At 38.6% G+C, this 54,047-nt stretch overlaps 2 pseudogenes; both read left to right on the top strand.

Annotated features, from left to right (window-relative positions):
* Positions 1-11,244: 11,244 nt before the first annotated feature.
* LOC144305140 (large ribosomal subunit protein uL30 pseudogene) lies at positions 11,245-12,228 on the top strand (annotated as a pseudogene).
* A 4,207-nt stretch (positions 12,229-16,435) lies between these two features.
* LOC144305411 (V-type proton ATPase subunit e 1 pseudogene) lies at positions 16,436-16,839 on the top strand (annotated as a pseudogene).
* Positions 16,840-54,047: the final 37,208 nt, after the last annotated feature.

Consider the following 54,047-nt stretch of genomic DNA (forward strand, 5'->3'; position numbering starts at 1 on the left):
TCACCTGAATACCTTCCAGGTTGTCTATTTCCCTTACAGATGTGTGATACCCACCAGGGTTTTTCAGGGCTCCAGGGGTAACTGACTAAAACAGGATACAGCAGGGAGATCACTTCCTACACTTGAGATACTGTCCCTCCAATCTCTGGCATGATTTATGTTCATAACTGAGTGATCAGCATGTGCTATAAGATGTCCTATTCCTACCATATTTACAAGAATTGTATTTGTTTTGCACATGTTACCATATACAGTAGTTTTTGGGAAAGGATAAATGACCTCCCTAATTCCTCACGGTGCTTTTAATACACTGTTTTCAACAATTGAAATGGGAACAATAATGAGGACAACCTTGCTTAAGTTCCAGACTATTGAATTACCAATTGTAAGTCATTTTTGGTCTAGGTGATTAAAGTCACTGTAATTCACAGATTTTTCTGAGCTAAGAGATAAGTAGCCAAGGAAGGACCTCTATGGCTTTGCATGTTCTCTTTCTGTAATTTAGTCTCTCACTTAAACATTTTTTTTTTCTTTTTTGATGAACAAAGAACATGCCAGGGAAAGAACTGTTTTACTTCTAACTTTAAACATTTATTAAAAAACCTTAATATCCTCTCAACATTTTTTTTAAGTCAACAAATGTGTGAAACTCTCTTTATACCAGGTGTACTCTGACTCAGGTTTTGGGACAAGTAGCCCTGCCTGGCTGCCAGAGTACCAGAAGGTGCCAGTTATAACTTAGCTGTAGTTTATAGGTGTGTACACTGCTTTGCGTTGTCCTTTTAGTTGAGGTTAAGGACAAAGACAAAGTGTAGTAATTAATAGGCAGGTAGGGACAGAGAAGACACAGACCTCTGCCTAAGTAAAGGGGGCACATTAGGAGGCCCTGGGGGGTAGAATTGAATGGGTGAGATGTTAATTTCCTCAGGCTGTCATATCAAGTTAACACAAACTTTATAGCTTAAAAGACCAGAAATTTGTTGTGTCATAGTCAAGGGGCCAGAAGTCTGAAATCAGGTTTTGGCAGGGCCACGTCCCCTCTGAAGGCTCCAGGAAAGAATCCTTCGTGGCTTCTTCCCCACTTTGGTGGCTCATGGCAGTTCTTTGGCATTCTTTGGCTTGTAGATGCATCACTCCGTCTCTTTCTGTGTCTTCCTGTCTTCTAGATCTCTCTTTCCTTTTTCATGAGGACTGCAGTCACTGGATTAAGGCTCAACCTACTCCAGACCTCATATTAACTTTATTACATCTGTTATGACCCTACTTCCAAATGAGAGCCCATTTACAGGTACTGGGGGGTAGGATTTGGGCGTATCTTTTGGGGGGATATGGTGCAACCAACAACAGGTGAGGTGGCACCAAATCATGGGACACTTTAATGATAGGTAGAAGTATATGGGTTTTATTTATAAGCCAGGGGGATCACTGGACATTTTAAGCAAGGGTACTAATAAGATGGTTATTGCAGGAAGACCTGCTAACAAGCAGTATGTTTCAGTATGCTAAATGAAAGGTGAAGTTTAGAGGCTGTGGTGTTAATTAGAAGGATGCTGTAGTGTTCCAGGAATGATATGAAGCAGTTTATAAAGGAATATGTGGAAGAGTGCATTTTCCAAAGATGGCTACAACAGTGTCTCTCCTACCACTTGCTCTTCTGCAATGAGACTTTCTTCCACCCTCACTGGTAGATGGTGTCCCTTTCTCTATCCATGAATCTGGACAGAGCCAGTGATTCCTTTGACCAGTAGAATAAATAACCAACAGAAAGTAACATAGCATCATTTCTATGCATGGACCTTTTCTGGCCTGGCAGCTTGAACTCCCTACCTCTTAGAAGATAACCACCATGGCGGAAGGATGATTCTTCTGAGATCACCATGCTGTGAGAAGCCCCACCACCACTGGGTTACGTGGAGAGGGCCTGGCATCAGCCAGGGCTAGGATGAGGCAAGTGAGGTGCCTAGGGTGCAACATATAAAGGGGGACTCACTCCCAGGTACATTTGCACCAACACTGAGAGTAAGTACCTCCTTCAATTTCATACGTTAGTCATTTTCCTTTAAAGAGGCATTCACTCTTAGGGTTGGACAACTAGAGATGCTGCACTTGGGAATGAGTGCCTCCTCAAATTTTGTGGCCAGGGCACCTTTTCTTGCCTTACCCCTTCCTGGAAGATAAGACACCATATAGTGAGAGACGACTAGAAAGAGAGGAGAGAGAGAGAGAGAGAGAGAGAGAGAGAGAGAGAGACAGCACGCAAGTGCATGCATGTGCGCACACGAGTGAGCATGAAGCACCACAGCTCTGCAAGACATTTAAGTGAGAAAACTGTCTTGACTATGGGTCCTCTGGCCTCAGCTACCAGCAGGCACCAGGTGGGTGAGATGACCCACCAAGCTAAGCCCTCCTATATTCCTGATCTGCAAAATCATGGGTGAAACAAAACGGCTGTTTTCAGTCACAAAATATTGGAGTAGCCTGTTACCCAGCAGCGTATTACCTGAACTACTCCCAAGGCTTGCCAGTATTAACGTGGTGCAAATAGTTGAGTGTGAAATACCAAACACCTCTATATTTGCTCAGTTCTGATAGAGAAGAATATGTCTGATTGCTACTCAGGTAGAAGGGATGAAGAAAGTGAGGAGAGATTATAGGAAATAGAATTTAATGCCTCGCTTCTTCAGCTCACTGCTTAAGCTACAAAGCCATACAACTTTTAACGTGTGAGGTTGGCCAGAACAAAAAGATATACACACTCGCAGTTTGAGTCCTTATAGAAACAAAGTCCCTGTCTGTTTTGATCTATGTCATGCAGAGGGATGTGAAATTCCCATTTTAAAGCAGATGGTCTGAATTCTGAAGCTAAATGAATAAAATTGTCCTTGGATCTCATCAGCCCTCATGTGGGAAGGAGTGGAGTCTGTATAGCTACTTCTTCTTGGCTTTGAGCAAACCAAGCTTTGAATAAAAGGTTTATTTTTATGAAGCCCGAATTTACTAATTTTTCATCGAGTACCACTGTTTCACGGTAATTTACACATTCTTTCAAATGGTGGTTGGCACATTTATTTCTTTTCCTTTGAGGCATTTTCTAATTACTTGTAAAAGGGCTGAGAAGAAAAAGCAAATTTGGAAAAAAAAAAGTTAAGCAAAGGACTGTTTGGTAGAGGAGGTGTATTACACATAAAATTGAAATAGAATAGATATTTTAAAAGCCTTCATTCCATTTTATAGGTTCCTCTGCTTGCTCCTACAAGTGGGCAGTGAGTAAAGATTTCCTGACCCATTATTCATTTCTACAGGATGTTAGACATTTTTATGACCTCCTAGAGTACTCATAATCTGTACTACACAATTTAGCACCTAATTATATTCTGTCTCATAATGTTCATTATTATATCACTGTATGATTCTTGTCCCCTCAAGTAGATTATACGATCTTAAAAGGCAAGGACCATAGCTTAAACTTCTGCTATATTTACATTCTGTCCAGCATAGTGCTGAAAACAGTATCCACTTGGGAAATTTTAATTGATAGAAGTATATTAAGTAATTTTGGTCCCTCAAAGCTCAATGAATTTGTCTATATAGAGAGCATTTGTCATGGCCATCAGCAAGCTATTTTCCTTTCCTCAAACTTCCTTTCTTTTGTCGTCAAGTGGAATTGCCAAGGTGAGGGGTTGCTTTGACTGGTAAAATAACTTTCTTTCTTTCTTTCTTTCTTTCTTTCTTTCTTTCTTTCTTTCTTTCTTTCTTCTTCTTCTTCTTCTTCTTCTTCTTCTTCTTCTTCTTCTTCTTCTTCTTCTTCTTCTTTCTTTCTTTCCTTTTTCTTTCTTCTTTCTTCTTTCTTCTTTCCTTTTTCTTTAGTATCAGACCAGGGCAGGTAAAAAGCAGAGAGGTATGCACCATTGGGCTACCATTAGCATTCTGGTGTAGGTGATGGTTGGTGTTTTTCCTTTCTATTTTTCCATTTGGACATCCTAGCTAATGGTGTTTGACCTGGGAAGAAGGGTAGTCTCTTTTGGTTGGGCAGTGAGGCTAAATGCGTTGGCAGGCCTTACCTTCATCTTGTTTTTGAGTGAACATGCTGTTTCTCAGGACATCAGATTCATACTATTCACATTTTCTTATTCTGGTAAAACACACGTAATCCAAAACTAACTATTTTAACCATTTTAAGTGTATGCTTGAGTGACATTGAGTACGTTCACATTGTTATACATTCATCACTACTACCTATCTCTAGAACTTTTATTTTTTTTTATCATCCCAAATTGAAACTCTGTACCCATTAAACAATAACATCCCATTCTTCTCTCCTCCAGTCCCTGGCAACCACCATTCTACTTTCTGTCTCTGTGTTTGACTACTTGTGGTAGGACATAAAAGTGAGATTTTAGTGTATTTGTCCTTTTGTGTCTGGCTTACTTCACTTACTTTAACGTCTTCAGGGTTCATCCATAAGTGTAGTATGGATCAGAATTTCAGTCCTTTTTAAGGCTGAATAATAATCCATTGTATGTGTCTATCACATATTGTTTATGCAGTCATTGGTGGATGTTTGGATTATTTACACCTTTTGGCTATTGTGACTAATGCTTCTCGCGACGTGAGTGAACAGATACAGAGCACATCGTTGTGAGCACCAACACTGATTTAATGCTTATAGTGAGCAAGGTACCATTCTCAGTCATTAAAATACCTGAGAGAATCAATGTATCTCTGGAATTTCATAACTTAAATTTAGAGACTTATCTACGCATTAGGAAAATGTGGCCTGACAACCTTTTTTATTTGTTTCTTTTAATCCTTCAAAAAGCTTCCAGTCTCCAGCTTTCTCCTTTGACACCGCTGCAAGGTATGTCCTTACTGCCATGCAGCAGGATGGCTACAATCCGTTCTAACTGGTTTATCTACCTTGCCCCTCCCCCCCTTTCACTTTTTTTCTCAGAAGGCACTGCTTTGGTCATTTTACTTTACTGGACAGAATCTTTCACTCCTCATCATGTACAGGACAAAGCTCCAACTTGTTTGTCTGGCAGTGAAGCCCTCTTGTGATCTGGCACTAGCTTGCCTTTCAGGTCCTCCTTCTTTCACTTCCTGACACAAGCTCTGCTCAGATTGTCTTCTCATTATCTGCTGGACAAATTGTCATTATCTTGAGTTTCCTCACTGCAGCTTGCTCCATCATGGATAGGTTTTTTTTTTTTTTTTTTTTTTTTTAATGCTGCCTTTAAATTGGAGCTCAAATCTCAGTGTTTCTGCTAAATCTTTTTTAAAAAACCACATTTGAAAACGACTGCTTGTTCTTTTGAATATTTGAGCACTCACTGTAAGATTAATCATGTTAATGATGTTTTTGAAATAGCTAATGGTTTCTGAGTTCTCAGGCTTGGGCTAAGTGCTTTCGTGGCATTATTTCATCGCATCTTTATTGCAATCGTATGAAATATATACTATTATCCATTATAGGTCCGATAAACTTGAGGCTTTGATCTACCCAACTTGTCCCAAATCATATAATTAGTAAGTGGCAAGTCTAGGACTTGATCTCACGTTTTCTGTGGCTGAAGCATCATTGTAAATGTGTACCTATTGCCTTAAGTAGATGATAGGCCCTTGGGTGAAGAGGCTATATGCTGTTTATGGTATCTCCCATAGGACCTGTCCATGGGGTAAAGGTCAGAAAAAGATTGCCCACTGACTGGAACAGCCCATTGAGCTAATTTTTCCTTCTAATTAGCTCAGTGTGGATGAGCTTAGCATGATTTTTTAACTGGTTACTTTACACAGGTTCTTCAAGACCAGGAAAGCCTGATTGGGTTCACGTCTTCCATCATAACCCATACCACATAGATTGAATTTATCTGTTACCTTTTTGTTTCCACAACAACATCTTTACTTGAGTTCCTAGCACCTAGAACAATAGCATACACATAGGCTCAATAAATGCTTATTAAATGAATTAACTGCATCTGCGACCATTGTAAATTGGTTTCTTTCTTTTCTTTTCTTTTCTTTTTTTAAGATTTTATTTACTTATTCATGAGAGGCACAGAGAAAGAAACAGAGACATAGGCAGAGGGAGAAGCAGGCTCCTCCAAGGGATCCTGATAGGGGCCTGACCTCAGGACCCGAGGATCACGACCTGAGCCAAAGGCGGATGCTCAACCACTGAGCCACCCAGGTGCCCCTAAGAATTGGTTTCTAAATGTGTTGCTGTTACAGACACAGGCATTGAGCAATGCCTAAGTCCAATGAAGTTGAAGAGGGTATATCCTGAAGGAGGCACGGTGAGAATGTAAATGAAAACTATAATATATTTAATTGTAATGCAGCTTACATTGCATGGTATAATGGTATTTGTGTCACATTTCATGAAGGGTGTTTGAGTGTAGGCAGTTGACATCAATATTAAAAGAAGAAAATAAAATAAAATATAAAATAAAATAAAATATAAAATAAAATAAAATAAAATTAATTAATTAAAAAAACAAAACAAGAAGAGAGATCCCTGTGACTTAAAGGCATGAGCATATTTGGTCTGGGGATAGTTTGGGGGCAAATATGGTTCAAACTTTCATACGATGTCCTTTAAATTTAACCAGTTTTCCTTTATTTCTTGATATGTGCTCTCCAAACTTCTGACCATTAATTGAATTTCTCAAATACCTTGATACTTAAAAGACAGTGCCATAGAGAGGGGATACTAATATTTTGGTCAATGGAAAAAGTATATTTTTTGGAAAACATAGCATAAGATTCATTCTATTTAACTATTTATGAATGTGCTATGTCTTAAAAAATTGAAGCAGAAAAACTTAAGAATATTAAACAGTGGTGATGATCCCCCCAAAATTTCCCCAGAGATTTTGCCTGAGAAGCCAACAAAACTATTTATTTCTTTATATAGATAGATATAGCAGCTTTTGGCACATAGTGGGCATGCAAGAAATACTTTTTAATTTTGTCAGTTCAGTGGAACTGACAGTGGAATTGACAGTTGCCAATCATTTTCTCTTCACGCCAGGCATGATAGATATTGTTTCAACTTTTAAGTACATTTTTACATGTCTACTCAAGGTTATTTCATGTACACCAACTGTAATTGTACTTTCTTTTTCCCATTCTGGGGCAAATGTGCATGAGAACACGCTATTGTGGAGGTAATAATACTAACAATAACAGTAATGATAACAATAATAACAATAATAATGATCCAGTTAGAATATTTCAAATATCAGTCTGATCACTATTTTGATTATAATCTTGCAAAAGCTTCTTGTTGCCCAATATCAGTCCCTAAACTTTTGTTTGGGACACACAGCTTAGTGTGGTGGTAGTGCCCATAGCACTTGGGTGCTTATGCCCCTGCAGGATGGAGCTTCACTCTGGCAAAGGCCTTCAGGTCTCACCACGTTCCACAGCACAAAACTATCTGAAAAAAACCAAGAGCAGCAAAATAACAAACAAACGTGGTGTGAAAGGTGAGCTCAGCTTGTTTCCTAGTCAGACACGGGTGGTGCAGTATATATAGATTCCTAGGTGCTCAGGATTATGAACTACTCCAGGGAAATCTCAGAGGCAATTTGATATGAGCCAGCTTCCACCTTGGACCTTCCTGAGGGTTTGTTAAAAATGGAATGACAGAAATACTTTGGCCTGCTATGAGGTTAGAGGGATTTAACGAGGATACACTTATTTGACTTTGGTGGTTTTATTTTTGAGTACCACACTACTGCTTCCTAGTTCTTTGGCAATTTAATCCTGAGGAAAAAAAAATCAGCTTTTTTAATTTTATTTATTTATTTATTTATTTTTTATTTTTTTTTTTAGCTTTTTTTATATAACAGAATTCTAATTTTCGTTGATTTTTTTTTTTTAAATTTTCATTGAATTTAAGAACACTTTAGAACACCTTGTTTTGTCCCGTGTAAGCTAGTTTATGGTACTTCCTGAAGGACTTCCAAGGCAATTTGGAGCAATTGAGTAGACAATACTTTTATAACCTAAAGAGCAACTAGTAAATAATTAATTGATTGTTTTTTTTTTTTTTTGGTACTTGCATAGTGGTATATTGAAAAGAGAGACTAGGTTCAAATCCTGGTTCTACCATTTACATGTAAGATATTGGGCAATACAGTTCGTTCATTCATTCATTCATTCATTCATTCAACAGATTACAGAGTTCTTTCTTTATGCTAGACATAGCATTTAAGCTCTGAGGAGAGAAGTCAAATTGAAATGAAATGAAATTGAATGAAAGTTCAGAGATTTTAATCTACAAGGGGAGATTGGCAACTAAATCAGCAATTACAGTAGTGTGCCATGGAGCTATGCACAGTGGTGATGTCCTGTGAAACTAACACTATAGTGAGTGTGAATCAGGAATGGGGGAGGGCATTAGGAAGGCTTCTCAGGGAAAGTCCTCGTGAAGCTGAGTCTCAAAGCCAGGTACAATTTAATTGAATATAGATATGGAAAGAACATTCTAGCAGCATGAAGAAAAGCTAAAAGAAACATGAAATAATATATTTACAGATCAATATTTGCTATTCAGTGTTACTGATACAAAAGCTTTGTCTAGAGGAGACACGGGAGATAAATCTAGGCAAACAGTGCCATTTCCTTTACCTAAAATGAAGAGAATTACAGGTATCTCATGGTTTTGCTGAAAGCACTTCATAAAATAGGATATGTAGAGTACCTGGCACATAGATGCTCAAAAATATTAGCTCCTTTTTCTCTCCACCGTCTATTCTCCTCTGCCCTTTCTTGATTCAGATTTTCCAAAGTAGAAAACATTCTGTCGATGGTTTAGCTATCAGTTTGTGAATTATGGCTGTGTTTAGGAAAGCGCATGAAGAAACAAAAGGTTTAAAAACTCTGTTCTTTTTTCTGGCCTGGATTGTGGCATGTTGAATTGAGTGGGGGCAGCAGTCGGAGACAACATTACTTTATTTTGACACTACACAGTTTGCTGTGTCATCACAATTGGTATGTGAGGAGGGCACAGTTTCTAGAAGGGCACTGGATTCTTGGTCTGCCTGTTTGATTTGCTGAGTTTAGTGCTGAGCATGGGTCACTGAAGTGCCTGGAAAAAATCTTGGAATGATGCCTTTGTGTATGTACTCTATCCTTTCACCATTTGAAGTCTCTGAATTTGGAAGTGTTTCAGAAAGCACAGTGTTCATGGATTTTTTTCTGGGTAATAGGTTTGTAACTTATGATCTAGTAATTAGTCTAGGACCACTGCTTTTGGGGGTTTTTTGATCTACATTTTGATATTTCTTTCAGGAGATTTGTCTTGACTTGGGTTCTAATAAGAGTTATCTCGTCTGGAGAGATTTTCTTCATTCCATTGTTTATTGTTAATAAGAAATTATTGTTTATACCAAATGCAGTTTTCCCAAATATTTCTCATTGGCAGATATCTTTATGATTTCTTTTTTTTTTCCATGACTGTCATACCCAGGTACCTTATGTTCTATTATTTACTTAATATTTTTCTTTAAATCTCTAACACATGGGCTTCGTGTGCCAGTTATATTTTTCTAATACATATTCAGGCACATGTTAAAATAAAAAAAGATCTATTCTCCCACCTAATACAGTGATCATTATGATCTATTCTTTTCATCTGTTCATTTATGAATTGTCTGTGGCTGCTTTGACATACAAAGTAATTGAAACAGAGACAGAATGGTGCACAGAGACTAATGTGTTTATTATTTGTCTCTTTAAGAAAAAGCTTGCCAACATCTGACCTAAAACTATCTCCGTACCATCGGTAGAACACATAGCACACTCTGTAAAATGTTACTGTAGTGCACTTGTCAAGAGACAGTGTGTCTTATATTTAATCACATTTTCTATAATCAGTAGATACTTTACTTTTTTATTCTGGAATTGAAATATTTAATTATAAATTCCTATATTCTGAGAACCTCAATGACAGACTTTTTTAAGAGCAAAAGAAAAATGTAGACATTGAAGATAACTTCTGTATTTTTAAATAAAAGGAACATTTGCCTTTAAAAATATTTAATGGTGCAAAAATGCACGAAGTAAGAAGTAAAAAATGCCCTTCAAGGAAATTCCAGTCTCACCTTCTAAAAGCAACATTCCTTGTATTTCCTCCTTGTCATTTTCTGTGTATACTTAAGATTCAATACATTTTTTTGATTCTTTAAATTATATCTTCTTTTTTTAAATGAAAAAAGATATCAATACATGCAATTTGCTTTTTATGACTTGGATCTATTTCTGCTGTATAGACATCTAAGTAATATGGCTAAAATTGTAAATTGTTTACCATTACTTCAAAGTTTATTAAGAGCGTTATTGAGATATAATTCACATATCATGAAATTCACTGGTTTTAATTGCACCATTCATTGAGTTTTAGTGAATTTACAGCATTGTGCAGCCATCAGCTCAGTCCAATTTTAGAACATTTTCACCATCCCCGAAAGATTTCTCATGCCCATTTGCCGTCAATCTGTTCCTACCCCCAGCCCCAGGCAACCACCAGTCTACTTTCTGTTTCTATGTCTTTTCTGTTTCTATGACATTTCACATAAATAGAATCACGTATTATATGATCTTTTGTGTCTGACTTCTTTCATTTAGCATTTCAAAGTGATTTTAAGGTAAGAGATGAAGGAAGTTTCAAATAACCCCAGTTATCTTCATTCTTTTGCATAGGATGCTCTAGTTACAGTCAGTATGTTGTTCTCTTTCCTTCAGAAATTAGCCTTTGACACAAACAGTGACACAAGATCCTGGTAACTTCTGCAGTTCCTGAAATTCACAACTTCCAAAACCGTGTTCCCCTCCACACACAAGGAACCACAGATAGTGGTGCAACAGTCAGACTGAACGGAAGAGGCTGCTCACTGCTGGAGGCAACAGGCTTAAGCAGCCTTGTGCCTTGTTGGGCCACTTTGAGGGGGCAAGATCTCGGCACAGCTACAACAAATGTGCATCATCCCAGTGTGCTATGCCCCACAGGCCAGGAAATTCTCCTGCAAGTCTTGTGGCTTTGATGTGACAAGAACACCTTTTAGGTGTTCTTACCAATGTGCTACAGAGGCCCAGCCCCAAGATCCCTTTTCTCAGTGCTGCTCCTATGTAATAATGATGGCCAAAAGCCTGTTTGGAGACAATCAAAATCTTTGAGAAACAGAATTATTTTTCTCATATAAATTAATATAGATTTATCACTTCCTTTTTAACAGCTGAATAGAAGAATTCCGCCTCTTTTCTGGCTGGAACCATGGAGGGTGCAGAAGAGAAGAAAAAGAAGGTTCCTGCTGTGCCAGAAACCCTTAAGAAAAAGCGAAGGAATTTCACAGAGTTGAAGATCAAGCATCTGAGAGAAAAGTTTGCCCGAAGGATGCTTTGAAAGGCAAGGAGGAAGCTTATCTATGAAAAAGCTAAGAAAAAAAAAAAAAAAAAGAAAAAGCTAAGCATTACCACAAGGAATACAGGCAGATGTGCAGAACTCAGATTCGAATGGCGAGGATGGCGAGAAAAGCTGGCAACTTCTACGTGCCTGCGGACCCCACATTGGCATTGGTCACCAGGATCAGAGGTATCAATGGTGTGAGCCCAAAGGTTCGAAAGGTGTTGCAGCTTCTTTGCCTTTGCCAGATCTTCAATGGCACCTTTGTTAAGCTCAACAAGGCTTTGGTTAACATGCTAAGGATTGTGGAACCATATATAGCATGGGGGTACCCAAACCTGAAGTCAGCGAATGAATTGATCTACAAGCATGGTTATGGCAAGATCAACAAGAAGTGAATTGCCCTGACAGATATAACACATCTGCATGGAGGATCTGATTGACGAGATCTATACTGTTGGAAAACATTTCAAAGAAGTGAACAACTGTTTATGGCCCTTCAAATTATCTTCTCCACGCGGTGGAATGAAGAAAAAGACCACTCATTTTGTAGAAGGTGGAGATGCTGGCAACAGGGAAGACTGGTTCAATAGGCTTATTAGAAGGATGAACTAAGGGATCCCTGGGTGGCTCAGCGGTTTAGCGCCTGCCTTTAGCCCAGAGCATGATCCTGGAGTCCCGGGATCGAGTCCCACATCGGGCTCCCTGCATGGAGCCTGCTTCTCCCTCTGCCTGTGTCTCTGCCTCTCTTTCTCTCTCTGTGTGTGTCTCTCATGAATAAATAAATAAAATCTTTAAAAAAAAAAAAAAAGAAGGATGAACTAAGGTATCTACCAGGATTATTTTTGTAATCTGGTCAGTTAATAAATGACTGCTTTCAAATGGGAAAAAAAACGAATAGGAGAATTCCAACACTTTGATACTATAATTTATTTAATCAGTTCATTATTTAGTTTTTCTTATTATTTACTATAACCTGGTAAATTTCATATTTCCATTTGCATAGTTTTGCCTTCTTGTGCAAGTGTCAGTAGGATAAATTCCTACAAGGGGGCTTGCTGGATCACAGGCTGTGCACGTTTCAGATGTTGACATCGGTTACCTGGAGGTTAACTAGTGGCCTCCTGACGACAGCTGATTGTGGTATCCTTGGTAAATAGGCTGTGGCTACAAGAGCAGTGGTTTTTAGTGGGAGTGCAGATGGATGAAGATGAGTGCCTTTCCGAGTATCTTGGGGATGGGAGTGAGCTTGACTAATTTGGCCAATCTCTCCGAGTGATTCTGATATGGGCACCACTGGATTAGAGTTTGTTACTGTGTTTTCTCCCAAAAAGTATGAATGGTGCTGTGAGAACTGTATTTGGTATTGAGCTCATCAAGGCTGTCATAAAAAAGCATCATGGTTTGGGGGTTTGTTCTGCTCAGTAACTCCAAGAAAAGTAGCCAATAAAGCAGAAGAAAGTAACTGTAATAAACTGATGCTAAAAGCATCTCCGGTCTTTGTTGAGAAAATCCTTGATAGGCTCTCCTAAAGAAAGAGTTAGCCTTGCTCCCCATGGAACGTTCAGTCCAGACTGCCCTTTGGTGATAGGCATTTTTCTCTAAGTATACACAAACTGCTCATTTTTAACGTATGGAAATGAGAGAGGGATAGGAGTGGGAAATCCACACAGGCACCACCACTTGTGAGTTGTTGCACACATTAAATAACAACCAGCAGCCTACTGATCCCCGGAAATCTACTTTTGAGCTATAATAAAGTAAGCCCGGGGTATCATTTCAAGTTATAGGACAGTGTTACTCAGTAAGTTTTAAGGAGGAAAAAAAAATAAAAGAGGATGTTTCTAAGTGGGTGTAGAGACGCTTGCAAAGTTAAATATTAATGAATTAAACTCTTTGAATCACTGTGTACTGTGGAATAAAGAAGCAGTGTGGGTCAACTTCAAAATTCTTGTATTTTCATCTCTGTTGGAATTTGTTGGCAGTAATTCCCCCTTAAAGGTTTATAGTGAATGTAATATACCATTCTACTGATCAAAGAAAGTTATTTGGTGTCAGAAAGCCACTTGAGAGCCAGAGTGTTTACTGGGTAATTTCTTAATGAGTTCTGGCACATGGTTCTCATCTTTTTAAGAGGGAGGAATGTAGCTCAGAATGCACAAAGTCAAACCATGAGCATTTTGGCAGATGTGGAGATGCAGCACAGCTGGAGAAAACCTCCCTTCTTTGAAATCTCATATCTCAAACGCCACATCAATTTTTAAGCATGTTCTCCTGCCAGTTCAGATTTTAATATGAACAGGAATTAGGGGATGTTTATTGATATAGTAAGAAAACAGAGCAGAGTCTATTCACTGGTTGCCCTTTTTTGTCTCCACAAATAATTTGTGAGGGCAACAGGTGAGGCACAGTGAGGGAGGATGGGAAGGTGCTCTGTTGCTGCTCTATTGGCAAGAAACCCGGCAACCAGGAAATCTGAGGTAGGAATTTATCCTATGACATTTATCCTTCACCTGCTGGACCAACAATTTCTCTGGCTAATTGGAAAACACAAAGCACTGATAAGTATTTTTTTTTAATGCTTGTTTTTCATTATACAGCAATACATGTTTATTATATATTATCTAGGAAATAAAGGAAAAAATGGCAAAGCTGTTACTCTGTGAAGCTCCCAGATTTCTATCTGTAATGTATCATTGTCTTTCTGGTCCAATATAACTTGAATAAGATCTCAGTTCCCCTAAGCCCCACGATTTCATTCTTCACTAGCAGCCAACAAGCATATATCAGGTTGCGCACACTGGGTCAGAAATTGGACCAGTGCTGAAAATACAAAGGGAACAGAGATTTGGTTCCTGATACACAGATCCTAATGGGTATATACATGAGAAACAATGAAACTAGTGATTAAATATGTAAGTAAGATAAAAAATCTGTCATAGGTCACTAACCACTTGATCTGATTTGTGCTCTCGACCTTGGCTTCTTTACCTGTGAAATGAAGGATTGAGTGAGATGACATGTAAAGAAACCAACTTGTTTGGTCAGCCTGGGACTTGCCCAGTTTCTGCACTGGAGGTCATGTCCTAGGAACCCCTTACTCCCAATTTTAAAACTGAAAGTCTCTTGTCGCAGGAGTCCACAAAGTGCTGGGCAGACTGAGAGTTGGTCAGCCTATTTATAGGACTCCTTCTAATCTTCATCTTCTATGATTTGTTAAAAAACAAAATTCAACTGAATACATTTTAAAGATCTTATTGGCTGTATTCAACAATTCATGAATTAGGCAGCATCCAATGTGGTAGATAGAAAGGAGCTCTGAGTGCTGTACAAAGTGAATGACTTTTATAGGCAGAAAGGGTGGCAACAAGGAAGTTTTATGAGGCAAAGCAGGTTGGTTATTGTAGGATGACTTTCCTTTAGGAGAATGCAGGGGCCTGTCAGGAAGGTTACTTAACTAGTGCCGATCAGGCAATTCGTGATTGTCTGATTTAAGATTCCATTCCTGAGAACTGAAACTGCAATTAAGTCTCAGTTTGGTGATGTGGGGATTACCATAAGTGACTCTATTTTGGACCTGTTGTCACTTTTTTAATCTGATTGTATATTGAGAAAGAGTATGTCACAAGGTTTATATGACCACATGATAAGACACTTAGGTCAAAATACTGTACGTATATTAGCAATACTATTGTTTTCTTCTTAAAAAAAAGAAAATCCTAGGGCACTTCGGTGTCACCTTTGGTTAAGCCTCTGACTCTTGGTGTTGGCTCAGGTTGCAGTCTCAGGGTTGTGTGACTGAGCCCTGAATCTGGCTGAGTGCTCAGAGTCTGTTTGAGACTCTCTCTCCCTCTCTCACTCTCCTCCACCCTTTCTCTCAAAAAAAAATAGTCTTAAAAAAAGATCCCAAAAGGTAAGTTATTTAAACACATTTTATGTAAAGCAGGCTCTGTATACTAGCTGGTGACAGAAACATTAATATTTTATTTATGGGAAAAATGAGTTTTATTCTTCTAAGAAAATATCTCACAAATAAATATCTGCAAACACTCTGTAGAGTCAGAGAGTTTTGTGCAAACAGCTGCCTTGGGTGTGATTCTCAGTTGGGTCCTCCAGGAATCTGGTGTAGTGGAAAGAGTACTGGCTTAGCAATCGGGCAGCTTTTGCTCTTTTGTTTGCTGGTCATAAGAGCTGCAGAAAATAACAGTATCTTCATTTATAAAATACAAATGATAGCTATCTGGCAAGGTTGTCAGGAGAAAATCACAGAAGATATTGGTATGTGGTAAGTGATCAACAGATGTTTTGTTTTGTTTCCCTAAGCAATTTGCTTTCCATTGTTTTCATGTTTTTTGTTTTTTTTTTTTAAGTAGGCCCCACACCCGACACGGGGCTTAAACTCACAACCCTGAAACCAAGAGTAGCACACTCCACTGAATGAGCCAGCCAGGCACTCTTCTGTTGTTTTTAAATTAAAAGAAATTGGATCTGATTGGGACATAAGGGAGAAAGACACTCTGTACAGGATCTTATCTAAAAAATATTGAACATAAATATTAATATGTGTATACATATTTATACATGAATATATATTTACTATTAAAGTTGCCCAAGAGAGCTGAAGCATGTCCTAAATGTTACTCCTCAAGATTAGGATCCAGCCTAGGTCATAGAGTCTTCCAAATCCCATTTAACTCTTGAAAGTAACTATTATAACTGTTGAAAGTAGCCATTATAACTTGGTAAAAACTTGTGTTTAATATAATTATATATATATATATAAACATATATAATTTAATATAGTAATAATAATAATAAAAACTTGATTTAACTTGTTTAGTATCCATTAAGGCTAATGATTTATTTGGATTTTAATGGCAATAAAAAAGAAGCTATAATTTTGCAGGCAAAACTGTATTCAATGCTGATGCATAGGTTACTCTAACAAGGGTAATTTAAATATAAAATAACTTCCAGTTGGGACCAAAGCGAGGCAGCTGGGCAGGTTTCGTAGCTCCAACAGTAACCATGGCACATAAGGGCCTCATGGTGAGCGTGTTCTGGGGCTTCATTGGCTTCTGCATGCCCTGGTTCATCCCTTAGGGTCCCAGCTGGGGAGTTATCATCATCATGTTGATAACCTGTTCAATTTTCTGCTATCTCTTTGGGCTGATTGCAATGCTCGCCCAACTCAACTCACTCTTTGGACCACAGTTGAAAAATGAAACCGTCTGGTACCTCAAGTGTCATTGGCCTTGAGGAGGAAGACCTGGTCTCCAGGCCTCAGTCACTGAGGTCAAGAAGAGAATTCCTCTAGATGCAAAATCAACTCCGAAACCAGACCGCCTTCTTTGACTCGCCTATTTTGGCTATCAGCTGCCTTAAACATTCACACCACATTTGAATATATTATTCCACAAGGCAGTATTTTTTCCTGTCTCCTTTTATACGTTTCGATGAATTATGTGCCTACTTAACCTAAACTGTGCTGACTCCATAAAATGTTTATGCACTCTTCTGAGATAGAAGATGCTATTCTTCTGGGAACTACATTGCTCTGTCCTTGGAACCTGTGAATTTAAAGATGACTCCTGCCTGGTCACAACATGGGAATCAGCAAAGTGTTTAAAAACGGTCACAAGACAAGGCATGTTCAGAGGGAATATCTGTCCCAACAGAATTACGCCAAAGTATATTTTCAGGATGACTTTCTTATATCTGCCATCTACTGGAATAAATTATTTTTTGGCTTTCTGTGGAGAAAAATAAATATAAAATAAGTATTTAAACTAAAAAAGTTTAAATGTACACCAAAAAATGATAGATAATAAGCTCTTAACTTACTCTAGTGTGCATATATTACACAACTGTGGGAAGTAATGGCCTAAAGTAGAAATAATATACACATGAAGAAAAAAAAATCTGATGCCATAATGCATCTGGAAAAAAAAAGTAAAAACACAGAGTTTTCTTACACACATTCACTGGTGATTTAAAGGGCAAGAGTACTGAGCTCCCTGAGATGTAGAAGGCTTCACTGAGAAGCCGGAGATGGTTAGCTTGTGTTTCAGGTAGCAAATGATAGAATTCCTTCCCTAGCGGTACATTTTTACATTTCTTAGCTAGGAGACAAGTGTCAGTTTGTATTGCAAAGCCCAAGCTATGTTAACATCTCCATGTTCATCTGTCTGTATGGAAAAAGTTGGCCACTGAAAACACAGCATTAAATATTGAATTACCTAGTTCAGCACTCATTATCTCAATGCTATTGTACACCCTGTGTGTGCATGGGAGCTGTGGTAGACACTGGGAGGAATAATTATGAAGATAAATCGAACAAACGGCAGGCATATTTTTTTGCCTTCTAAGAGTTTATAATTTTGCTGCGGAGGTACAGTTTTACAAAATAAAATAGGCAATTTAGGATGATTAAATATGAGTTTTGAAACCATTTCCCCCAGAGTGAAAAGAATGGGATCAGTGCCAATGTGACCAGTTCCAAAGGGATGTTCTAATACTTTAGAAGTTTCCTTAGAGTAGCAAAAACTTTCCAGGAAGTGAAGCAGTTTATAAATAGTTTCAGATCTTTGTGGAAATCTACTGAAACCAGCAGAAAAAGAATCCATGGAGCATTTGACAAGACCCACCTAATCGAGATCTTAAAAAAAAAAAAAAAATCAAGTGGACTTGATGATGTAGCCTATTATCAGAGACCTTCATGCAAAACTACTGATCAGGTGCTTGGTGATAGGACTGCAACCACAACAAGAAAGTGAGATTACAGATAGTGAAATTCTGAAATGCTCTCTTAGGCTGAATCAGCTGTAAGAACACCCTTGTTCTTGGTAACAGATGAAGAAAGCTTATGGAAGAGACAGATTCTGGTAAGGTAGAGGATCTCGGAACAAACATTAAAGATGACATTTCTCATCAGTGGGCATGGGTTTTATTCTGCAGTGTTACAACTGTTTTTGGATCAGATGCTGAGGATTTATTTGTGTCATGGTAGGCATCAGTGGAAAAGGTTTTGGGATTTTAGAAAACTGTACCTTTAAGGTATCTCAACCACATGGTTTGAGGGATTTCAGGGAAGGCTTCTCCTCTCCTGTTAACTCCCATACTTAGGAATAAAAGTGTCTATTATTGCCAACTTCTGTGTGGTGAACATTATTCTTTCCCTTTGTTTCTTTTTGAAGGTGGAATGGCCGGGAATGGCAGCACTGTTATCTCCTTCACACCTGGATCAATGCTTATTAGATCACTTTCCTGTTTGATGAGGGGGATGGGAAAACTTGAGAACGCTGGGGAGTCTGCATAGGGGTGGAGGTCGGGGTGGGGGCGACAGAGGCTGCAGAAATGGGGTCAGCATCCTGGGATATGTTGGTGCGGGTTTACCAGTTGTTTTTCTGGGCTCTGCTGAATGAAACATGGGATTTGTGTACAAGGATGTGAGAGCTAAGAAATTTCTATCTGGCGTGGGAAGTATCTTCTGTCCTAGCTTCCTGGGATATTGTTAGGATGGAAGTAATAGTGAAATGAGCATTATTAGGCTTTGCTGAAGTGTATGATTATAACATTGTGATAGTGGATAAGTTATCAATATCCACCACCACATAAATCTAGGTCAAAGAAAATTTAATCACAGGAGGAAGAAAATAAATCCATGAGACTGCCTTTAGCAAGGTCACAGAGCAAAATAGTTTCCAGCCCTGAGAACTCGTGATTTCCTTCCTGTTTCTTTTCATCTTTATCCGTTCTGTATTCCACTGTTTGCTCTCTCACGTTCCTTCCCCTACCCTTGCTTGTCTCGGAAAGGATATTTTCTATTCAAGACCTGAGGATATTGCCACTGTTTGGGTTATTGCTTTTGCACTTGTGTAGCAGCTTTTACATTCCCATCTTTTTTAGCAGCTGCAGCCAGACAAACATATGAGTCAGTGGGAGGGGTTTAGAGGAACTGGCTCAGTTCTCCAGGGAGCAGTAACCTTTTGGCAGTCCAACAAACAGAACATTTAAAGTCCAATGACTGCAAAAGCTCTCTCTGTACATGTGATAGCAACTGCAGTTTTCCCAAGGTCTACTGAGAGTTTTTTTCAGAGGGAATCAGGTTTCTGCCTATAGAGAGACACATTCCTGAAGGCTTAACTCTGACCTCATAGCTAAAGTGGATACAAAATAAAATCTGGAGACAGCTGGGAAGTGATAAAGGGGGGGAGGAAGAAGCTTGGGGATATGAAAGTGATGAAAAGGTCTTATTAAATGTTCTCTTTGGGTCTTGTTGCCTCTATACCCTACACTCCAAATAGAGAAGCAAACCTAATCTTTCTCTCTCTGTTTCTCTCTCTCTTTTATTTTTGCAGTAGTTCACGGTACCAGATCTCTTTCTTTTGCACCAGGACCAACCTGGTGGCCACCGGAGGCCTCCTAGAGGGGTAGGCATTTTCAGATCAACATTTTCCACCTCATCAATCTTCCAGCGGTGGCCTCAGCCCACGGGCTCAGCTGTGTCTGTGACTGAAGCTTCCACTTAGGGTGTCTAACTGCTGTTTGCCTTTTAATAAAAGATACCAGTTTGGTCAACCTGCTATTAAGAAGAAAACAAGGATAGGAGTGGGTTGTTGACTCCTACAAGAAATCAATACATGATTTCTTATTTCTTCATTTGCTTACATTGCTCTTCTGTGTATCTTTTGCTTTCATCTTCATTGCTTATGATAAAATGAAAAGATTAAGACTCTTGTGTGGAGGGATGAATCACAGAAGAATTGTTTTTTTTTTTTTTTTTGTGGCAAGTAGGAACAGTTGGTTCTTTTGATAAATGAAAATTCAGACAATACTTTCCTTGATACCCATTTTGCTAAGATAGAGTTTCACAATAAAGTCTGTTTATCCTGAAAAAGGCAACAAAATAGTATCTTAGTTAACATAGAAGAAAATGGTAATTAGAGGCCACTTGGAAAACCAAAGCCATAGTTCCAATAAGGCTGGAAAGTTTTACTTGATAACCCAAGGTGCCAATTGGGGTTCTTGGTTTCAAGTAACAGAGAACCTCTGTCCAACAGGGGCAAAGAAATAATTGTTGGAAAGATATTGGGTTTCTCACAATTGGCCAGAGGTCTGGAGATCTGATTCACGAGGAGACTGGGGACCAAGGGAGGCTAAGCAGCTGAGGACACAGCTGGGATCACTCCACTGGCACCGCCTGCTTAGAATTGGTCTTTATTCCTGCTGTGTTAGCATTGATGTCCCTGGGTACTCACCACCACGCCACTGGCCACTACCCTCTGCTGTCGGGGACAGGAATATTCTCCGGCTCATCCACTTGACCTCTCTCTCTCAAGAATCAAAGGGCCAGTCAGGAAAACCTAATTGGCTAAGCTCACGTCATGTGTGTTTGTCCAAACAGCTAGGGATGCAGCCCAATGGCGGGTAGGGGGTGTGTGGGAGGGATGTGGCAAGAGATAGGGAGGTGAGCATTCATTGTCAGCTCAGTTTTATCTATTCATTGTCCAACAGTGACAAGAAATTTTACTGCTCCCTGCCCTTTACTTCCCCTGTTGGAAGTGAAGCCATCCACCCTTCTTGTACCTTTGCAGTACTCAGTATATTGGTCTTACTGCACTATTCTCTTTATAATTTATAAGTCTTTTCTCTGACTGGACTGTAAACTTACAGAGATGAGGGGTTGGGTTGTGTTTTTAGATTTACCACCTCCACTGTCTAACAAATATTAGGTGCTTAAAATATATTTGAACAAATTATTACACGATAGGCTAAAATAACAATAACGTATGATAATAACAGCAAACAAGTACTGATGGAACCCTTGTTATATACTAGTCATTTCCTCATCTCATCCTCATAACAATCCTATGAAGTAGGTCCTGTTTCTTCATTTTGTGCCTGAGAAATTAAGGCTGAGGATAACTAACTTGTCCTAGTCTGTGTAACTGAAACTGACAGCAGGAAATCTCAGCCCCGGATGCTGACTCCACAGCCCTATCATCAGAACTGTACTGCCCCCTAGGGGTAAATCAGAGAAGAGGGAAATGGACCCAATCTCAGAGGAGAGAGATTGCTAGTGTGCAGTTCTCTATTCTTAGATGTTCACCTAGAGTGGATGGTATTTATTTGATGAGAGACAAGCCACGCAAGAGGTTTTTGTTTATTAATATAAAAGACATCATCTTTGGAATTTGATATCATCCTAAAGGAACTGGTATTTGATAATGATTTACCTTGCAGGCTTGTCGAGAGGATGAAATATATTGTAGATAAAAGGTCTGTCGTGGAGCTGCCTTGTGGTTGCTATAATTAATATTGTTACTGTTATTTTGGTTTCTAATCTAATTCACGGGGGGGGGGGAGGGTGGAGATGGCCATGCACATGATTCACCACAAGCTGGTAGAAAGACAGAGGTTAAATAACCCTTGACGATCTTTTTTTTTTTTTTTTAAAGATTATTTATTTATTTATTCATAGAGACACCACAGAGAGAGAGAGGCAGAGACACAGGCAGAGGGAGAAGCAGGCTCCATGCAGAGAGCCTGACGTGGGACTCGATCCAGGGTCTCCAGGATCATGCCCTGGGCTGCAGGCCGCACTAAACCGCTGCGCCACCGGGGCTGCCCACCCTTGACAATCTTATTTGGGACACTGGGGCTGGATTAGAATTTAATAAGCCCTAAGCCAGATAACTTTGTCACCAAGACGAGATAAGGAGATAGAATACAGGGGTCCACGTTGCAGCACTGTAGCATGTGTGGTGGTCATGGATACCGCCTGGATGTAAGGCCCAGGGTCACTGGTGGGAAAGAATTGCATGAGAAATGAGAGAAACCATCTATCTGGGCTTCAGTGGCTTCATGTGCGGGAGAAATAGACTTTCTTTTCTTCTGTTTGGTTGTTGTGAAGATTACATGGCATAATCTAAGGAAAGTCTCTTGACAGATGTGAAGGGTGTGCATATGTAAGGTGTTTTATTTATAAATTCAAGTATAATTAACATATTGTTATATGAGTTCCAGGGGAACAATATAGTGTTTCAGCAATTCTATACATTTCTCAGTGCTCATCAAGTTGAGCGTGCTCTCAATCCCCCTTCACCTATCTCATCCATCTCCCACGTGCCTCCCCTCTGGCAACCGCCAATTTGTTCTCTGTAATGAAGAGTTTGTTTTTCTGTTTCTCTCTTTTTTTTCTTTGTTTTGTTTCCAAAATTCCACATGAATGAAATCATATGGTATTTCTCTTTCTCTGACTTATTTTACTTGCCATTATACCCTCTGGGTCCATCCATGTTGTAGCAAATGGCAAGATTTCATTATTTTCTATAGCTAATATCCCATTGTACAATGTTTTCTTTCTCCATTCATGTTTTGATGGACACTTGGGCTGCTTTCATAATTTGGCTATTGTAAATAATACTGACATGAACATAGGGGTGCATATATCTTTTTGAATTAGTATTTTTGAATTCTTTGGATAAATACCCAGTAGTGGAATTGCTGAATCATATGGTAATTCTATTTGTAACTTTATGAGGAGCCTCCATACTGTTTTCCAGAGTGGCTGTACCAGTTTGCATTCCCACCAACAGTGCAAAGGGTTCCTTTTTCTCCATATTCTCTTGTTATTTCCTGTGTTTTTGATTTTAGCCATTCTGACAGGTGTGAGGTGGTATCTCATTGTGGTTTTGATTAGCATTTTCCTGATGATTACCGATGTTGAGCATCTTTCCATGTATCTGTTGGCAATCTATGTCTTCATTGGAAAAATGGCTATTTAGGACCTCTGCCCACTTATTGATCAGATTATTATTATTATTATTATTATTATTATTATTATTAGGTGTTGAGCTGTAATTCTTCAATTAGAAAGAAAAGATTTTCTGGGCAGCCTGGGTGGCTCAGCCGTTTAGCGCCACCTTCATCTCAGGGCGTGATCCTGGAGACCCGGAATCGAGTCCCATGTTAGGCTCCCTGCATGGAGCCTGCTTCTCCCTCTGCCTGTGTCTCTGCCTCCCTCTCTGTTTCTCATGAATAAATAAATTAAAAAAAAAAAGAAAAAATATTTTCTCTTCTAGTGTCAAAGAAGTTACTGCCTATGTTTTCTTGTAGGAATTTTATGGTTTCAGGTCTCACATTTAGGTCTTTAATACATCTTGAGTTTATTTTTGCATATGATGTGAGAAAGTGGCCCGTTTTCATTTTTTTGCATATAGTTGTCCAGTTTTCCCAACACCATTTGCTTAAGAGACCGTCTTTTTCCCTTCGCATATTCTTGCTTCCTCTTTGATAGATTCATTCACCGTAAAAGTGTGGGTTTATTTCTGGACTCTATTCTATTCCACTGATCTAGGTGTCTGGCTTTGTGCCAGTACCATACTGTTTTGATTACTAAAATTTTGTAGTATATCTTGAAATCTTGGATTATAATACCTTCAACATTATTCTTCTTTTTCAGGACGACTTTGGTTATTTGGGGTCTTTTGTGGTATGTAAATGTTATGTTTGTGAATATTTGTGGGCAGGATTTCCAGTGGTTGCTATTACCACCATGATGATAAGTCACAGGAAAAATATTGTACTACTCTCTATAGGAGATGAAACCGAAGAGAAAAAAAAATCTCCCCAATATAATTGAAACATTTATGAATCATAAGATTAGTGAAAAGAAAAAAATTTGTAGCTTTGAGGAAAGAGCTTGCTTGTTAACTTCTACTGTTATCTTGTCAGTCATTAGAAAATATTTTGCTTAGTAACCAATACTATAATATGATGAAATGTGACATTTTTCTAAGCTATTCTTGGATCCTTAAAAGGAAAAAAAATTCCATTGTTTGTTTGGAAGAATATTAGAAGATGAAGATTTCTTGCCTGCTAATGGCTCTTCCTTTAACCAATCAGCTGTCTCTAGCAACTTTTTTATTTTTTTCACCCCTGCCCGTCTATTGTCTGGCTGGAACAGATTCTGCTCATTGAACTTTGCTGTTTCAATTGGCTTCCAGTGATTGATTGCATCTAAAATTTTTTGAGGTTTAGCCCATTTCTACTATGGTAAAAACAAATAAAAGTAGGTAAATAGAAGGGATTGGTTTCCCAGAAAATGCGATCCATTTAAGAACAGATAAAAGAGATCAATATTCATAATAATAATAATAATAATAGTGGTTAATACATGGTGAATTCATCTGTTTAAAACTCTCACAACAACAAAATGGGCTTTTGTTATTATTAGTCTTTTTAAAGGTGACGGGTTGTAGGAGATTGATGTAGGAGAAGGAGAATTACCTGTTCAAGGACTCCACTTAATCTGTGGCAGAGTTGGGACTGGAAACCAGATAGGGTAGCTTTAAGCACTAGTATATGCCATCTTTTCAATATTGAAAGACTTAGAAAAGAAATATTTAAATGGGAAAAAATTGATCAATCAAAGTTTTGGAAAGGATGGTGTCTAGTTTGAATTTTAGAACGTGAGGAATAAGAGTACTTTTTGATATTTGAAAGAGGTACATTTAGTAAATAATTGGAAATGTGTTTGATGGATTTATTCAGTTTAGTAACCCAGTAAATGATTTATACTGTAAACCTCCACCCCTTGAAAAACTTCAGTGAAATAAATGTACATTTGAGTATCTTTCCTCTTGGGGCATACATCTTCAATTTTCAGGCTTATTTCAAGGCAAATAATTAAATGGTTTGCCTTTTATTCTTGTGATTCTGTTGACAGAATTGTGGTCCTGGGCTGTAGGAAACGTTTTATGTTCTGACTGTGAGAACCTAACTTCCTTCAGTGGGTTTGACTTTGTTATCATGTTTGTATTCCCACAGGGAACTGTCTTCCAGTTTTTCAAAATCACCCCAACATTTGATGAAGTTTTTAAAATAAATTGCCCTGTTTTTGGCTTTTGAGACTGAATTTTGGATGGCAACTCTACAACAGAGAATGAAAGAATGACCTGGGAGTGGGGAGACAGGAGGCCAGAGGCACAGGTTTCCAGATGTTTGTATAATAACTGTGAATTTTCATGATGATACTAACAAGGTAGAGTTTGGGATCCTTAATTCCGTCTTTGCAAAATTAATCTTATTCTAATTTGTTGAAATGTGGCCCTTGGCCTTTCATTCAGATATAGGAATAGTGACTTAGTGGTGTTTGTTGCTGTGAATTTTTATGAAGCGTCTTTTAATTTCAAATGATTAAATGAAATGATGATTACATCTATTTGTTTTGTTTTATTGAAATAAAAGTTATTTCAATTTATTTTTGTAATTGTTTTAAAAAAATTTAAATTTAAAAATACATTTGCAGAGCCAGAGCTATGTTGTGTTATTATTTTGTAAAATAGTTAAGCAAAAGAAGGGACCAAATAAGGAAGATGATCATTCTGTGACCTTGTAGCTCTTGACTCTTGATGTAGCTATTCCAGAGGCTTTCCTGTTCTATGTAATAATAACAGGAATTGATTAAAAAAAATTTTTTTTAAGATTTATTTATTTATTTTAGAGGGGAGAAGGGCAGAAGGAGAGGGAGATAGCATCTTTAGCAGACTCTGCTGAGCGAAGAGCCTGATGTGGGGCTTGATCTCATGACCCTGAGATAATGATTTGATCTGACACCAACAGTTGGATGCTTAACTGATGTCACCACCCAGGTGTGCCCCAGGAATTGATTTTTTGATCATTTCAGGATAGCAAATTACCCATTCCAAATACTCTTATTGAGAGACACTGTGAGACAAATGGTGTGGTGTTTTGTTTGGAGACCTGAAAACCGAGCTGTTCCAGTGACATTTGGGTATTTCCTAGGTGACTTGTGGGGAAGTCAGACAGTGTCATGATGAGGTGATGGTCTCTAGAGGCCGCGGTCTCCAGTGGCCTGGCCTAAGGGAGATATCCTGGCCTGTCGGTGACGGCTCACTCACCCATTGGGCCTGTATGCTGCATTTTCTCAGGCATATTTCTTGCTAACATGAGAGGAAAACACCCTTATTGGCACATTAAGGCAGTAAGAGGCTTTCACGAATGCCATCTCTGACAGCTTCTGAAGGGGCTTTTCAGCTGTCACCATGACCCCTGCTGAGCTAAACATATGTTTAAAACATGTGGAGGAATGGTCAGGTTTAGAGACTCTGCTGCTACTCAGTATTATTCCTGGCTCTGTTTTCTGCTTGACTTGCCAACATTCTAATTGTGTGGGGCTTGCAGCTGCCACAGTCATACTGGTCTCAATTTTGTGTTTCCGAGCTCCTGAAGATTCCACCTCTCTTGCCAGAAGTCATCCCAGTTGTTACCACCCAGATTGCTTTCAAGTTCAGAGGCAAAACTGGGAGTCTGGTTTCTCTGTCTCTTCTGTTTCTCTGTCTCATGCTCAAGCTCATGTTCCTCCTCTGCTTCTGAACTACATGCTCTAGGTTCATAGAGGAGAGCTCTTTTAGCTTCGCTTGTGTGGTGGTGCCCCACCCCCCCTCTGGAGTCTGTGCAGAGGAGCAGTGTATGAATGGCTTCAACATTACTCACCAGTGTTTTTCAAATCCTGTCTGTTGCTTCCTGCTAAAAGGATGACGGGGTTAACTTAAATGCTACTATTGAGTGGGAGGTTTTCCCTCTGTAGCGATGCAGATATAAATTGAGCATGAGTTAATCAGTGGTGATATTTAACTCTGGCAGCTTTTCATAAGGGATCTGCCATGTTTATTCAAATGATCCCTGAGTTTCCTGCTGTCTCCAGTCCCTAAATGTGGTAGTCCGGATTTGTCAGGGTAGAGTAATGGATGTGACAAATACTTGGGTTGGTCGGTCCAGTGAGGTCTTATTAAAGAGCCTATAATATAGCTGATTCTGATGTTTTTGAGTAGCGGCACCAAGAGAAGGGGATAAATAGGGATTGGCAGGCAACTAACATTTATCTGTTCTTGCAGCTCTGTGTGGATTTTTATAAGCATTTTCTCACTTAATTCTGTAAAAACCCTATGATCTAGTTGTTTTACTCCTATATTAAAAATAGAGAAACTGAGGTTCAGAGGTTTAAGTATCGTATTCTAGGATACATAGATAGTAAGTGGTAGAAATAATTTAAAATCCTGGTTGGGTCTGACTCCAAAGTCAATGTTCTCTCACTTGAAGATATTGTCCCAAGGTTGTTTCACTCTTACTTTTTGGTAAATGTATAAATATAAATGTGTTGATTTTAGAAGGCTATTTGCCTGTCCTATTATCATCTCCAAGGTATTGGCCAAATTATTACCTACTTTATGAGATGTAAATATAAACTAATGAGGCTCATTAAAAAATATCCTTTTCCTATTTGTGCCAAATAAAAGCCATTTCCTAAAATCCCATACCTTGAGAAGCTATGGAGTTATACCAAAGCCTGTCCCTGTTAATGACATTTTTGCAATTTCTGTTTGGGAATTGCTTTCAGAGCAGATTTATAAGCCATAAAGAGATGGTATTTGTGGACAAGTTCAAGATGAGTCCGCGTTTTCTCAAATGGTGCAAGTAAGAAAAGACACTCTAGATGAAGACCTGGATAAGTGTGGTGGGATCTTGTAAAAGACCAGAATGCAGAGTACTAGAACAGAGTGAATCTGGAGCAGGGAAGGAGGTGGTATAGCCCTGTAGTTAAGAGCATCATTCTGGGAGATAACCAGCTGGTTAAACTTTACCTCTGCCATTTAGTCACTGTGTGACTTCAAGCAATTGATTTATTAGATTGTCTGCTTTCAATTTCATCATCTTTAAAATGAGGATAAAAATTGTATTAGGGGTTCTCCAGAGACGCAGAACCAGTAGGATATAAGATAGGTGGATAGATGGATAGATAGATAGATAGATAGATAGATAGATAGATAGATAGAATGAATTATGAGGAATTGACTCATGTATTTGTGGTGGCTGAGAAGTCTTATGATCTGCCATTGGCAAGCTGGAGATCTAGGAAAGCCGGGGTGTACTTCCAGTCTGATCCAAGAGCTTGAGAACAAGGAGTGCTGATGACAGAAGTCCCAGTCTGGTTTCCTCTGTCTACCAATTTACGTGCTATCCTCTTCCAGAAGCACCCTCACAGACAGACCCAGAAATAATGTTTAGCCAGATATCTGGGCACCGTGAGGCCCAGTCAAGCTGACAAAAAATTAACCATCTTAATAGTTCCATCTTCTTCCTCGCAGATTATCGGTAACAAATAATGTAATGTGTTTTTAGTGCTTAGCACAATGTCTGGCATATAGCAAGCACTGATAAAGTGTAGCTGTTATTTTCTAGAACTAGTGATGGAAGGTTTTCTATACTCTGCCAAGAGGTTTACACGTTTTTCTGAGGTCTTCATAAAGAATGTGATCAGCAAGCCATATATTACATTAATTTTTGCAAAATAGTCCTGTGGAGGATGGATTGGAAAGTCGTGAAAGTAGAGATGCAGAGCAGATCTTAGGAGCAATTTAAGAAATAACATGATATTGCAGGAGTGATGAAGAAATGACAGGTAATAAATATAAACACAATTAAGTTGACTGGCTAGCGATTTCTGGGCGTGAGACAGAAGGAACTAGTATAATTATGTTTTTTCTTTTTTCCAGGATAACTGGGTAGTAGCAGTGTGCAAGAAAAGAAGTGTAAAAGTAAGTGGATATTAGGACAAAATATTTTTGTGATGTTGGATTTGCGATGCCATTGAAAGATCCCAGTGATGACATACGATCTAACCCCAGCACCCCACAGTAAGCCTATGCACAGAAGGTGTTCAGTAGATTTTTGGGAAAATAATTTTGGGAGCTACGTATGTGGTAAATGAAGGCACAGAAGTTAATTATATTATTGTAGTTGAATTAGAAGAAAGCCAGTGATAGATCTTTGTACCTAGCGACTGAGGAAAATAAAAGCAGCCCCAAGAAGAGGAGAAGGAATTGCCAAAGGCGGAGAACTAAGAGAAGGTGGTGTGTGCAAGTTCAAGGAAGAATGGAAAGCAGTCTTCTACAATGTTAACACTCATAGAGGGGACAAGTAGGATGTACAATGAAAAGAATTCATGGTAGTTGGTGATGGGATTAGTCATTTTTCACTCTTGCCAAAGTACATTCTGTGCAACTAGGTGCTAAAAATGGCTCGAGTGAATTGAACATAATTGGAAATGAGGATGTGGGTATGGCAAATGGTAAGTGATGTAACTGTTCTTCCAAGAAATATGGTTGTCAAGAGAAGGAGGCGATGCATGGTAGGTAAAAGAGGGCTGACACAGGCTTTTCTACTTGACTATGTGGAGGCAGGCAGGAAATGGGGGGTGGGGGGAGAGACACAGGATAGAATAACCAGGACAGTAGAGAATTAAACAGTTAGGAAGGAGGGAGCTTAAAGCGTAAGCAGTGCAATTAATCCTGAGCAGTAGAATGGAAAATTGGGAAGACCATCTTTACCCTTATGGGTAGAAAGGAGGTGAGATGGGCAGAAAACTGAGAAAGTCCATGTTCCATAGCTTCACTGTCTATGTGCAATAGCAGACCAGAGTTTTCCGTTGAGAGCAGAGTGGGTTAAAGTGAGATGGGGTCTCGGAGAGACATTAGAATAGATGCTGTTGGAAATTAATGGACATCATAAGGCAGTAGTCTGTCTTTAGGGTTTGCCTTGATTTGGAGACGTGTTTGATCTATTTTAGGAGTGCTAGAATTTGGGTTGATAAAAGAATAGAACAGGTAGGGGGAAAGGAGCTGTGGCGGTGAGGATAATTGCAGGAGATGGATGTGATGTAGCACTCCAGATTCTGGTTCTGGCGAAGATATTGATGCCAGAGGAGGGGTTGTTAAATAAAGGGATGGGATAAATGTTTCAAATGATACATTGTGTGAGTATAAAGCAGACAGTTAACAGGCACAGGGCTGGAAGGACACCTGCCCCATCCTCTAATCTGCTGATGTGAATATTTCTGGTTGGGATAGGACAGAGATCACTTGACCAAGTTGGGAGACATCCAAATAGTATTTTAAAAAAATATTTATTTATTCATGAGACGCACACACACACAGAAGCAGAGACATAGGCAGAGGGAGAAGCAGACTCCCTGAGAGGAACCTGATGTGGGACTCGATCTTAGGACCCTGGGACCATGACCTGAGCTCAAACACTGAGCCACCCAGGCGTTCCAAAGTATTTTTTAAAAGATGTAGCTAACCATTGTTTATGATTTCAGCCTAACATAGAATCCTACTTTTACTGTAATAAAAAAAATCAGTTAATTCTAGTGCTATCATTTGGGGGATAAAAAACAAAATTAATTTGTAGCTAGTTATAAAATTTGTATTCATTTTCAAAAGTACAGTGGTAAGTTGAAGTTATTAAGAAGAAACCCATGATCTGAGGTCTTTTCAACCCTTCTTATTTCTTAGGTTCCAGGGCTAGGGTTCCCGCTTTTTAAGTTGAGAACAGAATTTGGTTTCCATAATCTGGGACAGAACACATGAAGGTCTTCAGTTCAAAAAAGTTCAGTTTATGACATGCAGGTTTATAATGACCATAGCTAAATAGCGTTGGTAGGTGAAATGAGTCACATGTTTGCCTTTTAACAAACAATTCATTGCTTTTATATTAGAGATGATTTCAAAGCTCAAGTAGCATGATATTTATCTATCTTTATAGAAACTGAACCTTACACCAATAGTGGAATCTTTTAAATAAATTTACAACCTGTATATTCTGACGAGTCAAGGATTTTCTAAATGCCACGAAATTGTCATAAGCAATACCATCATTGAAATGGCTTTTAACAAAAAGGGTGCTGTCCTTTTTTACTTCTACTGAATAATTTATATGTTTTGGAAATACTGCGTGTTAATTTTTGTGCAAAGTAATAATGCAATTTATTTGAAAGGTCCATTTTTCTGAGAATAAATCAATGCTTCTTAACCAGCTGTCTAATCTGCAAGCGTTGTAGGTATAAATCAACTTACAAATTAAGTTAGAAATCTAAGTTAGACACAGATTGATTTTGACAATTGCCTTCAAGTGAAATAGCCTGGACCCAATAAAATTCTCTCCATTGATTTCTAGAAATGGCATTTGGGATAGCCTCATGGTATTAACGCAGTGGTCATGCCCTGGTATTTGTACTCCGCTATGGTAGTAGAGTAAGTTTAAATTGATGAGATTGGATAAATAGCATTCTTCAGATGTTCTGGATGACAGCATATCTAATGTAATTGCATTTGTCTGCCAGTTTCTGTGTGTTAGAGCACAAAAGATTTTGAACCATGCATAATTTTGATAGAGAAATTCAATTCACTTCCGCCTATAATATACTACAAATTATAAATTTTCATTACAACTATTCAATCACTTGAGAAAAGCATGCATTTTAAATCAGGTTCCATGCCAAATATCTCATTTATGGAGCCTTGCTGCTTAAAATTGGACAAATCGATTACCTTAGTGAATATTGAAAATATTAGTTGGAAGCCTTATTAGCTCTAGGATCTAGTGATACATAAGCTTGTGTAATAAATATCAAGAGCTACTAATAGACCAGCTTTTAAGGTGAGAGAATTTCCATTTGCTTAATTGTGGTGAATTGTTGCAAAATGATTATGCCGGCCAGGGTGCTGAAACATGACTACAACATTCAAGAATCCTATCAGCTCCTGTAGGCAGCTACTAAATATGCCCATTAGACAGTCTGATGAAATATTGTGGGGTTCAAGACCTGATCATAATGGCGATTTATGCTTGTAGAGCTACTTTTATTACAAGATCGTGAAAGGCTATGTGGTCACTCATTCATTGATCACCACAATTTCCTTACGAGCTAAATGGCTGGTATTTATTTATTGTTCCTCCAGTATTAGGTTACTTTTCAAGAGGCTAACATTTTAATCAACCTCTTTTGGTTCTCATAACTACCTAACTTGAATACATGATGCTCAATTAAGCTATAATATTTAGAAACTCATTGATATTTCACTCTGAAAGATGACTCATTTCATCACAAGTTTTATTCCTAACCCCACACACTCTTCTCTTACTTTTTAATATTAGGTTTAGCTGTAGTTTTGCCAAGGTTTTCTGATTTCTGTCATGCAGAATCACAGAATTGTGACTGGAAATGACCTTTAAAGTTTCAGATTCTGACTGCAAACATGAATCCCCTCTTGGCATCTCTGAAAGTTGGGCATTGGGCCAGGATGGTAAATGTGTTCCCTGGAGTTTGCAGCCAGATAGTCCTGATTTGAGTCTCTACCTAATGAATCTGTGTGGTTACTGCAAACATTTTGAGATCAACTTTTCAGTTAAGAGACAGCTTGAATGGTTACAGTTCCATTTTTATATCAAAGCAAAACCTTAGAATGCCCTAATAATTAGTAGAGTATGCAACTTTCACTGGCCTTAGAATGCCCTAATAATTAGTAGAGTATGCAACTTCTGTCATTTTGATTCTTCTAATGACTGATATGTTCCCTTTGGTCTTCCATAGTCCATGGTAAATATATTTTTTTTTCATGGTAAATATTTGCAGTTTCTTCAATCCCAAAATATCGACATGGTTTCTAGAGGTCTTGTAAAGCACTCTCATTAAGATCTTCTCTTGATACCCACAGTTGTCTTAAATTACTGTTGCCAGAACTGCACATGTCGGTTAAGAACAGTTAACAGGGAAGCCTGGGTGGCTCAGCAGTTTAGCACCACCTTCAGCCCAGGGCCTGATCCTGGAGACCCAGGATCGAGTCCCACGTCGAGCTCCCTGCATGGAGCCTGCTTCTCCCTCTGCCTCTCTCTCTCTCTGTCTCTCATGAATAAATAAATAAAGTCTTTAAAAAAAGAGAACAGGTAACAGCTTACATTTTTTTTTCTAAAATAGGCATTGTGGTAAGCAGTTTATATACATTATGTATTTTTAAAAATTAAGCATTTTATTTTAAGGTAATTTTAGATTTTATCACATGCAATTGTAAGAAATGATGCAGAGATTTACGTGTCCTTTACTCAGTTTTTTCCAGTGGTAATATCTTGCAAAACTATAGTATATTATCATAACCAGGATGTTGATATTAATTTGATTCATTGTTCAGAAATCCCAGTGTGGTTTGCACACCTTTGCATTTGTGTGTCAAGTTCTGTGCAGTTTTATCACAGGTGTATATCCACTTTCACAGTCAAGATACTGGATATTTCACATCCACTTTCCTTCTGCTCTCCTCCCTAACCTCGTCCTTAACCTCCAGCAACCATTAATCTGTTCTCCATTTCTATAATTTTTGTCATTTCATGAATGTTATATAAATGGAATAATACAGTATGTGGACTTTTGGGGACTGGCTTTTTTCACTAAATAAAATTATCTGGATAAAACTCCAAATTATTGTGTGTATCAAGAGTCTGTTCTTTTTATTGCTGAGAGTCTTAAATGGTGTGGATGTACTGTATTTAATCTGTCAAAGGACATCTGGGTTATTTCCAGTTTTGGGCTATTATGAACATGAGTAATTATGTACAGGTTTTTGTGTGGACATGGATTTTTATTTTTCTGAGATAAATGCCCAAGAATAGAATTGCTGTTGTGTGGTAATTGCATACTTTGTATTTGAAGAAACAAACTTCTTTTCAGAGTTTCATACTAGCAATGCATGAGTGATCTAGTTTCTCTGTATCCTTGCCAGCGTTTGGTATTGTGGCTATTTTTTAAAAATTTTAGCCATTTTGATAGCAAAATAAGACTTTTTTTGTAGATACCCTTCATCTAGTTAAGGTACTTTTCCCCATTCCTAACTTGCTGAGAATTTTATTTTTCTTTAGTTGTTACTCTGGTGGGTTACATTGATTTTCAAATTTTGAGACAGCCTTTTATACTTGAAATAAATTATAGTTGATTGTGTTGTTTAATTCATTTTATACACAATTTGATTTGTTAATGTTTTTGAGGATTTTTGCATCTAAGTTCATGAGAGATATGGGTCTGCAGTTATGCTTTTTGTTCCTTCCTTGTCTGACTGATATTCAGGTAATACTGGCCTCATAAATTGAGCTTAGAAGTGTTCCCTCTTTTATTTTCTGGAAGAGATTGTGCAATTCTTCTTTAAGCATTTGGTGGAGTTTAACATTTAATTTGGAAGATTAATTAATTTGGAGATTTCTTTTTTGGAAGTTTTAAGTTATTATTTTGTTATAGGATTATTCAGATTTTTATTTAGTCAATTAAAATTTGGTAGTTTGTGGTGTTTGATGAACTGGTACATTTCATCTAAATAGTTAAATATATGAACACAAAGTTGTTTATAGTATTCCTTTATTATTTTTAAATAGTTATAGGATCTGTTTTGATATCCTTTGTTTTATTCTTTATGTTAAATTTGTGGATTTGTGTCTTCTCTCTATCTTTGTTAGTCTTACTGGAGGTTTGCCAATTTAATATAATTTTTTGGAGCAAGTATCTTTCTGTTTTATTGATTTCATTCTATTGTTTTGTTATTTCCACTTTCATTGGATTATGCTCTTTGTTATTTCTCTTTTACTTGAGCTGGGCTTATTTTGATATTTTTTTCTTTTTTTACTTTTTTTTTTTTAGTTTCTTGAAGTAACAAGTTTAGTTTTTAATTTAAGACATTTTCTCTTTTCTAATGTAAGCATTTAGCGCTATAAATTTTCCTCTTGGGTTGCTTGGGTGGTGCAGTTGGTTAAGTATTGGACTCTTGGTTTCAGCTTAGGTTGTCATCTCAGGGTTGTGAAATTGAGCCCTACATCTGGCTCCATGCTTAGTGTGAAGTCTGCTTGAGACTCTCTCTCCCTACTCCTCTACCCTTCCCCCTCTCTAAAACAAACAAATCTTAAAAAAAATAAATAACATTTCCTTTCAGCAATATTTAGCTGTATCCTATGTATTTTGATATATTGTATCATAGTTTTTTATTCAGTTCTTTGTATTTTAAATTTTCTTTGAGACTTCCTCTTTGGCCTATGGATTACTAAGATGTGTCATTTAATTTTCATATACATAGAGATTTTATGTTGACATGCTGTTATCAATTTCTAGTTTGATTCCATTGTCATCATAGAACATACCCTGTATGATTTTAACTCTTTTAAACTTTTGGGGTTTGTTTTGTGACCCAGGATTGGTTTATCTCAGTGAATGTTCCATGGGCACTTGGAAAAATAAGTGTATTCTGTGTTGTTGAATGGAGGGCTCTATATATGTAAATTAGATCCTTTTGGTTTCCTGTGTTGTTCAGATATTTTGCTGATTTTCTGTCTAGTAGTTCTTTCATCTGCAGAATATGGGATGTTGGCATCCCAACTATCATTTGTCTACTTTTATCTCAATCAGTTTGTGCTTCATGTATTTGGATGCCTGTTTGATTTGTAGACATTTAAGATTATTATTTCCTTCTAGTGGACTTACCTTTTATCATAATGTATTATCCCTCTTCACCTCTGGTAATTCCTTAGTAATTTTCCTTTATCTGAAGTATATTTTATCAAATATTAATACAGCCACTTCTGACTTTTTAAAAAAATTAATTTTGTATGGCATATCACTATCCATTCTTTTATTTTCAACTTACCTATGTTGATTTGAGGTAAATTCCTTATAAACAGCATGTAATTGCATCATATTTTCTATATACTATGCCTTTTAATTGACGATTTCAGGCAATTATTAATATTTTAGAACATGTCTGTCATTTCCTTCTTTTCTGTTTGTTTCCTTTGTTTCTCATTTTTATGTTTTATTTTACCTTCCTTTGTGTTACTTGGACATTTCTTAGGATTCTATCTTGATTCATTGTTAGTGTTTCTTTTTTTTTTTTTTTTTTTAGTGGTTTTTTTTTTTAAACACATCTCTACACATCTCTTTGTATAGATCTCTTAGTGGTTCTTCTGTGTATTACAATGTACATATGTTTATTATCATAGTGATATCAATGTTTCATCACTTTTTTTTGCAATGTATATCTTACTGCTGTTTACTTCCTTTCTTTTTCTTTTTTCTTTTTTAGAAATTTATTTTTTTAAATATTTTATTTATTTATTCATGAAAGAGAGAGAGAGAGGCAGAGACACAGGCAGAGGGAGAAGCAGGCTCCATGCAGGGAGCCCGATGTGGGACTCGATCCTGGGACTCCAGGATCATGTCCCTGGCTGAAGGCAGACGCTAAACCACTGAGCCATCCACCCAGGGATCCCCTGTTTACTTCCTTTATTTTAAATGTCGTTGTCTTGAATACCAGAGAATGTTACAATTTTTGTTCAGTGATCAAATATAGTTTATAAAATTCATGAGGAGATAGTCTGTTGTATGTACTTACATTTGTGCTCTTTCTGTTGTTCCTTCTTCCTTCCCAGTGCTTCAAAATTCTTTTCTTTCATCATTTTCTTTCTGTTTGTGAAATTTCTTAGTTATTTTTAAAAATTCTGTCTGCTACAACAAATTATTTCAGTTTTCTTTCATCTGAGAATTTCCTTTTTTTCTTTCTATTCCTGAAGGACAGTTTCTCTGGTTATAGAATCCATAGTTGACAGTATTTTCTTTCAGCACTTGGAAAAATTTATGCCACTTTATTCTGGCTTCAATGGTTTTATATGAGAAATTGGCTATTTTTCAAATTAGTTTTCCTTATACATGTGTTATTTCTCTCTGGATGCTTTTAAGCTTTTTTATCTGTCTTTAGTATAATGTATCTTGGATTGAATTTCTTTGGATTTATCATATTTGGGTGTGCTCAGCTTCTTGGATCTGTAGGTTTATCCCTTTGTCAAATTGGGAAGCATCCAGTCATTATCTCTTCAAGCACCTTTTCAGCCCCATTATTTCCTATTTGGAGACTCCAGTGACGAGAATGTTGGATATTTTGCTATTTGTCCAAGTCCTTGAGGCATTTTTTTTTTGGGGGGGGAGGGATGTTTCTATTTTCTCTGTTGTTCAGATTGTGTAAATTCCATTGATCATTGAATTTATCATCTGTTATCTTCATTATACCACTGAGCCCATTCATGAGGTTTTTACCCCAGTTATTGAACTTCTCAGTTCTGTTTTATTTGGTTATTATTATTATTAGTATTTTACAAATTTATTATTTGCTGAGACTTTGCTTTTTTTTCATTTATTTTGAAAGAATTTGTAATTGCTTGTTGAAATGTTTTTTTGTCACTGTTTGGGGACATTTTCATGTTCTTTATATGAAGCTTCATGTTACTCCTCTCTCTCGCTTTTTTAAAAAAATTGTAATTTGTCAAAGTATTTGTTATGATGGCTGCCTTAAAATCATTGTCAGATAATTCCAGCATCTAATTTACCTTGTTGTTTGTGCAGTTGATTTTTTTTCACATTCAAGTTTTGATTTTCCTGGCTCTTGGTCTGAAAAGTGATTTTTTTCTTTTGTTGTATTCTAGACATTTTGATTATGTTAGGAGATCTGGGTCCTATTTAAATCTTTATTTTAGTATACAGTCGTCTTGTTAAGGTTTAGTTTTCAGATCCTGGCCTACTTTTTGGGTTGTGATTTTGGTGGATGTTTAATTCTCAGAACTTTAATGGTGCTGTTTTCATCTGTTCAGTGTCTGGTGCTGCTTGGCTTCCATGGGTTCCTGAAGGCACTGCCTGAAGCATCAAGCAACTTCCGCAGTACAGACTTCTGGTGCCTCTGGCTGGGAGAAGGGGTTCTGACTCACAAGGATGAAAAGCAGCTTCTAGGCCAGGCACTTATTTTTATTGGTGCTACGTGAAGGAGGAGATTCTCTAAGGTGCTTCCTGAGCTGGGCCACTGGACAGGGTAGGATTCCCCTTGCTGGTGTTGTCTAGGGAGTCTCAGTGGGGGAGGGTTGCCTCAGACTCAGCAGAGGAGAGTACGTTCTCTAGCCTTTTACTGTCCATGGGTTTTCTGACCAATCTCCTCTTTCAGTTTTGCTGGGGTCTCTTGATGTTGTTGTTAGGACTCCTATTTGATGTGGGTGAAAAATGAACCTGTATGGGCTGCCTTTTGTTGATAGGTAGGGTGTTGGGAAATACTAGGCCTGGGTTATTTTCTTCTGTAGATTTGGAGGTCATAAGAAACCCTACTATTAAATTTCTCTGGTCCTGGATTCCATAATCAGTGTATTTTCCTCTTTATTTGTTCGGGGTTCTCTTTTAGTTACCTCTGCATTATTTCTAGGGTTTGTATTTGTGCTTAGTGTGAAGGAACAAAGAGAAATGAGAATATGGCATCTTTTCTAGTATGCACTGTGCATTTTAATTCTATGAACTGACCTGTGACATGGGAATAATTGCCTTCCTTCTGCTGCCTGCTATATATGATATTTTTCCTCAGCAATTGGTGTTATGGTTGTTAAGATGTTTTGAAAATTCTAAAAGAGGAGTTTATTATTATATTAATTTATGGTTTAGTAAAAATTAAATTAAATTAAATTTAGCCATATGTTTGGGAAGACTGTATTTCATCTTATTTCCAGTGATTATTATTATTATATTCTTGTTTTCTTCAGTAGTCTGATAGGCCATTTTTTGAAGTTTTCTCCAAGTTAAAGTCAAACTTCATAGTTTCTGGAACCACTATATCCATTTAAGAAATTTGCCTGTATTTTATCATTTGAGATTTATAAACACTATATGAATTCTGTATCTTATGCTTTGTAATATAATATCAATATGGGGACTTGCATCATTTAGATATACTCTTATTTAATTATGTACATATCCTTCTTTCTTTAATTATACCAGACTATTCTTTCTGATAATGTTTTATAGTATCATTCATTTCATTGATAGTATCATTAAAATAATATTCATTTCAGTGGTGAAAATGGAAGAAAACTAGGAGTTGGATAAGGTCTGTGGTCTTAGTTATTTATTAACATTACACCATTTCTCTCTCCCAAAAAGACCTATCCATCCTTAGACCTTTATTTTTTCTGAGTAGAAGTTTTGGTCTTTTTTATATTTTATATCATTAATCTTTTATTTTTATTCCAAGTTTTTTTCTTTCTTGCTCCCACAAGTCTTACTAATTCTCTTAAATAGAATTAGTCATTGTCACTATATAAGAAATAAGATTAATTTTTTCAAATGTCACAATAATACTAGTCTATATAGACAATACATTGTATTATGTGCTGTCAATCATATACAATGATAGAAAGGATTCATCATCCTATGAGAATGGAGTCTCTTTGTATAACATTTTTTTTTTCTGGTGTTGAAAGATTTTCTTATCCACTTGCATGTTCTGTCCCATTTTTTCCCTTTGTAATAGGGGATATATATATTTTTAAGATTTATTTATTTGAGAAAGAGGGAAGGAGAGAGAGAGAGCAAGAGAGTGGGAGGGAGAGGGAGAGGGAGAGAGGATTCTCTAAGCAGACTCTATGCTGAGTGTGGAGTCCAACATAGGGCTCAATCTCACGACATGACCCTGACATTGCAACCCAAACTGACACCAAAAATTGGACACTTAACTGTGCCACCCAGGTGCCCTGACATGTTTTATGTTATAACTGTAGCTGTCAGCTTTGGTTTTGATTTGCATTTTCTTTTTTCTTTTTTTTAAGATTTTATTTATTTACTTGACAGAGAGAGTGAGAGTGTGCACAAATAGGCAGAGTGCAGGCAGAGGGAAAGGGAGAAGCAGACTCCCCACTGAGCAGGAAGCCCAATGCAGGGCTTGATCCCAGGACCCCAGGATCATGACCCTAGCAAAAGGAAGATGCTTAACTGACTGAGCCACCCAGGTGCCCAATGATTTGGATTTTCTTGACAATAATTGAAGTTGAGTGTCTTTCCATATTTTTGTTGGCCATCTGTATGTTTTCTTTGGAGAAATGTCTGTTCATGTCTCTGCCCCTTCTTAATTGGATTATTTGGGGTATTTTTAGTATTGAGTTGCATAAGTTCTTTAGATATTTTGGATATAACCCCTAATAGAAAATGAGTATTTTCTATTCAGTAGGTTGCTTTTTTGTTTCCTTAATGTTTCCTTCAGTGTGCAGAAGCTTCACATTTTGGTGTAGACTCAATAGCTTACTTTTGCTCTTTTTCCCCTTGCTTGAAGACACATACCTAGAAAAATATTGCTATGGCCAATGTCAGAGAAATTACTGCCTATGCTCTCTTCTAGGATTTTTGTGGTTTTAGGTTTCATATTTAAGTCCTTAATCCACTTTGAGTTTATTTTTGTGTATGGTCCATTTTCATTCTTTTGTATGTAGCTGTCCAGTTTTCCCAACACCATTTGTTGAAGACTGTCTTTTTACCATTGTATATTCTTCCCTCCCTTGCTATGGATTAATTGGCCATATAACTGTGGGTTTATTTCTGGGCTCTCTGTTCCATTCTGTTGATCTGTGTGTCTATTTTTATACCAGCATCATACTGTTTCGATTACTATAGCTTTGTGTAATGTATCTTGAAATCTAGGATTGTGATACCTCCAGCTTTGTTGTTCTTTTTCATGATTGCTTTGGCTATTTGTGATCTTTTGTGATTCCATAAAATTTCAGAATTTTTTGTTCTAGTTCTGTGAAAAATGCTATTGGTGTTTTGATAGGGATTATATTAAATCTGTAGATTGCTTTTGGTAGTATGAACATTTTAACAATATCAGTTTTTCCAATTCATAAGCATGGAATATCTTTCCTTTTTTTTTTTTAATTTTTATTTATTTATGATAGTCACAGAGAGAGAGAGAGAGAGAGAGAGAGAGAGAGGCAGAGACACAGGCAGAGGGAGAAGCAGGCTCCATGCACCGGGAGCACGACGTGGGATTCGATCCCGGGAGCACGACGTGGGATTCGATCCCGGGGTCTCCAGGATCGCGCCCTGGGCCAAAGGCAGGCGCTAAACCGCTGCGCCACCCAGGGATCCCATGGAATATCTTTCCATTTGTGTTGTCTTCAATTTCTTTCTTCAGTTCTTTATAGTTTTCAGAGTACAGGTCTTTTACCTCTTTGGCTAAGTTTATTCTTAGGTATTTTATTCTTTTTGGTGCAATTGTAAATAGGATTATTATCTTACTTTCTTTTATACTACTTCATTATTAGTGTGTAGAAATGCAACAGATTTCTATATATTGATTTTGTATTCTCCAACTTTACTGAATTCATTTATCAATTCTAGTAATTTTTTGGTGGTCTTTCAAGTTTCTACATACAGTACCATGTTATCTGCAAAAGATTTTACATCTTCCTTTCCAGTTGCCTTTTATTTATTTTTCTTGTCTGATTGCTGAGGCTAGGACTTCCAGTACTCTGTTGAACAAAAGTGATAAAAGTGGACATCTTTGTCTTGTTCCAGATCTTAGAGAAAAAGCTCTCAGTTTTTCCCCATCAAGGATGATATTGGCTGTGGTCTATGTTTAACTTTTTAAGGAACTAACAAACTGTTTTACAAAGATACTTCACTATTTTATAATCTCAGCAGCATATAAAAGTTCAGATTTATCTCTGCATCCTCACCAACACTTGTAGTTTTTTTTTTAATGTAGAACTTTTTATGCATTTGCAAAGTGAATTTTGTGAATTTGTGAATTCACAAAGTGGTTTCTCATTGAAGTTTTGACTTGCATTTCCCTTAAGGAGTTCAAGCTCATCTTCCACCTTTTCCAAATATATTGCATTATTAACTCAGTACAAGTTTGCCTTCATTAAAAAAAAAAAGATTTATTTATTTGAGAGAGAGAGAGCATATGTGTGCGAGCTAGAGAGGAGAGGGGAAGAGGGAGAGGCAGACTATCATCAGGCTCCCAGGACTCCTGGATTATGACCTGAACTGAAGGCAGACACTTAACCAACTAAGCCACAGAGGCATCTCACCTTTATTTTTTTTATTTTTTAAAAAAGATTTTATTTTTTTCATGAGAAACACACACAGAGAGGGAGAGACAGAGGCAGAGGGAGAAGCAGGCTCCCTCCGGGGAGCCTGGCGTGGGACTAGATCTCCGAAACCTCGGGATCACACCGTGAGCCAATGACAGCAGACTCTCAACCACTGAGCCACTCAAGCGCCCCACCTTGATTTTTTTAACCTATTTTTTTCCATACCTAGAAAGCCCTATCTATACCTCTTTGCTAACACTTTTAATTCTTCAAGGCTCATGGCCATACCAATACTTTATCCATGAAATAACTCCTGATATGTCCATAAAAATGTGACCTTGCAACCATTTAAACCTCCATGGCACTATGGTTCCTTTGTTAGAATTATTTTTATTATTTATTATAATTTTATACTGGTCTTATACTCCTGCATAACAGACTTTAATTTATTTAAAATAAAGGGTAATCTATGCAATTTTGGTTTTCTCTAAAGCAGCAATATATATCTTGTCTATCATAGACAATTAGATATTAGTGAACTGAACTGATCATCCTGCAACTCTTTCTTTTCCTTTCCTTTTTTTTTTTTTTTTAAGATTTTATTTATTCACTCATGAGAGACAGACAGAGAGAGAGAGAGGGGTGGGGTGGGCAGAGACACAGGCAGTGGGAGAAGCAGGCTCCATTCAGGGAGCCCGACATGGGACTTGACCCCGGGTCTCCAGAATCACGCTCTGGGCTGAAGGCAGGCGCTAGACCACTGAGCCACCCAGGGTTCCCCTTCTTTTCCTTTTCTGTTCCACAGGAGTTTGAGCTCTTGTGCTCTTGTACTTCCTGTTTGTCCTAATTTGATAACATTTTAACCTATTTGCCTGACTCCATCTATTTTAGTCTATCCATCTACATATTGTGCAATAATAATTTTACAGGCTAGGAGAGTCATGCCTTTGTGTGTGCGTGTGCATGCATGTGTGTGTCTGTGTGTGTGTGTGTGTGTGTGTGGCTCCAAACATACTGCTGCCTTCTAAATAAGATCCAGCCTACTGAGTAAGGTACTCATGCCCCACCTATCTGTTCACCTTATCTGCTCAGTGTCTAAGCCATCTGTGTTCATCCTGATTCCTTGAACAAGTGCTTTGGTGTCATGTACACATAGAAAGAACATTATTAGTAAGTCACACTGGGGTAGCTGCACTTAATTACTTATGACAACAGTAATTGGTCTCTGATCTTTGGCTGTTCCAGTCTTCACCCAGATGTCCCAAGAGTTGAGGAAAATTTATTTAATCACAAGCATAACCTATTTATGCTACACCACGGAGGAACCTTTGTACCCTGCTTTTGCTCATGTTGGCCTCTTTCCTGGGAAACTTCTTCCTTCACTAGTTTTGTGGGGCCCTTCATTCCCTTCCTCCCAACATGGCTTCTATTGTCAAAATATATACCTATCTTTCAAGGCATGATTCTGACATAAGCTCAAAACCTTTTTTGATTTCTTCCTCTAAAAATATTTTCTTTATTTTTTCCATGACACTTTATTTTACATTTTCTATAAAACTACAAAAAATCTATTTCATATTAGTTAATTCCTGTTAACTCTTCCTGTCTCCCTTCAACCTCGTTAGGTTGAAGACTCTTTGATTTGCACTCCATCTCACATTTTAATATTCCTTAGCAGACAAGGTATAGCTTGCACATATTAGACATAGAATAAACATATTTTTGAGCTGAATTGTTGGGCATCTTCTAAAAGTAATATTTTATGTTATATGTAGAATAACTAGATTGACAGTATTTCTAGCCACTTTTCTTTAAAAAGAAACTAATCTTGATTTTTTTACATCATTTTTAAAAAAATCATTAGGTCACTGTTTTCAGACTTTAGTGTACATGGAATAACCTAGAGGGCTTGGCCCCAATCTCAAAATTTCTGATTTAATAGATGTGGGGCGTTATCCAAAAGTAGCATTTCTAACAAGTGTGCTTCTTTTGCTGATGCTACTGATTAAAGGATTACATTTTGGAATGCTGCATTAGGCTACAGATATACTTATTCTGCTTTGGGAGGGGGGCTTGTAAAAGTGTTTTAGAAGGATATTGTTTTGTGAGACACCTGGGTGGTTCAGTGGTTGAGCATCTGTCTTTGGCTCAGGGTGTGATCCCAGGGTCCTGGGATTGAGTCTTGAATCAGGCTTCCCATGGGGAGCCTGCTTCTCCCTCTGCCTATGTCTCTGCCTTTCTGTGTCTCTCATGAAAAAATAAATAAAATCTTAAAAAAAAGAAGGATATCGTTTTGCAAATATGTGACAAGACAGTATTGTTGGGGAATGCAGTCAAACCAGAGGTCAGTCAGGCTTCCTGGCCTCCAATATTCTTTGTTAGGGTGATACATAGAAAATAATGATGTTCCTTTGGGATTTGGGATTTACTCTTTTGTAAATATACTCATACTTTCAATCTACAAATGTACAATACTGCACTAAAGAAGATTCTCCTTGTGGTCTAGGGATCAAAAACATTCTTAGAGCCCTTGTATGTTGCTAATCATTCACTCACAGCCAGAGCTCATCAAGTCTACATTATATCCCAGTTATGAGTCTCTCATGTTTTGTCACCCTCTCTGATTTTTCCCACTCATTTTCAATGAACAAGAGGTAGTGGATGGGGAGGTAGGCGAGGGGGTGAGGTGACTGGGTGATGGGCACTGAGGAGGGCACTTGATGGGATGAGTACTGGGTGTTATACTCTATGTTGGCAAATTGAACTCCAATAAAAAAATATGCAAAAAATGTCTACATTATACTTGTGCCCAAGTTCTAGAGGAAAGGGAGGAAAAGAGTCATTGATTTGCACTCCATCCCACATTTTAATATTCCTTCATTGTCGGGCCTCAGTGCCACCTCGAAACAGGTGATTACAGTAACGTGTGGCAGAGAGGAGAGTACAGCTGTGAATGAGAGAGATATTCATGTTCCCAGTGCCACATGGTTTCCTTTTTATGCCCGGGAAAAAGGGTATTTTCCCCGTGAAGAACAGTCCATTATTAAAGGCAGTGTAAAAGTTGTGAATTTACTAGGGTTTGGTGGGCAACACATGATGCTGGCCATCATTTATAACACTGCTTTTTGGGATAATGCAGTCTGAGTTCCAAATAGCCAATTTGCAAATCAACTCAGGCAACACAATCTATCTGCAAATTGGGCACTGCTTGTATTGCAGTTTCTAGAGCATATTTGTTCTACTCATTTCCTAAAATGGTCCATTTGTATACAGCAGGGCAAAATACAAGCAGGTGCTTAGTTTGTATAGAGGAATTGACAATTTCCTACAGCTAGACATTGTTTATTCACATAGCATGGAGACAATGATATAAAAACCTTCTTGTGGTAGTTGCAAATTTTTGTTCTGGATCAAAGGAAGGCTAAAGGCTATGTCTGTGTTGGCCAGCACTGCAGTGTGGCAAGAATTCTAAAGCCATTGTGTAAGTAGTGGCCTTTCTGGGTTGTGTTGGCTGGGCTAAGACCCTTAGGATAAGGACTAAAGGATTACCCTGACTATGACCCGTAGCAGTGGTCCAAAAATAGTGATGAAGTGGGTTATGAATGTTTATTTTACCAAATTTTGTGTTAAGATGATTACACAGTGTCAACAATAATAGGTCAGTGAGTGGTTTTGAGCAGGGGATGTGGTCTAAGTTATTTTCACCAGATGGGGTCCCCAGGAGGCCAACTCTGAAGCAGAGATTACCATGCAGGATGTTTATGAAGGAGGGCTCTTAGGATTGGTATCTATAGGATACCAAAGGTGGGGATATAGGAAGAGCAGAGGGAGAAGATGGACTGTGATATCCTATACCTATAGGATATAGGAAGAAGGTGGGGATATAGGACAGAGCAGAGGGAGAAGATGGACTGTGATACAGTCACCACAAAGCTTCCCTTGGCCAGCCCTGCTCTGATGCTGGAATGACCTTTCAGAAGTGTTGCTGGCATTGCCAATAGGATTGGCCTTTGTTCCCCTGCACCCACCAGTCTTTGGATACAAGGGCACCCTCCAGAAAAAGAGTGTGACTTTGGCTGAGGAAGTTCCCGGAGAGGGCTGACAGTGTCTGCCATCAGGGAGATATCCACCCTTGGGTTCTGAAGCCTGGGTCTGGATGGCAGAAGAAAGCATCTGCCTGTTTGGAGAAAGGAAAATGTGTGGGGTCTTGGAATAAACTCTGTGTGGGGTGAGGAGTGGACGTACATGCTCCCAGTTGCATAGGCCATTTTAGAGCTGTGGGCACAATGGAATAATTGGGATAGCATAATTTGACCCTTATTTATTGATTTATTATTAATTAATTCTTATAATAGTCCTATAAGTCCTATAAGTAGGTATTACAAACTCTACTTTTTTGAAGGAGTCTCTGAAGGAAAAGTGGCTTGCTCATGGCCAGGTGGATGATACATGCCCAAAGCGGAATCCAATATGGAGTCTCTTTCCAAAGTTCCTACTCTTTTGAATCTTTTTCCTGAACATGTGCAGGAAATAAAGTCACACCAATTTTCAAAACGAGGGCAAATCCTGGAGTGGCCTCCGACTGGATAAGCATAGGCTGTGGGACCACTCCTGAGTGTTCATGCACAGGGCTGGAAGGTTTCTAATGATTAGCAGTGGGGAGGCCTTGGTTTGAGCATAGTGCACAGACGAGCAGACCTGGGGGAGGGACAAGGACAGACCAGAGATGCAGATCTCCATGTTTCCACCTCAGAGTGAGGTAATCCGCTGCTCAAATGTGATGATTCACAAATATCTTCTCCCATTCTGTAGGTTGTCTTTGAGTTTTGTTGACTTTTTTTTTTTTTTTTTTTTGCTGTGCAGAAGCTCTTTATCTTGATTAAGTCCCAATAGTTCATTTTTGCTTTTGTTTCCCTTGCCTTCATAGACGTATCTTGCAAAAAGTTGCTGTGGCCAAGTTCAAAAAGGGTGTTGCCTGTGTTCTCCTCTAGGATTTTGATGGATTCTTGTCTCACATTTAGATCTTTCATCCATTTTGAGTTTATCTTGGTGTTTGGTGTAAGAGAATGGTCTAGTTTCATTCTTCTGCATGTGGCTGTCCAGTTTTCCCAGCACCATTTATTGAAGAGACTGTCCGTTCTCCAGTGGATAGTCTTTCCTGCTTTGTCGAATATTAGTTGACCATAAAGGTGAGGGTCCATTTGTGGATTCTCTATTCTGTTCCATTGATCTATGTGTCTGTTTTTGTGCCAGTACCACACTGACTTGATGACCACAGCTTTGTAGTACACCTTGAAATCCAGCATTGTGATGCCCCTGGCCCTGGTTTTCTTTTTCTATATTCCCCTGGCTATTCGGGGTCTTCTCTGATTCCACACAAATCTTAAGACGATTTGTTCCAACTCTCTGAAGAAAAGTCCATAGTATTTGGATAGGGATTGCATTGGATATGTAAATTGCCCTGGGTAGCATTGACATTTTCACAATATTAATTCTTCCAATCCATGAGCATTGAATGTTTTTCCATCCAAGATCTATAAAGAACTTATTAAACTCAACAGCAAAGAAACAAACAATCCAATCATGAAGTGGGCAAAAGACATGAACAGAAATTTCACCAAAGAAGACAAAGACATGGCCAACACGCACATGAGAAAATGCTCCGCATCACTTGCCATCAGGGAAATACAAATCAAAACCACAATGAGATACCGCCTCACACCAGTGAGAATGGGGAAAATTAACAAGACAGGAAACAACAAATGTTGGAGAGGATGTGGAGAAAGGGGAACCCTCTTGCACTGTTGGTGGGAATGTGAACTGGTGCAGCCACTCTGGAAAACTGTGTGGAGGCTCCTCAAAGAGTTAAAAACAGAACTACCCTACGATCCAGCAATGCACTGCTGGGGATTTACCTCAAAGATACAGATGCAGTGAAACACCGGGACACCTGCACCCCGATGTTTATAGCAGCAATGTCCACAATAGCCAAACTGTGGAAGGAGCCTCGGTGTCCATCGACAGGTGAATGGATAAAGAAGATGTGGTCTATGTATACAATGGAATATTCCTCAGCCATTAGAAACGACAAATACCCACCATTTGCTTTGACGTGGATGGAACTGGAGGGTATTATGCTGAGTGAAGTAAGTCAATCGGAGAAGGACAAACATTATATGATTTCATTCATTTGGGGAATATAAAAAGTAGTGAAAGGGAATATAAGGGAAAGGAGGGAAAATGAGTGGGAAAAATCAGAGAGGGTGATGGAACATGAGAGACTCCTAACTCTGGGAAACGAACAAGGGGTAGTGGAAGGGGAGGTGGGCGGGGAGACGGGGTGACTGGGTGATGGGCACTGAGGGGGGCACTTGACGGGATGAGCACTGGGTGATATGCTATATGTTGGCAAATTGAACTCCCAATAAATAAATATACAAAAAAATGTGATGATTCATTATGGCTGAAACAGACTTGTGAATCAAGCTTACACTACACTGAGCAGAGCAAAGGAATAATAGCTTTATTTTCTGTGGATTCGACCTTCCCTAAGAACCTCCCTCTGTCTAGTTAGTGAGAGGGTAGGAATAAAACACCTAAATTTAGCCATTTTAATGCAATAACTTATGCAGACTCTTATTAGATAAAATTTTAGTCTTTTTTTTTTTTTTATGATAGTCACAGAGAGAGAGAGAGAGAGAGGCAGAGACACAGGCAGAGGGAGAAGCAGGCTCCATGCACTGGGAGCCCGATGTGGGATTTGATCCCAGGTCTCCAGGATCGCACCCTGGGCCAAAGGCAGGCGCCAAACTGCTGCGCCGCCCAGGGATCCCAAAATTTTAGTCTTTTAGATTTTTACCACCCCTTTGTGTTTTCTTTCCAGAACAATATTGGGGTATATGGAGGTGGATGTGTTTTGGTCCAATGGTGCTGGGGAAGAACAGTGGGCCTCAGTACTGCCTCCCCTCCTCTGCTAGCAATTTTTCTTATTTGCCACTAAGGTCTGAGCAGGGCTGGTTGAGGTCTCTCTGCTCCGTCATGTTTTTGAGGATTATCCTGAAGAGCCAGCTTCCCCTTGCCTTTGATGGCCCTGTGGGCCTTCCAGCAATCTGCTTGCAACTAATTTGATTTTCAACTCTGGTCTTACCTGGTGCTTTTAGTCTCTGGGCCATTTGACCTCTCTCGCCAGTCAGCATTATTAGCTGCCTGGTGTCCCTCCACAATGCACGTGGAGACCTCTACCTACTGTCCCTGCCTCTTAGGAGCGGAGGAAGCCTCCAGAAAGTCAGGCACAGGCTCTCTGTGAACAACAACAACTGCACCAGCTCTTCCCTTGGAAGAGCCACCCCCCAGGTTGATTTGATGGCAGCCAATTAAATCACGTCTCTGTCTCAGGAGAAGTGAGGTCAAAGCAAGCTGATGTTTGGCGTGATCCCCAATCTCTTTCTTTAAAACTTTTTTTTTTTTGTGGATAGCTGACACACAATGTTACTTATGTTAGCTTCAGGGGTACAGCTTGGTGATTCGGCAACTCTGTATGTTATGCTATGCTCACCACTAGTGTGGCTACCATCTGTCACCAGGCCACACCATGGTGTTTCCACTGTCTTCCCTATGTTGTGTCTTTTGTTCCTGGTGACTTATTCACTCCGTGACTGGAAGCTGTACCTCCCACTCCCCTTCACCTATTTTTGCCCATCCATCATCAGTCTCCCCATTGGCAACCCCCAGTTCTCTGTATTGCTCTTTGACCCTCCATTCTTTAACCTGGCTCCCTCACTGGCCAGAAGGGAGGGCATGGCAAATGTTTGCTCTTGCTTTCTTCCTCTCACAAACTCCCTGGGGTGCAGTGCCTGACAATTATGTTCCTCCTCCTGACTCATGGCAGCTTTCTCTTTACATCTTCTCTTTTACAGAGCAGTGATAGTGAAATTTCATAATGGGAGACAGGAGAAGATTGAAAGCACCTTGGCTTAATATTGCCAGATGTTATTCTCCTGTCAGCTGTGGCACATGCAGTGAATCATTTGCAGTGGTCTCTGCTCCCAGTTTTCTCCATGCTGTGCATTCTCACTAATATTGGTCCTTTTTTTTTTTTTTTTTTACTGACTTTGGCATCAGAACCAAGCATTTTGCCAAAGTGGAGGAAAAGCCTTTCCAAAACTTTGCTTATAGTTAAATTGCAGAATTCAATAATTTAAAGAGTCCTTTGGTTGCTTGATTGTATGGTTAGAGTAATAAAAAAAAAAGCTGTAGTTAAATTTCTCAGAAATTGAAATATTCATATGCTAAGCCATTTCTGATACAATTGTAATGGGTACTTTTAAGCCCACAGTATATGATCAGGAGTCTAAGAGGTCAAAAGAGCAATTTTAGATTATTAATATTAATGACCTCTTTAGTCATTCAATTTCCTTTAGAATCTCATCAGTATGTAGTTTACTTTCATTTCCTGCTGATAGTCCATTTCTAGCATTTGACGGCTTCCCGATGTTTTTAGTAATCTTCTATCCCGAAGTGCTGTGTAGTTGACAATGTTGTTACTCAGTGTCATCCATGGACCTGGCATTGCGGGGAACTTGTTAGAAATGCAGAGTCTCAGGCACATCCCAGACCTACTGAATCTGAATTTGAAATTTAACAAGGTTCCCAGGTGATTTATGAGCACAGTAAAATCTGAGAAGCGTTGGCCATCAGCACTGGTGAAAACCCTCTAAAGAGACACCATAATTCACTCAGTATTTTTTTTAAAATAAACTATTTATAGCAAATAAAAAAAATGGAGGGGAATCAAGCCACCCCTTTGCACTCTGGTTCTTACAATATTATTTTTCAAATCTGTGCCACTTCCTTCCCCCAATTAAAATAGAGACAGCTGTTCCCGTAGTGCACCTGGATTGTGCGTGGTCCGGCTCCAGTTAGGCTTCTGCATCAGTCAAGCCAGCTGAGAGCAGCTGTGGCCCCGCTTCAAGTCAGCACTTCTTCAGGCCACCTGTTACAACAAGCGACCTCAGAACACTCCCAGCAATCTCGTCTCCAGTCCTTTCCTCCCCCGTACCCCCGTAACAGCCCATAGTAATTGAAAGCAACATAAATTACTTGTCAAAAGTAGATCTCTATGAAGAAAAGCAGCTGTGTTGTATGGAAGGAACCTAATTGTACTGAGTCCTTCCCTTCCTCCCCATCAGTTAAAACCACGGGAGAGAGCAGTGGGACGATGGGTTATCAAACCCCCCGCAATCCCACCAGGAGGGGCCTCTACCGCCAAAGCAAAATGAACATCTAAACAAAGACTCTGCTAATGTAGGCCAAGCCCAGAACTGTCAGGATAATTGAGGATAAGAGTTCCTTTGTTCTCTCTTCCCACTCCCTGCTATTTTCTCCTGTCTCAATCCTCCATTTAGCCTTATCCTCAGCAATTGCCCTACCTTTTTGGCATTCCAAGAATACCTCTATGCCTCTACCTCTTCCTGTGTACACCCACCCCTTCCTGCTCTATAGTCTTTTGTGACTTGGTTAACTCAGTAGCTACACTGATTTGGAGTCCTGCCTATAGCGCAGTTTTTTTCATGATGGGACCAGAACCAGTAAACGGGTGCACTCATTACCATGGAGCAGGGGTTTAGGGAGGCAAAAGGGCAACGAGGGTACAGAATCCAGTGTGTCTGGTGATAGGTGTAAGCTTTTGGCCTTTATTTGAAAGGCCCAGAATGCCTGGGGGCTCAGTCGGTTGAGTGTCCCAACTCTTGGTTTCAGCTCAGACCATGATCTTAGGGTTGTGAGATGGAGTTCCATGTTGGGCTCCATACTGGGTGTGGAGTCTGTTTAAGATTCTTTCTTTTCCTCTCCTTCTGCCCTTATCCCCCCTATGCCCAGCAATGATTTTAAAGATGATAACAATAGCTGCAATTGAAGACCCAATCATGCTCAGTTACTTATTACAGAACTTTGAGGTACTATCATCACTATCATCACCATCATCAGTGCTTTAGGAAACAAAGACTCTAAGAGATTGAAAAGAATTCCACAGTTAGTCAACTATGGCATCAGACTCACACTCAGATTTGACTCCCAAGTCACTGCTCTTGTACAGTGGTCTTCTTCCCTTATGGGTGTCTTAGCAGATGGGCATAGTGTGAACACAGACATGTCGGCAACAAGATGATGCATGGAAATGCAGCCAAGTAGCCATATGGTGGGCATTAGCAAAGTCTGTTTGGAAGTAGTAGAACATCTGCTATGGGCCTAGGGTTCATGCCAGGATTTGAATGCTGGAAGTATGGGCACAAACCAAGTAGGGTTCGGTCTTTGGAGAATGAGGGCTCCTGGCCATTATCAGTTGCAGGTCCTCTATCCAAATAGAAGTAATCATCTAGACTAGAACATGGGGACTGAGCCCTAGCAGCCAGTTACTAAGAAGAGCTAGGGACAAGGAGGAAGTGGGAATAACAAAGAAATGGAAAAGACAGATTTCATTTTCACTTGAGATATGGACCTGTGAATTGTAGAATCTGCTCTAATGGTTATAGAACTGGCCTCAGACCGGGTGTAATGGAGTCTGAAGGTGGAGATTTTGACCAAGAAGTAAATTTCTGGGGCTTCCTTCTGTGGTAGTAGGAATTTAAGTGGAAATTACAAAGAGTCAGACTCAATTAAAGTATAGAAGGGATCCTATAAATCAGGACTCTGTGGTGGAACAGTGTTGTATAAAGATGTTATTGCTTCCTATCTCTAGGACTTTCTAAAACATTTACTTGTTTACTGGGCATTTAATGACCTTGGTTACACTTCTTCACTCTTGCTGTGATCCCAAGCCCTTCTGATGTACCCTCAATCTAGCTCCTTGATCTCCCCTTTATCCATTTCTCTTGCACTCACTGCTGTTTGCCAGGATTACTCAAAGAAGGTACTGGTGTTTTTCGGTGGGAAAATTATTTCTGGAGCAGGACCACTTTGAATAGTGCTAGATATTTAGGATTCCTGGCCCCTGTTCATGAAATAGCAACAACCCTGCCAGGCTATCATGTGACAAGTGACCCTACACCTTTCTAATACTCCAGTGGAGACTTGCTCTATGGCTTTCTGGTATTCTTTCACTTTAACATACCAAGCTTATTCCCATCTCAGGGCTATCACATTTGCCTTGGATCGTCTTCCCGTGAAGATTGGTATTACCTCTCCTTTTTCAGTCTCCATTTAGCTTTCACCAAGAGTATGTCCCAACCTCATCCTGAGCATTTATCATGATCTGAAATTACTTTCCTTTTTTTTTTTTTTTTTTTTTTTTTTGCTTTTTTCTCTTTCTCTTTTCACCTCCCATCACTAGAATGACATCTTTATGAGAAGGGGAACTTGTTCTTCATATTCACCTCAATATGTTGGCACTTTGAGTACCCGTAGATAGTAGGTCCTCAACTATTTTTTGAATTATATGAATTAAAAAATTGAATCTTGAGTTTTATGAAGGGACAGATGAACACTTTCTGAGATCCTATATGAATATGAAATTTCCTTTTTTAAAGTTTATTTATTTTTAGGTAATCTCGACATTCAATGTGGGGCTTCAACTCATGACCTCCAGATCAAGAGTTGCATGCTTTTCCAACTGAGCCAGTCAGGCGCCCCCCTCTATAAATGATTTCTGCATTGCATAGAAAATTGGGTTCCCTATCAACTGTAAAATTCTGCTGCTTTCTTTTCTACTGCTTCTGGAGTGTTTGAAGGAGAAGAAATTCTCCTCGGTTGGCCTCTAATGTCCTATTTACATTTATTTACCTGAAGATAAATGTGACTGTGTAGTTAACAGCATAATTAAGTCTCTCTTTTGGAAAAGACATTTTAATGGTAAAAA

This window comes from Canis aureus, chromosome 35, assembly GCF_053574225.1.
Source record: "Canis aureus isolate CA01 chromosome 35, VMU_Caureus_v.1.0, whole genome shotgun sequence".
Lineage (NCBI taxonomy): Eukaryota > Metazoa > Chordata > Mammalia > Carnivora > Canidae > Canis > Canis aureus.